The sequence below is a fragment of the Diospyros lotus genome, unplaced genomic scaffold (genome assembly GCF_014633365.1).
Source record: "Diospyros lotus cultivar Yz01 unplaced genomic scaffold, ASM1463336v1 superscaf1, whole genome shotgun sequence".
NCBI lineage: Eukaryota > Viridiplantae > Streptophyta > Magnoliopsida > Ericales > Ebenaceae > Diospyros > Diospyros lotus.
The window spans coordinates 6786595-6842635 of NW_026267104.1; the positions used below are offsets into that span (position 1 = coordinate 6786595).

General features: G+C 37.1%; 4 protein-coding genes across 4 annotated transcripts; 1 reads left to right on the top strand and 3 right to left on the bottom strand.

The window, feature by feature from the left end:
- Positions 1–1270: 1270 nt before the first annotated feature.
- Positions 1271–27848, top strand: LOC127792962 (uncharacterized). The gene is given in 20 exon segments (XM_052323653.1): positions 1271–1653; positions 3500–3603; positions 9044–9130; positions 9267–9342; positions 9432–9506; positions 9674–9727; positions 14068–14127; positions 14208–14324; positions 15217–15311; positions 15402–15604; positions 19974–20071; positions 20292–20395; positions 20560–20725; positions 20921–21043; positions 21436–21518; positions 22570–22711; positions 23063–23092; positions 24698–24768; positions 26635–26992; positions 26994–27848. Coding segments are annotated over 20 exon segments (2313 nt in total). The 5' UTR covers positions 1271–1617; the 3' UTR covers positions 27225–27848.
- Positions 27849–28776: 928 nt separating this feature from the next.
- On the bottom strand, positions 28777–38267 carry LOC127793116 (U3 snoRNP-associated protein-like EMB2271). The gene is made up of 7 exons (XM_052323900.1): positions 37630–38267; positions 36653–36995; positions 35763–35987; positions 34581–34806; positions 33824–34014; positions 30148–30213; positions 28777–29309 (listed from the first exon to the last, which is right to left on the bottom strand). Exons 1-7 carry the CDS (start codon positions 38067–38069, stop codon positions 29232–29234), a joined length of 1569 nt encoding a protein of 522 aa, XP_052179860.1. The 5' UTR covers positions 38070–38267; the 3' UTR covers positions 28777–29231.
- Positions 38268–40331: 2064 nt separating this feature from the next.
- Positions 40332–43594, bottom strand: LOC127792856 (uncharacterized). The gene is made up of 3 exons (XM_052323478.1): positions 43425–43594; positions 41843–41995; positions 40332–40570 (listed from the first exon to the last, which is right to left on the bottom strand). The coding sequence occupies exons 1-3, from the start codon at positions 43538–43540 to the stop codon at positions 40471–40473; spliced, it is 369 nt and encodes a 122-aa protein (XP_052179438.1). The 5' UTR covers positions 43541–43594; the 3' UTR covers positions 40332–40470.
- Positions 43595–44391: 797 nt separating this feature from the next.
- Positions 44392–55306, bottom strand: LOC127793197 (U4/U6 small nuclear ribonucleoprotein PRP4-like protein). The gene is made up of 6 exons (XM_052323996.1): positions 55082–55306; positions 53438–54335; positions 52403–52856; positions 52046–52243; positions 51873–51954; positions 44392–44750 (listed from the first exon to the last, which is right to left on the bottom strand). The coding sequence occupies exons 2-6, from the start codon at positions 54328–54330 to the stop codon at positions 44656–44658; spliced, it is 1722 nt and encodes a 573-aa protein (XP_052179956.1). The 5' UTR covers positions 54331–54335; positions 55082–55306; the 3' UTR covers positions 44392–44655.
- Between the last annotated feature and the right edge of the window lie 735 nt (positions 55307–56041).

Here is a 56041-nt window from a genome sequence, read left to right on the forward strand (position 1 = left end):
ACGGGTTAGAGGGTTTGTGAGGCACTCTCTCTCTCTCTCTCAGCTTGGGCGGGCTATCAAGTGTGATTCGTGTGATGAGTAAGGAAGAAGAAATGCAATGAATGGAGTAGCACCGTAGGTAGTAGCACGGGTGAGTTCGGTTTTTCAAGTATTTTTGCCCAAATACCCAAACCAAATCGACTACCTGATATTTTTGCAAAAAACAAATCGTACCCAAATCACCCACCATGGATAACCAAACCGAATCGGTTGGTTCGATTCGGTTTAATCAATTAAACCGATTTTATGCTCACCCCTAATCATGCTGTCATGAAGTTGGCACCTTGACCTTAATGAAATGCAATGGACCTGTTGTTTCAGCACATATTCTATGTTTTTTTTATTAATTTTTGAGAACATATATTCTATGTTCAAATTAGTATATTGTAGGAATTTAATTATAGATTTTTTTATTAGTGTAAATATATATATTTATACCTATTATTTATAACTTATTTAAAAAACGTATAATTTCTTTTTAAAAAATGACCTCTTTAATAAAAGAATGTGCGACAAATCATTTCTATATTATAATTACAACTTTTATTTTTTTAGATCTATTTTAAAATAGATACTTAAATGTAAAGTACGACTCGAGGACTGGGGCATGTTACATATGTGTGAAAAAATAAAAAATTAAGTAAAAATTTATTAAGTAATGTTTGATCTAATTGTTTAAATTTTAATTTTTAAGTAAAATTTTAAATAAAATAAACTTATGTATAGTGGGAAAGTTATTTCATAATTTAAACTTTTATGACCTTTTCGCTTTTTTGCCTTTCACAAGTGTCAATGCTTTCGTCATTTTATTTTTTGTCATTCTTGATTGACAATAGTCTCTGCACATTTTACCATAATTATCGACTTATACCTATTTCGTTGCGGACCATTAAAAAAAAAAAATAGAGTAGAGATAATGGTCGCATGAGGGGTATTAAGCGTGTTTTAGCGCACATGTTGTATGCTCTGATTGATATATGTAATTAACTAAAAAATATATAATTTAAGAATATAATTAAAGTAATAAAAAATTAAATAATTATTAAAAAATAATGAAAGTAGAATAAAAAAAGATTTTTGCGCAAAAATCTTTCTAGGAGTAGCAAAATGATGGCAATAATTTTTTCTTCGCAGGGGACGAAAAAGGCCCGTTTAAGCATTAATTGGTTTTGACCTTATTGCCAACTTATCAAATACGAGCCCCCAATTGTCGAGGGCATTTTAACAGTAGCACCCATTAGATACGTGCTGTTTGCTTGCACAAAAGCTTGGATACCGTTGTAATGATACGATAATTCTTTCTCCCAAACACCTCCTCACCGTCCCGCTATTGCATGCATTTCCTTGGCGTTTCTCTCTCCTAACCCTCGAATCAATCGAATCTCTTCCCCAAATCTAGGGCTCTTTCAACGTCTTGATTTCTACGTTTATTCGCCCGCCTTCGTGTCGCTGGGCTTTGGTGAGTCGAATATCTTCGGCCAGTAGCAGAGAGCTTTGGTCGGGGCGTTTGGTTTCTTCGCTGTGCTGCAGATCTGATTCTTAGCCATTCTTTGAGGCCCTTTTTTTGTCCAATTCAAGATGTTTTGGGGCATGGGTTTGTCAGCCGTGTCTCCGGTTAGTACTTATCTTTCTCTGTGAATATGGATTTAATACGAGGTGCTTTGTGTGCGTAATTTATTACCTGTTTGGCCGCTGAGAATGGGGAGGGAAGAGAATAAAGAAACAATTCCGAATCTTACGGTTTTCTTAGTCGATGTTTTGCCATCGGATAATGCAGTAAATAAACTAGTTTCGAGTTTGTTTGTTTTGGAGACTGCTTTTGGATTTTCGATAATTGAGTACAATAATGATAAGAGTAGATGCACACAGCTGGGTGAATCCAGTTATTTTTAGTGAGATAGATTTATACATTTTGTAATTTTCACTGCAAAGCGCATGTTGAGAAGGGGAATTGTTGAATATGCTGTTGTCAAGGAAAATGCATTGGGTTCAGGAACAGCTTGTTGATACCCTTGTGTTAAATTGGCTTATCATCTCAAATTCTTTGCATGATTGACCTTGGTGTACAAGTGAATGATATTGGGCTGCCTATAATTGCGTACATTGATATTTGAGCCACAGTTTGATATATGCTCCCTTAGAAGCTGATTATGGATGCAATAAGCCGTGGGAGTCCAGTACTGGGAGAGAAGTACAGGTTTTGCACAGTGAACAGGCTTTGAATTAGCAGGTTGCCTGGAAATTTTGACAAGAAGCTATGTGTTGAGTCTGTTGACTGCCACTAATAATGCTTACCATAAAGTTATGTGATTTTTTTGGTCTGTTATAAGATTTCTCAAATATATGAATGTCTAGTTTCTGATACATGAGCATTTCACAGGTATAACTTATTGAATAAGTGCATATTTTTACTGGAAGTAAAGAAATATAGCGTAGCAATAATGAGTAAATTACTTCTAACTGATATCCTACTCTTTAGTTATTCAACATTATATAGTACTACTCAAGTAGGCTTAACTCGTTCATAGCTTGAAAATAAATATACCAAACATGTAAATGCATTCTAGATTATTAGTTATCATCCTCCCAAGTAAAATAGTCCTTGAACATGTTATAAAAAATACAAGCGACTTTAATTTCAATAAGTCATACTTTTCAAATAATAGTACAAAGGTAAAGGCTTAATGCACCTGTTAACATGCTGACATTACACATGTCAGTGTCACCATAGGATTTGACACCAAGAGGAAGGGTTTCTCTATTGAGTATTTGATGGGTCTCTCTATTAGTGGGTGGCGTCTCAATTCCCTCGAAAGGCTATCCTGAGAGTGGGAGCTCCTCGTTGGCCTTATTTGTTTGTTCATTCCTCCCTTGTGCTATCCTTACACTAATAAGTTGAGTAAAGGGAAGGGAGGGAGGGCTCAAAGCTCTTTCAGAACTTAACTTCTATTTGTAACTAAATTCATATTTTTGCATTACAATCATCAGAAATAAGAGAAGTCCATCATTAATCAAACGAGGAATGAAAGTAAAAACTAAACCCTGATCACATGATCCACAGCCTTTTGAGGTCTATGATTTTGTACCCCTATCACATTGGCCCCCCCTTTTTTGATTAGTAATCCTTATGAGGTCTATGTTCAGTTGTTTAAACCCTGATTCAAGGCACAGAGGCAGTTTTTTGAATTGGGGACATCATGCGTCTCTTTCGCATTAACCACTGCTTGCATGGATGGTCTTGTCCTTATATTATTATATATGTTACTGTATTGAGAAATGGAGATAATTTTTGAAACTGCGTGTTTTTCTTTTTTATTTTAACTTATTGATTGAGATTTTCAATTACAAATACATCTTGTAATGCCCAAAATTTAATGGAAATCATTTTCTTTAGATTTATAGGAAAAGTATGATGTAGATCATCCATCTTATTCTTTGGGTGTCATTTGTTCCCTTGCAGGTGGAGACGATTTTGGATAAGGAGAACTTTACATTGGAGGAGCTTCTTGATGAGGATGAGATAATTCAAGAATGCAAAGCTCTTAATTCTCGCCTTATCAATTTGTAGGACCACCACTTGCTAACACTAATTTATTATGACCACCACATGTTAAACACTTGCTTACCTTTTAGTTGCTTAGGAATGTATCACTGCTAGTACTTCACACTTTATCTATTGACAATACTTCTTAATTCACTTGCATTCTTTGTTCTTTACCATTTAGTTGTTTCTCAAAATTCCCCCCTCTGTTTGTTAAAGCAATTATTGGTTTTGGAAGCTTTTATAACAAATGGTTTCAACAATGGTTCCTTGGCAGGACCATGTGACAAGCAAGTTTTGCTGTTTGCTTTTCTTTATTTGGTGTAGTATATACCACTTTGTTGCTAGAATGTGCTATTCTTCTAGGTTTTTTTTTTTTTGATGTTTTTGTTATGCTTATTACTTTCAGTCATGAGTTCTATGATGAAGCACATACATGAACAAGGGGACACAACTTTTTTTTTTTCAAAAAATAGGGCAAGACAGGATCAAGATACATTAATTAATAAAAAATATTTTTTTATATTTTTAATGGTGTAATAAAGTATCAAAACTATATTCCATACTAATAAATATGCATTTAAAATCATAAGCCAAATTCCAAATGAATAACTCCAATGTAATTAGCAATCACCTCATAGTCCAATTGCCTTTCTCTCTCACAATCTAGTTGATGCTTGAAGAGCTAGAGAATAGAAGTGTGAAGGGTATGAAAACTGAACAGTCATGCAATCAATTGGAAAAACAAAAAAATCATGCAATTGCTAGGTCGGAAAACTAAAAAGTCTAAAAGAAACCCTTATTTTTTAGTCTTTGAAGTGTCTGCATAGGAGACACATGTGCCCTACATGTTTCCCTTCCCATATCCTTTTAAAAAAATTTAAGAAAGTGTTGGACATGCCACGTGGGTGTGTGCAACACATATTGGAGGTGTTGGGCTGTCAGAGTGTTTGACATGCTGACAACAGCGGTATGGCAGCCCCTAGTGAGTGTCTGTGCTTTATAGGTTATATCGCATAAGAGCACTTTGGTCCAAGCTCCACAACATCCCTCAGGGTAGCTCCTAAACCAAGCTACAAAAGGATCAATCACTGTCAGAGGCATGGCCAACCTTGCTTCAAACAAAGTTAAAGGGACACTCTGCACCTCCTTGGCAATCAGGTAAGAAAGGGGGAGTTGTTTAAGGTTTGCTAGTCATCTTACGTATACATCAAAAATCTGGTGCCGAAATATACCTCTTCCTCATGTTATTGATCATCAAGAGAATCTTTGGAGTTGTCCATCTAAGCAAAAAGAACCACTTTAATTTGAGTATATGATGTCCAAATTCCTTTAGTAGGGAATCAAATGCCACTATCCCTTGCCAAAGAACTGAGGAAGGAAGAGACTGGAAAACACTTATTTGAACATCTGATTGAAAAAAACTCATCTTCTCTTCAGCACAAAGAGAGACACCTTGCAGAAAATTCAAGATGTCCGCCGACTTTACCTCTCAATCCTATTTTGATCTGAACAAGTCCTTCCTTATGGGGAAAGAGAACCAACAAGTGGCCATGTTTACTAAACCCTGATAACTGTCTGTGGTAAACAACTTCATGGAGTAGCTCCCTCGAAGTCTGTGATCATGCCAGAAAGCACCCTCCCATTCCTGACCTCGAGAGGTGTAAAATTAACAAACTTGGGCTTTGCTTACATAATACTACCACCTTCAGGTCAACAATTTCTTCACTGATCCCTCTTTTATCACTTCTCCCTTTGGAGTTTATATAGAGCTTAGAGGAAGCCCCAAGTAACCACCAGGCAAAGCCCCAACTTTATTCCCCATATGAGCTACCAAATCTGCCACATCAACTTCCAGTATGGGATTGACTCACTCTTACCCAAATTAATGTGTGACATAGAAACTGCTTCAAACCATGATTAGACACATCTCAATCCTCAACTTCTCCTCTGCAGCCCCACAAAAGCAAATTTTTCCATCAACAAAGAGGAGGTCAGAAATGTGGACAACATCATGTTACCTCCTTCTGCTTCCAAATGGAGGAGTTTTGCCCTTCCAAAATGCTTTATTGCATAATAAACTGCTAAAAAAACAGATTCTTGCATAATGGCAACATTAATGAACCATACCATGCAGTTACCTCACTCAAACTTAAGCTTTTCATAAGCTTTGTGTAGAACCAGCTTACTTCCTCAGCTTTTCCTCTTTTCTCCCTTCCTTCCTTTCCTCCAGAACTTTCTTACTCTAGCTTATAGGAGAGCCTCTCACTCAAACTTCTTGTGCTGTAAAATAAATTGAGGAATGGCCTGTTCATAGGCCAAGGGAAGCAGTTGGAGAGATGTGCCTTTTTCTTCTTGCCATTTAGCCCCAGACACTTGCCTAACCTCCTCACCTGCTTCAGCACAAGCATGTAGGTGACTCTACCATGCTCTAAAAATCTGGAGATTTCTTTTGAGATGTGGAAGATCATGAATAATCCTAATTAGACCATTTTAATCACCTTATTATTCCCTTAATTCAACATCCACAAATATTAATTTAAAAATTAAATTCTTTTATACCATTGGAATTCTCTTACAATGCTTAGCATATCCAAAATGTGCCCAATCATTTGTTCGTTTAACCCCTCAAAATTAGCTTCAAATTTAGTTGCTTGTTTGGATTCTTAACTGCTTCAAGCTGTCAACACCATCAGTCGACTGTCACATTGACTGTTGGTCTTGACATGACAGTCAATCCCAACAGTTGACTGTTGATTGGATTTGCTTTCCTGCACACCATTCCTTCCTCCAACTGACCCTCTGTCAACCGTAGTTCGACTCTTGACCCTTCCACCATTCCATTCTCTCTTTTTAACCTATTCAAAACATGAGGTATCGCAATAGCAGTATTCCTATTTTGCTTGGTTGAATGGATTGGATTGAGTAGTCAATGTATTAAAAATGCTCCTTTGTCTAGTCTATTCTAGTCCATCATTTGTTTATAACTAGATTGGTAAAAATAAAAGCCAACTGTATTCCTGCAATTATAATATGGAAAAAAAAATATTCCTGCCATCAAAATTCTTGCCCAAAAAGTTCCAATAAAAAAAGTGTAATATAACAAGCCTCAACTAAGAAGATTTCTGTCAATAAAATGTACAAATCTAATATTGCAAACACAACCAAATTATAGTGGCAGCCTAGGATACTCACTGAAATGTGCAATAGTTTTTGTGCGATGTCCTTGGGTTTCTCGTAACCCATATGTGGGCTTGATCCTGGATCATTGTCCTCCAAATACTGCATAATATACATTCTTTATCATTTCAAAAAGATGATGTAGTAGAAATGTTTTGTACCAACTAGCAAATGACAATATGAAGTCAAGCAAATTTTAAAAATACTATTTTACTAACTGAATGAAGAATAAATAGGAATATTCCCTTTAGAAACTTCTCATCACAATGGGACAAAAAAATATGACATGATTACATTGTGAGGCGGGGTAAAGGGGTGACTTTCTAGCCAGAGGTGAGGTGCCTGAGTAGCCTCACTGTCACTGAAAGTAGGGAATCGGGACTGACCAATTGCCGAACAGTGGATTGGGTGGGTTACCTTCGTTCAAACGTATTGGTGGTGGCTAAGAAATGATCTGGGCAACAAAAGGTTGGAGGGGTAATCATTGACTAGAGATGAGGTACAGTTGGGGCCTCCCAGTGACCAAAGTGGGGGAAGGGGGATGGGGGACTGACCAAGGGTCAAACGGGGGAAGAGATGGATTAACTTTGCTTGAATGTGCCATAAGTCAATCAGAAGCTGTCCAAGTGGCAGAGGGGTGTCAGAGGGGGTGACTCTCCAATTGGAGATGCCAAAGGAGCCTAATTTTGACAGAAAATTTGGGAAGGGTGGACTGACCTGGCATCGAGTAGTGGAGGGGAAATCAAAGCTGTAGCTAGGTTTTGGTGTTTGCTTTCTTTTTATAATTGGAGGGAAGCTTGTCAACTTGGCTTCAGCTTATATGTGGGATAACTTGTCCAAGGAGTGTAGAGCAGAGATGCTCCACCTTTGCAGGACAAGCAATCTGGTCCAGATTGACTGTCCCAACTATTTTTTGCAAAATGAATGCCAAACAAGACTTGCTTGTTAGTCCGATCAGGCCTCGACCAGTGAATCAAATGTGCCCTATGTCTCTAACCTCAGCTCAATCAACTTTGACATGTGCCCACCTCCCTCTTCAATTCAGCCCCGTTTGTTTCTTTTTTTCCGAAGAGGCTGTCTCTTCCCTCCCTCCCTCTTTATCTAGGCCTTTGATATCATCAAGAAACCTAGCTGCCTTAATGTCCACCCTTCCCTACATTATTTATTCCAAACTTCCTCCTCCTCCTCTTTGAGAAGCTTGAGCTTTTTGCCCGAGACAACAGCTCGAATTTCCTGCCTCCTGGTTCTTCCCCCCAAGACTTTTACCAATTGTGTAAAATCCTTCTCCCTCAAGCCACATGTTTTTGGAATGAGGCAGGACCACTCCTGAACCTTGCCAATATCAAGCACAATAAGAACATGCCTAGTCTAGGGAGGCTTACTTGTTTCAAGTCCAGGATTTTGATGCTTCCATGAAGATTATGAACCTAGCTAATCTACAATTTAGGGCCTATTCTGGAAAGCTGCTTTTTGTCTTTAATTTTTTCCCCTCCCCTCTAATTTTGATCCCAAATTTTTGAAACTGGAATAGTATTGTGCTTGTTTGGTGAAACATTTCTAAACTGGAAGACGTTTTGTAGTCAATCAATACAAGCTGGTATGATGGGAATCCAACCAGATTTTTTCTTAAACATTTCTAAACTCAAGTAAACTTTTTATGGATAAAAGCCAGAGAGCTCCAAAGAGTGGAGAGTATATTAATCCTTTGTGTATATATAAGTTTGTTTCTGACCTCTCTTACTCATATTGTTTGGATGCTTTTATGGGGGCCTCGTTTGCTGGATCTCTCTAGATATCTTTAGCTTTAGATTATTTACTTTTTTGGATATTAACTGTGTTTTCATTGCCCCAGACACCTCCTAAGAAACCCAAAAAGATGGGAGAAAAAATGTAAAAGGTGTCTGCCACATGATAGAGCAATTTTTCTAGGTCTGGATTTTAAGTTAGATTATTATTGTAGTAGGCATTCTTGCTTACACAATGTTTTTCTTAACGTCTCCTGAAAAAAGAAGAATTTGTATGGTTGTTGAAATTACTTGATTTTGTACATTATGAGATGTTGCTGGAGTACTGTGATTCTTTATGGTCCTTGGATATTGACTGCCTTAACTCATTTGTAATGTGTTTCATAGTTCCACCTGATACTCCAAAGTTGATTTAATGCCATCCTTCCTTCTCTTCTTTTTGCCACTCAAATCTGTTGTTAGGCCTTTTTTCCATGTGTACTCACCGGTTTAACCGTGTATCTTCGCCATATGATACTTTTACTTTGTAAATACACAGTTTGCGAGAAAGAGCTCAGGTTGAACAACTTCTTCACTATATAGTGGAAGAAGCTCCCGAGGATGCTGAGAGAAGACGGACATTTAAGTAGGTGTCTGTTGGAAGCCAAGTTTCCCTTGAATGGAATTTTATAGCTGGATGCACTTTAAGATTTTTCTGTTATTCACTGTTATATATACTCCTGGATGCATTTAACAAACTTGCTATTTGATTTTATATGTAGGTTTCCTTTTATAGCGTGTGAGATTTTCACTTGTGAAGTTGATATCATACTGAGAACATTGGTAGAGGATGAGGAGGTGAAATTGCAGGGTTTTGTTTCTTCCTTCTATTCTTTAGATTTGATTGATATAGTTAGTTGAATTGCTTTCTTACTTCTGGTGGACAGTTGATGAACTTCTTGTTCTCCTTCTTAGAACCCGAACATTCCCATAGCACTCTATTGGCTGGTTATTTCAGCAAGGTATTTCATTGTTTTATAAGCGTGGCAGTTGTGTTGAGAACCACTTGCTGAATCAATTGCTGTTTGCTAAAAGCTATTCTTTTATATTTTAGGCTAAATTTCATCTCTCATGGTATTATTGTGTTCATTTTATCTGGGAGGTTGATTCACTGCTTTCTGAATGCTAGGTAGTCATATGTTTGTTATTGCGGAAGACAGTTCCATTGATGAATTATATTCAAGTAAGTCCTTGAGATTTACTCACTTTCCATAGAAGTGTTGTTTCCTGAATTTTGAATGAATTTGTGATTGGTTTTGTGTAGTTTATCTGGTATACTGTATGTTGGAACTTAGCTGCATTTTCTTCCGTTCTGCATACATATAGACGCATATATATGTATGTATTTGGAGATACCCACTGAACAACCGTGAGGTGTCATTGATAACTCATGATGTCTCTCTTTTTCATGCCTTTTCCTCTGGTGAATCCCTGAGCATATTCAGGTGTGATGTCTGACTGCACATGATATATGCTGCATCCATCCGATTGGTTGGGATGCACACTTAATTAGTTAGTTTTTCATGCTGTGTGTTTCTATTTTTGCCCTTATTATTGCTTCATATTACTGTCATATGACAACAAGACACAATTGTGAAGAAAGTTGAAACCCCACCTGATTAGAACTCTATGACTGATGATGCCATATTTTGATATGTTGATCCATTGTTTTGGGTAATGTTGAAAAAAAAAAAGAGAAAAGGAAACTAATTAGGGTAGTTTTAGAAACCATAATACAATTCTGCATACAATTGACTATGTAGTGCATTTAGGGTGTGTAGAGATTGCAGGTTTAAGGTCCAACAACATAGGAAGGAGGTTCTGAGATGTAACTGATAGAAGCTTAATTGGCTTGAATTTTTGAGAAGTGGCAGGTAGCTGGATATGCAGCTGATGTGATATAACTTTGGATAGGCAGTACTCAAAGTCAAAAGAACTTTGGTATTGAATCAAAGGACAAATATGGGAATGATTTAGGATAGGTTTGTATTCTGTTTGCAAAGATGTCTTTTCTATTCATTTTTTTTTTTAATTTTGGGTTAGTAGAGCTCTGAGCTGTACTGCTCAAATGTTAACTTTGTTGCATTTGTGATGAGTAGTATTAAGAAGAGTGCAACCTGTTACCTCTTTCAAGAATAAACAAAACCTCTCGAACACAAACTCAAGTTTTGTGTTCTTGGACCTTCATTTCCAGAGTTGTAGCAGAAAGTGGAACTCGATAGGTGTGCCTTTTTGTACGGCGTGGGTGGAGCTTGTTGCATAAGAGAAAAAAATAGAGCTTTTAAAAGTGTTAACTATTCCATTTATTGTTTTCTGGGAACCATCCTCATTTTCCTGTTGTGGAGGTAGGATTCCTTGAAATAAAATTACTCCTGTAGCTTTGGTGTGAAAGATTGAGCAGGTAGTGATGGCAGTGAAGATGAAGTGATGACTGGATTTTCTGTCTGTCAAGTCTCGGGGTTGAAACTTGGACAATTCTTGAAAAATATAGAAGAACTGAGAAGGAGAATAGAAATGGAGGGAGGACTTAGAGAGAGAAAAAGGGAGGGAAAGAGAATTTGAGAGGGAAAGACTTTGTATTAATTCTCAACATGGCTCTCATCCTCTACACTTAGCCTATTTATAGGCTTTTTTCAGTTGTAATGTCTTAACTGAAAAGTTATAATTGTTTAATGCACTAACTGAAAGGTACAACACAGCTTATGCGTTAATAGCGTAATAACTAGGTTACCCTTGGGGTCGTGACAATCCCCTCGCCTTAAGAGAGTTCTTGTCCCCAAGAACTTGTAACGACGGGTTACAACTCAACCAATCCTTGCTTTCACTACTTGTTGTATCGTCTTTCAAACCACTAATGAAGCTGGATACAAAGTATTGCTCTGTTAGGGCTGGCTGGGAGTTCCACATTAAAGACCTTAATTCCTCAAATCTAATTAGATACTCAACCACCGATCCATCCTGTCTTAATTTATTAAATTCTTCAATCACATCAGTCATCTCTTCTCCAAAACGGTCACACAAATCTTTAGCAAAATCACACCTAGCCTCAATTCTCCTAGTCCTTGTCCACCCTTGGTACCAAGAATCAGCCATATTGTTTAGATAGGCTGCTGCCAGATTAATTTTTTGTCCCTCAGCCACATTGTAAAACTAAAAAAACCTTTCACACCTGTCGATCCAACATCTAGGCTTTGATCCTTCAAATAAGGGAATCTCTAACCTTGGCATTGTGGTGTGATCGGGGATGCGAGAGGATGATCCTCTTACCTGAGTTTTCGGTTCTAGGACTGGTGGTTCCTCTGTCTCCTACACTCCAGAGGTCCTAGGGGGAATGCCATGGCTGGAAAGAATCGAATAAGAGACTGCTATGTGAGGAAAATCTAGTGATAACTAGAATTGAGGTGGTGAGGACAGCATATTGAACATGCTGTTGATCCTTTGGCCATACTGATCCATCGTCTGCTGATACCTCTCCAATTCTTTGTGCATACTCTTTCAAGATGCAGCTAGATCCTCTCAATTGCTCTCTCTTATGGCCGAAATATCCTCCCTGCCATGGGTCACTGCCTCATGCGTTTGTAACATCCCAATTCCAACGCCTCCATCCTCAATTCCAGATGCTTCATCCTTGTGCCTTCGGCCATCAATAATCTGCACTGAATTCACCTTCAATTCTGCAACTGAATTCCTCCTCCAAGTTGCCAACCAAAATCACGCCGACAATGGCTCCGCAATTCCCCTCTGATCCGATTGATGGGGCTATTGCAACTGATTGTTGTGGACCAATATCCTTCCTAATAGCTCGCCTAGATCGTCAAAGATTGCCTAAATTCGCTAGCTCTGCTTCGTTGGATCGACGACGGAATTTAACAGTCGGAAGAAATTAATAGCCTAAAAACGTAAGAAATCAATGAGTAGGAGAAGTTGAAGGCCAAGGACTGTTCGACAGTCTCCCGTGATTCAATCGGCTTAAGAGATGTCACCAAAATTCTGGCAGAAATTGCCTTACGCTGCTTCATCTTTCAATTCCGAGCTGAGAACTGATTTGCTCTCTTTCAATTACGATCGGCCTTTGCTCCCTTCAGAAATGGATTGGACACAGTTGGTAGTGCTCGCCTATCCAAGCCGAGACAATCATCAGGTCCAAAGACATTGTTGGAATCACTGGAAATCGCCTGGCTGGTCGGAATTAGCTCGCTACTCAGATGCGCTTGGATATCAAGAGCTGAGGATAGCTTGGCATTGATACCAAAATGTCAAGTCTCGGGGTTGAGACTTGGACAATTTTGGTAAAATATAGAAGAACCGAGAAGGAGAATAGAAATGGAGGGGGAATTTGAAAGGAGGAGGGAGGATTTAGAGAGAGAAAAGGGAGGGAAAGAGAATTTGAGAGGGAAAGACTTTGTATTAATTCTCAACATGGCTCTCATCCTCTACACTTAGCCTATTTATAGGCTCTTTTCAGTTGTAATGTCTAATTGAAAAGGTACAATCGTTTATAGCATTAACTGAAGGGTACAACGCAGCTTATGCATTAATAGCGTAATGACTAGGTTACCCATGGGGTCGTGGCATTGTCTGAGGGTTGAGGGGACATTGGTTGTAATTTTAAATTTAATGGTGAGGAATTTCGTTGGAAAATAATTTTATTTTTTGTTTCTACTTTTTCTCCAAAACAAAAGCTCCACATTTTTAATTTACTTTTGCAGTAGAAAACAGCTTTTGTTATCACAAAAAATGCTTTGTGTTACTAGCCAAATATTGGAAGAAATGTACAAAGTGCTTTTAACTAAGCAAAACATAAAGCTGGATAGACATCTCTACTTTAACCATCTTGCATTGATTCTATGAATAACATCCCCCACAATCTCCCCTTCTTTTTAAACAATTGATCCAATATATTGAAATTGATCTTTTTGGGATAACTTGATATCCAAGTTTCAATAACATGATCCACACTTTTATTTTTTCTGAACTCACATTCCACATCTCAGTTTTTGCCCACTTAATCTAAAACCTTTGGATTCTAAGGTATTTTTCCACAACTCAAGTTTATTATTCACAACTTCTTTTGTATCATCCATCAAGACAATGTCATCTACAAATGACATAGACCGAGACACTTCTTCTTGGATGTAACTTGTACAAATCTTAAAACAAAATAAAATTAAAAATATTTATATTTTGTTAGCATTTTATCTCAACCTTCCACGATGTTAATATTATTTGTCTGTATACGTGAATCTGGTTTGATGTTTTCTTTGGTTTGATACCAATTTGGCCCTTAGAAATAATCACACGATACCCATATGTATAATGCTTTCTATTTTCTTGTCAATATTTTTTTCATGACAACTTATTAGAAGTATCTCGTGGTTTCTGTTATAATTTTTTTAAAGTGCAGAATACTTGCAGATATATCCACACATCTAGGCAGTGAAAACTAGCATTTTTGCACTACTGTGTGTTGTTCTTTTTGATATGTAAACAGCAAGCTGATGTCCTAATTCTGTGTTCATTTAGGCTCATCAGGATATTATCAAGAAGCTGGTTGACCTTGTTGGAATAACATCCATTATGGAGGTCTGCTACCGAGAAATAATTCCATTTTTTCCCTCAACTTGCATTGTTTGCTAATAGTAAAAATATTCCTTGTTGAATAGGTTCTGATTCGTCTAATTGGTGTTGATGAGCATCTCTATAACAATTACACAGACTCAATGAAGTGGTTAGAAGATACAGATGCGCTGGATATGATTGCGGACAAGTTCAGCTCCTCAGTAAGTTGCATCATTGATCTGAAAACATTGATTGTTATTAGGTTTTGGAATTTAGCTTCTCAAGCCATTCTTATTGCCAGGCTATCTAGGGTTCTGGTAGGTGAATAAATGAAAAATCCCTTCTTGATTTTTCTGTACATGTGGGATATGCCCTTCTTATTAGAAAATCATTTTGGAGGGCTCTAACAGAAGTTTTTGCTTAACTCCTGTGTTGGAGGTCTGACAATGAACCCTGTGTATCAGGCTACATCAGCTTGGTTATTTGTTGCAGTAGCCCTGATATCTTTTTGATTCTTGTTGCTTAACAATAAGAACAAGTGACAATAAAGAAACAATTCGTTTTGCCCCTATTTGACAGAGGAATAAGATGGGTGAGTCTGCCTGGGAGAGAGATGCTGGGTGGTCTTTTATGTCGAGTCAAATAATTTTTAGTTACTTCAGATCTTTGCCTCGTGTATATGGCTAATTTTCATGCTTAGTGATGTTCTAACTTGGATACAGTACATTCTTTCCATGATCTTTGCAACTGCTTATAGTGTTGTCAGGAACCTGGACCTGACCTAGGGTTTGTTCGAAGATAGAAATGAAAGGGAGCGAAAGAGAGAAAGATGAGGGTGAAAACAGAGAGAAATCAGGAAGAGAATTGAAAAGAGAGAAGAGATCAATTCTGTTATTACTCAAACAGTCTCCCAAAACCTTCTCGAGTAGCTTATATAGCTACTGTTAACAACAGTTTTTTCAGTTACAAATTGTAACTGAAAGTATACAGCTGTCAACTAACATAACAGAAAAAATTAACAGCTTCTCCTGAGAAATATTCTGCTACATCCGAGATCTTAGGCATTGTTTACATCCGAGATCCTGACGAGTGTTTCACTTAAATGTTTGATAGGATTGTCCAGAAGTGCATGCTAATGCAGCTGAAACACTATGCGCTATAACTCGATATGCTCCCCCAGGTGTAGCTGCTAAAATATCCAGCCCATGGTAACATCTGTTTTGTGCTCGTCTTGCTCAGAGTTTGGTAGTATTTGCTTATTTACTCTAAATACTTGCCTTTATTTTTGGCTTTCACAGTTTCATAGAAAGGTTATTTCGTCATGCTTTGGAGGACTCAAGACCAAAATCCGTTTTGGTTAACTTGTTGTCAGTATGCATATCTTTGTTGGACCCCAAGAGGCCAAGCTTGGGGACATATTATACTTATCCTCACCAGTTGAATCATGGATCTAAAATAAGTGCTAACCCTGAAATGGTAGAGGGCATGCTGGGGAGCCTAGGTAAGAGCTTGTTGATTGCTATTTCCTGAACCTCTTGCTTTTCTTCATTTATGGTCTGCCTTCTATAGGGAATTTCTTTGGGTATTTACCTGAAAATTTCCCCACCAGTTATCCAGATTTCCTTTGTCCATAGATGTGCTTTCTGTTGTTGGGCATGGTCTATGATGTTTTTCTAAATTCATCTCTGTACCTGTACCTGTACCTGTATTGCATGCTGTAGTGAACTGTGAACCAGGTAACATTGGTTTGAATTGGCTGTCTATGCACTACTTGTGAATGATGTTTATGAGATAATAAGGACCGAATACTGGGGCTTAAGATATAAATCAAAGGATGTCCAAGATTTATTGAATGGATTTGTTGTTGGTAACTTTGTGAAGGCAAGCAGATTTAAGAGCTTTGCGTATGTATATGTATTGTTTATATAGGTATGTTTGAGTATTTGAAGCCACTTAAGTTTTTCTATTGACATAAATGCACATGCTTTGGTTATTTGTTATGATATTTGTGATCCATTTCACACTTAATAATGAGGTCTATGGAGTAAGCCTTCTGTGGCCTTATGCTTTATTTGTATGTTTGCATTGCACATGGGTATTGATACCCACATTCCCTCCTTGAGTCAACAAGGTGCAACCATTACAAAAGAGGGGATAAAAAATCTTATATCACCTGTACTTCAATAATTGAAAATCATCTTTAAAAGTAGAAAAATAATTAATTCAAAAATAGATAGCAACCATGAGAGATCACTATACAAAAAAGAAAAGAGAGAGAGAGAGAGAGAGAGAGAGAGAGAGAGAGAGAGAGAGAGAGAGAGAAGTTTGTTTTTCAATTTGGAAGAATCTTCTTGGTGATCTTCAAAGGGCCTCCTATTGATTTCATTATAGTTGGTTACATTTGGTTCAAGAAACCACTCCTTTTTGTCCTGCTGATGGCCTCATATAAGTCCTTTCCAAGCCAGAATCAATTCCTTAACACCTTGACACCTAAGAGATACCAAATTGACAAAGAATAAGAGGTTGTTATTCTGTAGCCACCAAATGGTAGATGAGGAGTTGATCGAACTTGTTACCATTAGCTCTACAATTGCAACATCAATCAGTGTAGTCTAAGGTGACAGAGGTGAGAGTGGTGCTCACCTAGGCGCTTGGGCAATCCAAGGCACCAGGGAGGCGCCTTGCATATTGCTAGGCAAGGCTCCTTTACTCTAGCGCTGCCTAAGCCAGCGCCTCATCAAAGGCATTCAGGCCCTTAGGTGCTCGCTTGGGCTTTGACAAAGGAAAAAAGATATAAAAAAATTGAAAATAAAAGATTGTTGTCTTTGAAAATCAGAGAAGGCACACGAATGTCCTGGAGAATCTAAGAGCAAAAATGAGAAATCAAGTAGTGAAAAGCAAACCCAACCTTGTCTATTTGCTGCTACATTTTTTCTTGCTTGAAAAATATTAAAAGAATTTGTATTTAGGAATGTTTTAGATGTTTTATATTATATGCATTATTTGATCTTCTTTTTTATGTTAAATATAATAATATATTTATCATTAATTTTTTATTAATTTAGTGCCTCGCTTAGTTGGGGCGAGCGCTTTTTTGGTGCCTAGCTCCTAAGGCGACATGAACAGCATAGCACCTTAAGGGTGCCTTTTTCCCTCGACTACCTTGACATCAATTGGGGGAAAGTTTCTTCACCTAATTCAAATGTCAGCATTAGCTCTACAACTTCATCTAATTAATCCTCACTAATTTTTTATAATAAATATCACCTTTTAAATAATTGATTCAAATCCTGTCCACATCAGAGAAAGTTGAAGCCCCTGGCAGAGGTGGTAAAGGGTTTGCATCTGCAATGAATGCATAGTTCAAAATGTCCTGATCATTTAGGTCTCTTTAGAAAGCAACTTCCCTACCTACTTGCAAATGTTATGTACTATAGTCATTTTGCACCATTTGTTATTTATTATAAGTTAAAAAACTGAATAATCCCTAACCAAATTAGATCATCCTCCTAGTTAATCAATTTATTCTCTAGTCATTTGTGGTCCAAAAATTATTGTGATTTACATTTTTTGTCTCTTTGACAGACTTTTGGTCATTGAGGAGGAAAAATGACACAAAATGAAACCCAAGAATTAGATGGTGGGATTTGAAAGATGAAAAACAAACCATTTTCATGGAAAAGTGTTTGATGTAAGAGATTGGCCTGTAGGAGAGGTTACACAAATATGGAGTGAAATGGCTACTACTATCCAAAATATGACAAAAATGGTTCTAGGAGAGTCAAAGGGATAAGTCACAGATCAAAAATAATCTTGGTGGTGGAATGAAGAGGTACAAGAGAGAATCGAGACTAAAAGAACTTGCTACAAGACTTTACATAAATGTTGTAATGAGGAAAACCTAAAGACGTATAGTTTGACCAAAAAGAAGAGGGAAAAGCAGTTAGTGAAGACCAACGACTTGATATAAAAGATGGAGAAAGCGATATATATGAACTAGCTAAAGCAAGAGAGAGAAAACAAGGGAGTTAATCCAAATGAAATGCATAAAAGATGAAAACAAAAAAGTACTAGTAAATGATGGGGTATGACCAAGAAGAGATGGAAGGATTATCTCTCAAAGTTATCCAATGCAGGCAGATAAATGACAAGTGTTATGTTGGGGCATCTTTGTAAGTAAAAAAGATTGAAATTGCATGTTCTATAGATGTATGTCAGTATATGCCCAGATGAAATCAAGCAAGCATTGAAAAAGATGAAGGATAGTAAAATAGTTGGACAAAATAATATACCAATAGAGAATAGAAATGTGTAGGGGAGGAGAGCATCTTTTGGCTAACGAAATTTTTTAATGTGATCCTTAAATAAAAAAGGATGTCAGATTAGTGGAGGAAGAACACTTTAGTGCCTATTTACAAGAATAAATGAGGCATTCAAAGTTGTTAAAATTATAGAGGAATCAAGTTAATGAACCACATTATGAAACGTTGGGAGAGAGTGATTGAGCAAAGATTAAGAAGGGAAAACGATGTATTGGAAAACCAATTTGGTTTTGTTCTTAGTAGCTCAACAATAGAAGCTATATTATTTGTTGAGGCAGCTAATGGAAAGTTATAGGGATAAACAAAAGGGGCATGTATCATGGAGTAGCAAAAGGACATGTATCATGTTGTTTGTCTATCTAGAAAAAGCTTATCACAAATTTCTATAGAAGTCCAAATTGCTTAATGGATGAACTTACTAAACCTGTTTAAAAAAAGGTGCTATTGTGTTTGTTATTTGTAGATGACATTGTGTTGGTGGATTAGATAAAGAAGGCTTGAATGCTAAGCCTGAGATATGGGCAACACTTTAGACTCTAAAGGTTTTAAATTAAGTAGAGTGAAAATCTATATGGAATATAAGTTTTAGTAAAAATATCAGTGTGGATGATGTTATGGTAAAATTGGAAGATCAACTCATACGAAAAGAAGATCAGTTTAGGATTAATAGTCTAAAAAGATGGAGAGAGGATGTTACCATACAATTATGGTAGGATAGTTGAAATGGAAAAGTGCACTTGTCATTTCAGGTGATAGAAAGATTCCATTTAAGGTAAAAGGAAAACTTTGTAAGACCATCTTTGTTGTATGACTCATAGAATATTGGATAGTAAAGCATCAATATGTGCAAAATGAGCGTATTTGAGATGCTATACAGATGCTAAAATGGATGTGCAACTATACAAGAAAAGATAAATTAGAAATGAGGTTATTGTAATATGGTTAGAGTGACTCCTAGGGAAGATAAGATGCGGAAACATGATTAAGGTGATTTGTTTATGTGAAAAAAAACCAATAGAGACTCCTATGAGGAAAGTAAATCAGATGGAACAAGTATTGAGGAAGACCAAGACAAACTTGGTGGGAGACACTTAGGTTTGATATAAATTATATGGGCCGTACAGAAGATAAGACCATTATATAAATGAAAACCTAGAATTCATGTGGCCGACCCCTACATTGTGGAATAATGTGTTGGTATGCTGTTGTACATTTTCTGTTTCATTATTTAAAATGCCGTTGGTTACTTCTAATGGAACTTGTGCATTTCTTTTTCTCTGCATCTTTTCATGTTTGGGTTCTTTTGGAATCACTGTAGAGACAACCTTCCAAATGAGGACACATTACTTCTTGTAGTTTGCTCCTATTCAAGAATATGGTGTTTGTTTTGGAGAAATGGATAAAGATCTTAGGGTACCTTAGTGACTCCAAATAATGACTCTCTGGATTCTGGTTTTAAAGCTGTTTCATATAAGATAACATAGTTGAAGAGTTCTAATATTGTATTATTACAAGGAGCCAATGATTTGCCTTTTTTTTCTCTTGAAGGTGATCTGCTCAAGCTTTTGGGTGTTTCATCTGCGGAAAATGCCTTGCTCACTCCATATGGCAGGTTACAGCCACCTCTTGGAAAGCATCGACTAAAGGTATTCTTTGCTTTTGTGGTATACATGTCTGGAGAAAATTGTAGTCTTTGTTTTTGCATTTTAGGAAAAAAAAAATTTCTTTTTCCGGGGAATAATTTCCATCACTCCGTCTTGATAATCTGTCTCCTTTGCTCTAGGGAGAACTGTTAAACAGTCAAAAATTACGAATATGAGCTGGTGCTAATTGATTATGATTACAAACTGATGTGATACCCTGCAGATTATAGAGTTCCTCTCAGTCTTAGTGACTGCTAGTTGTAAAACTATTGAAAAGGAGTTGATCCGCCTTGGTGCAATTAAACGCATTTTAGACTTGTTCTTTGAGTAAGTACCAGCTAGATTTAATTCTTTTGTTGTTGTTGTTGCTCTCCTTTCCCTTCCTCCATCTTTCCCAAACTCTAGATAAGAAAAGAATTCTTTTCAATCTTTCTCCTGTAAGTGGATCAGCTACATTGTGGACTTCTTACATGGCTTTAAATTGACTGTAGATACCCATACAACAATTTTCTGCATCACTATGTGGAGCACATTGCTGTTTCTTGCTTGGAGAGCAAGAATGCTTCTTTTGTTGAACATATCCTTCATGATTGTAGTCTTGTCACAAAAATTCTTGAAGCAGAAAGAAACTGCACTTTGGCTCCTGATCCAAGCAAGGTAATAATTATTTCATCCAATTTGGTGGCTATCCATTCATTTGGAGGTTTGGACTATTAATTGTTCATTTACTGGATTTGTGTCTGCAGTTTTATTTGTTATTCTTAACAAATGGTTTTTCCTGTATCAAAATTTTCTGTTATTTAGTGTGCAATATGTATGATATTTTCTTTTTTTATTTTATGAATCTATCAGCTGACTGTCCCTGCCGAGGGTAAATCTCCTCCCAGGATAGGGAATATTGGACATATAACACGTATCGCTAACAAACTTGTTCAAGTGGGGAATGACAACAGTGATGTACAGGCACATCTACAGGTTTTTCTTGAACTCCGTATTTCTGCACTGGTGCATTAAGTTAATCAATAACTCATCATTGAAGACTTTCCTTGAACATCATGACCATCAAGTTAATCAATAACTCAGTATTCGTGTTTCATATTGAATGTCTGATTATGAGTAATGCTTAATTTGCATGCTTCCATTTTACTGGCACTGTGCTGATACTTGATGGCTGTAAGCATTGAGTACTGACTTATTTTTCTTTTATGCTTCAGTCTTACATATTTTTATGATATATTACCCTTTTTATGAGCATTGCGACAACATGATACTTAATGCTTTTACTAGAAGAGCTTCTTGGCAAGCTTTTTCTTTTAAATATCATTTTCTTTAAAGATTTTTTGTTGTTGATTTTCTTCACCTGGCAGGGGAATAGTGATTGGGAAGACTGGCGTACAAAAGTCTTAGCCAAACGCAATGTGGTAGAAAATGTCAACCAGTGGGCATGTGGGTATGTCCCTCAATTGCAGTTGTTGCCCTCACTGTATTCTGCTTGGAGTGTTGTGTGATGTTTCTATTAAGGAAGAAGTTGCACAATCATTTTTGTTTTTGTTTTTTCCTTTTTATGTTGTATTCTCAATTGCGTCAAAACAATTTGCTAGATAAGGAGAAAATCTGATTTGTATGGGAGCAATATCTATTTTATTCTGCATGGAGTGTTTTATGATGTTCCTATAAATGAAAAAGTTGCATATTCATTTTTTTTTTGGTTTACGTTTTTTGATGTTATATACTCAGTTGCATCAAACATTGTTAGGTAATGAGAGAATCTTAGTGTTATGAGAGCAATATCTATCTATACTGACCATATTGTTATATGAGTTAAAGCATTGTTAATAGGCATGGGAGATATGCTTCTATATCTTTTATTCCCCTCTCCCTTTTTTTGTGGTTTTTGTTACCAGGAGTAATGTACCTTTATGCCATGTTGTAATTAAATTTGTGTTCGATATTTGTTATGTTTGTTGACATTCATTCTATTTCAGGACCTATATTTCAGGAATACCTTCTTTGTTCAACCACATCTTCAAAAATTGGGTTTTTCCCTAACCTAACCTTACCCTTTTTTAGTTTATTTATTTCTTACACTAAATTTCCCCACCTATTAGGATTAAAGCTTGGTATGTTATTGTTATGCTAAATTTATGTGCCTCATAATTGGACGCTTGGTGTTTGTGTCAGACATTGGAAGTCCAACAGGGTTGTTTTTGTTTAGTTTGGTGTATCTTGCTTGCTTTTACTGCACTTGTGGGATGCCTTCTCTGGTGCATAATTCATATTTATGTGGTTATTTTTTTGCTTTTGTATTTAAAATAAATTTCCCCCCTCTTTTTTCAGTTTTTTTTTTGGGTTGTATTTTGGGGTGATTTTGATTTCTGAAATCAGAAGGCTGATAACCGCATGTAGTATTTATAATCTCCTTTGTCTTTGTTGCCTTTATTTGCATGTCTATATATGTCTTTCCTTGGGGTGTCATCCAATTGTGTTTTCTTTAATTGCAGGAGGCCAACAGCCTTACACGATCGTACTAGGGATAGCGATGATGATGAATTCCAAGACAGAGATTATGATGTTGCAGCTCTAGCAAATAATCTAAGCCAGGCCTTTCAATATGGGATTTATGGCAATGATGATATTGAAGAGGTACTTGCATGACTTCTAGCTTAAAAACTAGTCCAAATGCCTGTTTTTACTTTTGACTGTTTGCCATGTGTAATTTAGATGTGGGGCCAAAAAAGAAGTTAAAAGAGAAGGGATAGCAATACTTGGATATCACAACTGAACTGTATGATTGATTGCTGTACTGTGGAATTCTTGAATGAATTACATCTAGTGTTTTGTAATAGATTGAATGAATCTAAGGCTAATCTGATTTAGGTTTAAATCCTATAATGTATACTTTGTTATTTCATATTTGTTCTGGATCCATTCTTCCTTGGTTATAATGGCTTAATATATACTAATAGTGATTACTACCTTTTCTATTGCTTCCAGGCTCATGGATCAGCTGAACGAGATGATGAGGTAAGTCTAAGATGGCTGGTTTTGAGTCATCATTGTCAATACTCCTTGAGTGTTAGTAATAGTAACGGTCAATGTAGTCCAAATTATTGTTATGAATGTCATCTCATCCATAAGCATTCTCACTACACATTTCCCAAGTTCTGTTATTGAGGTTGATTCCCCCGTTAAAGAATTTTGCTCCATTAAGGGGGCTAAAAGCACATAAGCAATAATAACATGTGTGGGCCACTGCAAGGAAAGAGGGAATAAAAATCCTTCATATCTGCCATTACATAAAACACATGCTATATTGTCTTTTTTTCTTTTTTTAATTATGTCAACTCATGCTGATTTCGCTACATATTCCAGCAACTGAACTCAATGTGGGCCATGTATGTGGAACATGTGCTTTACATGCTACCATAGAAATGTGCGACCATTGTGTTTTTTTTCCTTTTGTTGAGACTAGTGTGAGATAGTGGTTACCAACTTATTCCAGTTTGCCTCTCTTTCTGAATGTGAATCCTGTTACACCTTGAAGTGGTGGGATATAAAATTCACAGTAGCATTGCGATGACCTCTATGACCATTACTACAACCATATCAGGGTCTTGTGAATTAGGAAGTCGTTAAAAAGGAAAAAGAGGAAGAAAGAAAGAGATGCATTAGCTATTCGTTGGGCCATATTAGCACCAATAATGGGAAAGACTACTCTCAGAAAACTCCAAAGATATATCACCAAATTCTCTCTCTCTGATTCTCTCTTTCGCCATCCTAATATTAAACCTTCTACCATCCTCTATTCTTGAATGTGTTGTGAAGATGGGATGGGATGATTAGGTTTTTCTTCTTTTAATTTGTTCCTTTGGTTTGGTTCTTTGTGTCTAACTTTCCTTCTCTCTCGTGCTCTTATTTTGTTTTGAGTTTTTAATTTTCATTTGTGACAAATGAAATCATCAATAACTGTTAAATAGTAAAACTTACTTGACAAACTCATACAGATTTTTTATTTTTATTAAATATTGTTTGTAAACCAAACTTATTTCTCTCAAACTATTTTCAACCTCAATGAACTTGGTTGTGAAAGGGGAAAAAAAGAAAGTTTGTATCTTTAATGTTTGAGCAATCATGCAACAACAATCACAAGCCTTAATCCCACCAGATGTGGTCAGCTACATAAAATTCTAGATCTCTAACTATTTCTTTCTATCTTATCCTCTGTAAGGCCATTATCCTAGGTCATCTCTAAGGGATATCTGTTAGGTTTTCTTTGGTCTTACTCTCTTTTGCTGCTGCAAATTTCCTCTATTTGTCCAGTTGCCTCACAAGTTTTTCTACTGGTTTTTTTTCTCACATATCCAAATCATCTTAGTTGTGACTGGCTCATATCATTTCACTAAGCGCCACGTGATTGGTTTTTTCTTGGATGGTTGCAAACCCACCATAGCATTCTCATCTTAGTTACTCATTTTTTGCGTGTGTTGGCAGTAACCATACAACAAAGATGGTCTTATAACAATTTGATTAGATTTCTCAATTCAATAGAACTTCCCTTTTAGTTTTGAAGGGATTTTATGGTCCTCTTTATTTATTTTTGGTTTCTAATGGTCATTCTTCATGGGGCAGGATGTCTATTTTGATGATGAATCTGCTGAAGTGGTCATATCTTCTCTTCGTCTTGGAGATAACCAGGACAGGTTGGTTGAAGCTCTTAAACAGGATTTTTTTATGATGCAGTAGTACCCTGCTTTTTCTGCTTTGATTTAATATTTGAGGTGGCTGTATGTTTGCCTTCTTTTTTCTATATGGTTCACATGTTAATTATCTTTGTTCTTGTTGGCTTTCACTGTTAGTTGCAATTCTGATGGTTACAGTAACTGTGGGCGTCGTAAGGTATTAGCTTGTTGCACGTATGGTACAGCAAATTTTGAACTTCATATCTTATACTTTGGTAGATTCAAGAAATTTTAGGCTCTGTTTGGGAGGAAAATGTTTGACCATTTTCTGGTGTTTGGATGACAAAAGACATGAAAAATATTTTATATGGAAAATATTTTACCTCAAATGAGAGAAAATGACATACCAATTCAAAATCCATAAATCATTTTCCTATTCACACCAGAACTAACAAATTATTATTTTTTCCACCAAAACACATTTACATGTGTTTATTTATGTATTTCTATAAATAAATTCATATATCTATACACACGCATATATTTAATAGGTATACACATACATGTACATATTTCAAGTAATGATTTTCATGCATGATAAGTGTCATGTTGGATATTCTTTGTGGATAAAGCAACAGATGATATGTTTTATTGAAAATGCTGATACTCTGTACCTAAGATGGCCCCTGCCATTTGGGACCTAGCCACATCCAATTATGGCACTTGACATGGACAAGCCAATACTACCCCTTACAAAAACAAAATAAAGACAATACAATTGGGACATGATGTATTGATAAAGCCAATACTACCTTTTACAAAAACATGTATTTATATATGTTTATAAAATTATCTTGTTTCTGTTTTTTTTTTTTTTTTGAAATTACGAAGAAGCATGGCAACAGACATAGTACACAAATTCCTTGACATGATAAGTTTGAGGAGATTTAGGACATGACATAGAAGGGACACATCAAACAAGAATCGTATATCTCATATATGTGTTTATATATAAATGTAACTTACATTCTGCATTATAGGAATTGTGGGATTAAAAATGTTGCCTATATCAGAAAGCTCTATTCACAGGGAACATAAAAGGTTTGGAGTTCAAAATTTTTGAAATTAAATAGTTTAAAGGGACGAGCAACAAATGTAAATCTATTTACTTTTTATTATATATTGGTTTTACTTGTAGTTGATTAACTTGATTTCAACATATTTTTTTGAGATTTAAAATGTAGTCCTAATGTGTTTAAAATTAATGGAAACAGAAGATCCCATCGTGGGCATGATAAACCCCTTGTGACTTTGAAGTGTCCAGTTTTGAAAATTTAAAATATAATGTATTGAGTGTCCCATGTATTCCCTTGAGTGTATTTCTGACCTAATAGCTGACACGAGATTTTCTTTCATATTTATGTTTTTTTTTTCTATCACTGAGAATCCGCAGCCTCTACACTTCTATTGTGCATTGGTAGCAATTTATGTTTTATACATTAAAAAGTGTCATCATCAAGTCATTTTTTTATCGGTTCCCTTATTGTTTTCTTCAATTTTGTAGTATTCTGTTGGCATGTCATTTCCGAAGTTTTTGTAGTGTCCTGAATTCTGCCGCCCCCAACACCCCCCCGCCCGCCCAAGACCACACACACAAAAAAAAACAAAAGAAAGTAATATTAAGGACACATGCACGTGTGGCTATGCTACAGGCATACAGCCTTAGCTTTTATCCTTTTTAGATGGTGATGCTTCTGTCCTTACCTGTTTTTAACCCTTTTTCTTTCTTTTGCTCTGAAAGAGTTCATTTGTACCAGGCCTTGTAATGTTGATTGTATTTTCTACTAAGGATATCATTGTTCTTGTGTTTGTTTAATGTATTTTCAGTGGCTCTCTTTTCACGAATTCCAACTGGTTTGCCTTTGAGGAAGCTAGGATGGCTTACCAAAACTCCACTGATTCCATTGCTTCGTCATCACCTAATGTAGAGGTTACTGGCATGGTCAAAAGTGGTGATGATGAGGTTATCATTGATAAAGACGAGAATTTGGCTGACACTGCATCATCTCAACTGCCTAAATCAAAGCTCAGCTCAGAAGATCCCACACCAAAAAGTTTGTCGGATGAACTCAGTGAAACTGGAGCCAGTGATAAACCACCTGAATGGGTTGAGTGGAGAGAGACTTCAAATTTGGTAGGGCTGTCTGATACTGATAGGCCGTCGGCTCTACCAAATGGTGGGCTGCAAACAGGAGGAAAATCAGACGGACAATTTTGACTTAAATGCAGCAAATCCTTCATCATCAGCTGATGTACCAGCAGATGTTAACAAAACAGATGGAGGATCACCGGAATCATCTGAGAACTCCGGTGTCAAACTTTGCCAGCCATTGGAACCAGGGGATGAGAATGTGAGACGTGACCCAAATACCTCCGCAGATGTGGATGGGCCCGTTGCAAAAGAAGAGTTGATTTGAGCTGTGGATCTGTGTTGAAGCGGGGAACTGACTTAAATTCCCATTCTCAGTTTGCGGTGCTAATACTGGTGCCATGAATCCGGTTGGAAGGTGACTCAAATCTATGGCTGGCGGGTATGTGATGTGTACTTTAGAGTGTCCTGTATGTTGAGCATTATGGCTGATCGTTCTGCCCCCACCAATAGTAGGTAATGAGTGCTCTCGCTCACTCTCAATGAATCACAAACCCACAAATATTGCTTGCAGTAAATGTTAAGGTTAAGAATGTTATTGTTGATATAACACGGTTGTCTTTTTTTCTCCAGAACCATGCACCGTTAGGTAACAATCATTTTGCACTAGAACGTGTTCCTTCAAGGATTTTGTACTCCGCTCTTGTCCGTTAATCATATGAATTTTCAATGTTCAATGCAGGAATTGTACCCTCTTTTGCTACAGTCAAAGGAAGAGTTAACAGTTTAATGAATAATGTTTGTTTTGATTTGACTGCACACTTTTGTTCCTACAGTCGAAGTGGGAGGAAAGAGTTCACAGTTCTTTTTTGTTTTTTGTTTTCTGTTTTTGTATGTGTATGTATATATATATATATATATTACTAACTTTTAAATACTTCCCCCTTGTTAACATTGTACCTACAATTTTGTTTGTTTGTTTGATGAATGACTTCAAATGGTCTGTGTGGCAAAAACGATTGACTAGGGAAACACCTCGCCCTGCAGACTCCAACCATCATTCGTATCACAGTGAGATGTAAGAATTATCTTATTTTTCATTCAATTGCCGGCATATATTCCCTTGCAATACAGGTTACATTTGAGTAAAAACTTTAATGAAAAAGAACATGTTACATGTGTAAGAAGGAACATATTATAAAAACTTGTACATCTATCCGCTAATTTTTTTATCATCTAATACTGCTTTGTCTAAGGGCGTGCAAGGTTATATTTTTGAAAAATAAAAACCGAATCAAACCAAATCGCTCGATCATTTTAATTTGTTGAACAGAAACTGAATCAGATGTGTGAAAAATTGAACCAACTGGTTTGCTTTTCAGTTTAACTCAATTAAAAATCGAGATGTGTTTGTTTTCTTCTTATTTTTTGAACAAAAATAAAATATTATAGTTGTTACATTCATGAGAGAAGTAAGAAATAAACCACCAGTTATCATAAATTTAAATTAAATGTCACTATCCATTCATCATCAAGTACATCAAATATTAATTATATTTAATATATAACATAAAGAGAATAAAATATTAATAGGAAAATTAAAAAAATCAGATTCCAATTGGGTTAAGTTCAGTTTTGTAACATCCATAATCGAAATCAAACCAAAATACTCCATTTTTTTAAACAGCAAACCAAAACCAATATAAAATTGAATTAAACACCTCGATTTGCTTCGATTTGATTTTTCAATTGCCTAGCTTTGTCCCCAGGGTAGCCAAAAGGTTTTAAAGTTGGGAGTGATGAAACTAGATCTTTATCTTGAAATCGGTATGATTGTGGACGCAGATAACGTTTTGTCAGGTTCACACCGTTGACAGTCGGTCTAAAAGAGGAATAAGATTACAGCAGGAACTACAGCTCTGTTCTACAAGCTCCGGTCCAGATGATTAAACGTTAATGAAAACATCTGAACCATGTAATGTATTTAAGCAGCGCTTTGTTCCAGAAACTGCAACAAACATATTATGAATAAACTTGTAAAAATGTGAAAAATTCATACAACCTTAGAAAATGACCTGAACCATCTGAAATACGAGAAGCAAGTCTAGCCATCACAGCTCTGATTGATACTCTTCCTCTTGTGGGGTGGGGGGAATTAAAATGTCAAAATCAGAACAAGCGCAAAATTCATAACAGGGCACAGCAGCGTGATTAAAGTATTCCCGTTGAGATCTTTGTAGACGCAGACGCCACAACGCAGCTGCACAACTTCTCATTTTAGTTTTTATATTCATGTTATAGTGTGATATCAAAATTGGGGGACTTCCAATCAATTTTACAAGAGCCTCAGGGGATGCACGGCAACCCCATTTTTTGCAGCAGGAACACGTCCCCATCTTCCCAAGCGGGGTTCCTGTCCAAAACAAATTAAGTGTGTTAAATATCAGAACCCTAGATACATTATTGTCAGCTGAACTTAAAACAACATATCATTCCTTATCCCATTATGTGGGGTTAAACAACATATCATTCCTTATCCCATTATGTGGGGTTGACTACATCAATTCTAATTTTAGCTTTCCATTTATTTCTATCTATGGCTTTAATAACACCTTTTGTAAGACCCATATAATACATATCAAATCTAAGTGCCTCCCACCAAGTTTCTTGGTCTTCTGCTACTTCTTTTATTAAATACTTATTTCATTACATCCATTAATATCTACTGTCGCACATGTTCCCCTTGAAAAGATTTGTTTTCCACATTTTAAAGGCCACCATCTAATTCTTGGGTTTCTTTTGGGCAATTTTTCCTCCAATTTTTTATATGGACTATGTCAAGTGGTCAACATCCTCCCGGTATAACATTACGATCCTTGCAACATAAGCAGTTCTCTTGGGATTACTGCCTTTGTGTGGTCCCCCGCCCCTCATACCATCGATTTTAATAAAGGAGATAAATCACAAGTGGAACCTTTGCTTCATTGTACAGGGCAATGAGTTGAACCCATGATCTACTGGTACGAATCCCAACTTATAAGCAGTTCTCTTGTCTCATAAGAAAATAGTCTATTTGGTAATTGATATGCCATTTTTATATGTTATTAAGCGTTCATCCCGTTTCTACTTGTGATTGATATGCCATTTTTATATGCGATTAAGTGTTATTCCTATATTTTTAAACCTAGTGTTGGCTAAAGATGAAGTCATGCCTTGGATAAAGATGGGAGGTGTTAAATGAGAAGCTTTACCTGCCCAACCCCAGCAACAAGGAACTCTCCAGATTTTGCAAAAGCCAATGAATTTACAAATCCAACCTGCATTGCAAAAGAGATTCATGTATTCCTTAAAACAGATTAAGAGACATCAAGTATTCAACATCATACTTGTTTGAATTGTAAATCTTAAAATCAGTATCAGCCATCATAAGAACCCATAAAAAAATTTACATGCCAAAGTGCTCCAACGAGTGCACTACATAGTGGGCATACAAATACTGGTTGTGAAACTGGGAAGAGCAGAGATAATTGCACTGTAGCAGAATACACGTAAGGAAATTTTCTTAGCTAAGGTTGGCAGACTTCTTAAATAAAAGCTGACTATAACATAAATGATGAGCATTAAAGCTCATTTCTCTGACATAAACAAATATCACAGGTGAGATTTTATAAACCTGTTTGGTTGCAACTTCAAAAATGAGAATGCATTTACCAGACTAATTCCTTAAACTGGTTTAAAATTTTTTTCCCCAAAACTATCCAGTTCTAGAAATCAGAATGGATATTTTTGGCAGCTTCAAAAGATGTTCTTACACAAAAATGAAAATTATATGAACTTGATGGCATTTTCAATGTTCTTAATACCTTAGGTTTCAAAAACAGCAACAATAACAACATATCAAGCCTTTGTCCCACTATGTAGGGTCAACTACATGCATTCTAACTCACCAGTCATTCGTTTCTATGGCTTTATCTTCTGTAAGGCTCTTATAACTCATATTATATTTCCCCCAAGTTAGTTATAACCAAAAACACACATTTATAACCAAACCTGTCCTATGATTGACAGTTCCACTCAAGATCAAATGCTCCTACGATCAATTAAATCGACCTTTTAAAAATAACTTCCCTAGTACTTCATAACTGGATTTGAAAGTGTTTCTAACTTAGATTTAGTTCTTTTCCATACCCACATGCAAGCAACCAAACGATCTCATAGTCTTGGATGTCATAGCAATGAATAAAACCTCTCTCTCTTGACCCATTTCATTAGGGTGTCGATGGTTGAGTGTTGTTGTGAACCACCAGGACTATCTTGGTTGATTCTTGAATCTGGCTCTTTAAAAGAAAAGCCGTTGAGTCCGAATACATGAATGGATACAAAGTGAGTTTACTGCTTTCTCCCAATCATAAATTAGCTGTGTCTAGACAGCCATTGTTTTTGGTTCTTTTCTTAGCAAATTGCTCCGAGTGGGAGGGTCAAAATGGAAACTTCTCATTTGTGGGGAATTTAACTCAGTGCAATTGGAAAGTATTGTCAATGGAAGAGGGAAAAAGGTACGTGGTACCTCAACTAAGGTCATGTGTGAATTTCAAAGAAACAAGCCTCTTTTTGTATGTCATAAGATCTTGTAGAACAAATACCACCAAAAAAGGAGTGAACATCATCATCATTAACTGCACCTTATCCTAAGTTAGGATCAGTGACATGACATTCATAATGTCAATTGATTTTAATACACATTGACAATACAAATCCATGCAAAAGAACGATGTAGCAAAGTTCTATGTCAAATCCCCTTCCCGAAATAACCCTCTAGTGAGGATGAACCTTGTACGAAAAGTCTAAAATCCATCTTCGTAGATAAAATAAAAATAAAGAACAGTGAAAAAAGTATGCTTCCTCTTAAACAATGAAAAACTCTCTTAGACTGCCAAAAACTCTCACATTCCTCTCTGTCATGTGCCTGAATATAAGGGTGGAAGAGGGAGTTAGCCTATATACGGGGAGGCCCTATGGTAATAACAGAAAGTAGGATAGTTATGTAGAGTTTGAATTTTGGCAGCAATCTTTTCTGCAGGAGCAGTATATAAGCCTGATCCCATGGTTGAAGGAATTATCGATGAATACAATTTGAGTTCATTGCCTGCCTCTCTCTTTTCTTCCCTCTCAATTCTCTCTTTCAATCCTTCCCTCTCTCTCACTATTTCCCTCCTAAAACCCTTAATTCTCCGAATTAGAGGAGAATTCTCCATTGTCAGATCAGAATCTGACACTCTCATGGCAAGTTCACACTATGTAACAAAAAACAGCGAGGGAACCTAATTGTGTCTTTGCCCCTCTATAACTTGTCTAGACTGTTTGCGATGCAGATTGAGATGGTGAAAATAGATATGATTTATGTACAAGACTAGAAAGTCCTTCAAACAAATATTGTTACATTCAATAGCCATTTTTCCCTTCCCTCTCAACAACACAATCACATAAAGCTTTGGCCTTGAAAGAAACCTATTATAGCACCAAGATATTTGATCAGTAAAAAACACTGACCTTACCAACCAAAGAAACGACCAGGGACTTCAAATTATTCAGCACGCCAACTGGAATTAACTCACATTTACTCAAATATATGCACAGGTTGGACATGATTAAAAACAACCCCCCCCCCCCCCCCCCAAAAAAAAAAAAAAAAAAAAAAAGAGGAGATTGCTTTCCACCTCAAAACATGACTCCGGCAACAAACAGAGAGGGAGGAAATAAAAGCTTTAAGGACATATGATGACCTCCCTTGTAAATCAAGCTTGGCTCATGAATACAAAGTAGGGCCACCATCTTATGGCAAATTGACTTGTCAAAAAAAGCCTATAAGGCTCTGCATCATTTACACATAACCAGGTGCTAACTTAGACTTGAGTTACATAGAAATGGACATGAATGTCAGGTACAGCTATGTAAGTGTTGGATTATCCAATTCTAACACATAAGAACTCAAGAATGTGAGTAATTTCATATTACGCTGCATATTTATTTTGTTTACTTGTGATAAATAGTATTTACATGGCTACAAGGAATTCATTTTTCTTTTTCTTTTTTGTGCATAGGCACATAACAGTAATGAGTTTTAAGCCTGGTTTCATATTTCTTCTTCTACTTCAAACTGTTGTTATGTTACCATATATCTCCTATCCTATCAAAAGTGCAATGTTTAGCACTTCAGAAATTAAAAATCCACCTGATATGCTTTAGCAAGTCAGAAATCCAGTGATCTAATTACTGCCTATTGCCACACCCCCACAATTTAATGAAATGCTTATTCAAATTCTTCCAGCATTAAAACCACTCGTCACTGTCCTTCTCTTATCCGTATCATATGCCCATTAAACAGAAAAAGAAAAGATACAGAAGTAGCAACAAGACCAAATGGCAAAATGCAAGTCCATTTCATTGAAAGAAACAAAGGAAGAAAAAAATATTACAAAAACAATAGAAATTTTATATTGACAATCAAGAGTATCATCCATTCCCATATTTTTTTGACATTTATACTAGAAAATGAACGAGGAAGTACAAACCTCATTAACTCAAAATGTAAACAGATTTCCGATCCTAATGGCATATAGTTTATCTTATTCTTCTTCTGCTTACATCAAAATTAAGATGTCTTCCAACTGTCAACAGATGTTTTCAGCAGTGTATGTTTTAGATAAGTATGGATGTTTTCAACAAGTTCAATAAGGCACCTTTAGGATATTTTTGTCTTTTTCTTTTTTTGGCTGCAGATAAGTACAGTTCACATTTTAAGAAATGTTTTAAGGAAAAGAAAGTCATGATTGCATACCAGAAAGGAAGCAGCTTCCATACAACAAATCTGTCTTATAATATAATAAAGCAACACAGGAAACTAAAAGTTGATACATATAAACTTACTAATGGAAGCTCAAACAAGGGACGGAAGTCTTTAAGTTCGCTACCAATTGCCCACAGACGAACAGAACCATTACCAGCTCCTGAAGCAGCAAGATCACTGCTTCTACATACAGTGACAGAACTGACCCATGAATATGCCGATGAGCAATGATTCCCAGGAATCTGGATGCCATTTGCCACAGGATTGGAATCTAAAGAAAATATCTCATCAAACCAGTGTTTCAATAGTTTACCAAAGGTGCCTCCAATAATAAATGTGGACCAAGACAGGAGAGAGAAAACCTCACAGAAGTGACATACACATAAAGACACATGTAAATAAATCATTAAATCTGGCACACAATAGAATAGGTTCAAAACTAAAAAACACTAGAGTACCTGCACATAACAAAAAACGGATCTGCACACTTGCACATCCATGAGCTCACACACACACACACACACACACACACATGCACACACACACACACACAGAGCGGAAGAAGAGAGGGAGGGAGAGAGATCTTTGGAAAAAAATTCTATAAATACATCTTTTCTTATTTTATTTCTGATTAACAAAATTAATTCATAACCACCAATTTTATTGGAGCAGTTTTGGAAAGAAGATTCACCAATGACAAAAACATAGAAAATTAATGTTGATGAATATTCAAGAACAAAAAAGATTCTTGAACTTAAGTGTAGCATAAAATGATTCTTTAACAAATAAGGTGAAAATATCCGGAAGCAACACTAAGCATAAAATTTAAACATTTACCTATATGACCATTCGGTAATCCTTCATTATGTCTCTGTTCCAACATGTTAGGTGACAGCAAGGCATGAGCATTTTTTACAATGTGAACAGGCTTCTTTCGCAGAACACTCCATTGCTCAATGCTTCCATCATCCGAGCCCGATAAAAATTCATCATTATTTATAAAACAACAGCACTCCAAAGATGATGCTGGAGCACGAAATACTAAGCGTGATTCCTCAGGGACCTATTTTGCAACAGTTAAAGTAAATGTTGGTAGATGAATGATTAACAAGAAAATCTCATACACAAGTTCAAAAACCTGTATGAATATTTTGAGTAAGGGCATATTCTAATGGTGCATAAAGATAATCCTAGTCTGCATTATTCATATCCAGATAAGTTAAAACAGATAATACTAGAAATAAGAATATGCAGATAGATGCCTTACATTATAATCGCCTATAAGACTCTTGTGTGAAAAGAAAAATCATCCCTCACCCCATATATTTATATCCATCTATCTACTTTTCAGATCACAGCAAAGGCATTACATACTCAAGACAACGACATGCCAGACTAGTTACTAGCTGATAATGTTAAAAACATATCATTGACTCCATCAGATCTCTCTATAGGACAATGAAATTTCTTCCTCCTAGGTGTGTCGAGGAGGTGTCCCCACAGGATGAATAACCTTTTTTACCCCTGCTTGCTTTTAAATTGTTAAAAGTGAGCAATGGTAAAAAAGGGAATTCACCCTGCCAGAACACCTACTCTGCAACTTGGGAGGAACAAAAATCGTTATCCCTCTCTATATCTCTACCTCTGTGTGCATGTGCACGCATGCACATCTGAGCTGGCAGGAATTGACAAATGTAATGATTAAGGTAAACCTATCTTGTAGTCCATTCTCAACCCTGGATTCAACAAGACACCAAGTACTTGTAAATAAATTCAATCACTAAAATTTTTCTTCTAGGTTATGCTCCCAATATATAATGGCAGAGAACCTCAACTTGGAAGGCAGTGGTTCCTACTTGCAGACACTAAAGGTAAGTTTCACACAGATAAACGCTCATCTTCCATCTACAAAAACCATGCAGGTATACACATTAAACAACGCCAAGTTCAATCATCTAAGCATTCAAACAATGAGAACAAATTTATTTGGACTATTTTCATAGAAGAGTTCTTCCTTACCTTAAACAAGTGCATAGACCGGTCGCGCCCAACTGTTAAAGCCCGCTCTTTCCTTAGGCAATCAATTCCTAGAACTTCACTTTGGTGACCAAATAATGTGTTTATGTAAGCTCTATCTTCAGCATTCCATATCTTAATAGTTCGATCAAATGACCCTGAAAACATTTCCGAGGTCCCTTGTCTGAATGTCAAACATGACACAGGTCCTCGATGACCAGGAAAAGCCTGTAATAACAATATTAATAAAATAGAGAAGTCAACAAAACATTAGCTGAAGGCATTAGCATAATATATGCATGCGTGTACAACAACAACAACTACAAGCCTTTGTCTCACTAGGTGCAAATATTATATATACATATATATATATATATATGTAAACAAATAAACAAACATAAAAGGAATCGGCACAATTCTGTGGTATTCCATAGAAACATGGTCTGAATGAAGATATAACAATATAAAAACAATTTCTAATCTATTCTGGGTAGTGGTTGCTGGAAATGAATCATTTCTTTTGAGTTTTGGTGAATTTAAATAATACAATGCTAATGTGGAAAAGAAATATCTAAACATAAAAGGGCACCAAACAGATCTATTCAGTTGTGTTTCAATCTTGATGCTAAATCATTTTCTCATATAAAATTGGGTAGACTAAATTGTAAATTCATTTAAGATAGATAAATGAATGGGAGAACATACAAAATGTCAAAATTTGCTATCAAAAGCACTTACCAAATTCCTTGCTTTGCAAGTTGTTACCAAGGCTACAGGGTATGACACCAGTAGACGATAACAGATATGAACCAGACACCAACCACCAGTGCAGCCATAATTAGACTAAAGTTTCTCCTAAATTTTTTATGAAAATATAATTCTAGAAACTGTACCTGAATATGCTCTCGAGTTCGAGTATCCCATAAATGCACATGACGATCTAAGCCTCCAGTGGCCAAGTAACGGCCATCTGAGCTGACATCAAGTGCCAAAACTTGTTTACTGTGCTTTGTAGCTCGGCCATGTGGATCTTTTGCGCCGTGGGACCTTATTACTTCCTCACTAGGCCAAAGGTACTTTTCAGCTTTCCCACTATCTACATCCCAATGAAGAATAATTCCATCTTTGGAAGCTGAAAATCCCCTTAGGTCATCTTCAGAAAGAGCTACAGCAGTCACTGATTGCCGGTGCTTCACCAAGACCCGGAATCCATCGGCACTTTCTGGCTTTTGAACCCTGAATTGTTTAGAGTAACAGAAATAAAAAATAAGCAATCTAGACTAAGAAACAAGTAGAGTTGTTTTTGCAATGAGGGCATTATACTTACCAACAGATACTTAACAAACACTCAAGCATCCTGCTTACAACATATACACAAAAACAACTTCTCAAAGAAAAAGATGGCAGACTAGTTTTACATATTTTTTTGGTACATAATTTTATTTTGACTTCACATGAGTTCGGCACAAGAAAGCACAGCAGGGGGATTAGTAAGATATCTGTAATTGAATGCTGAAAATTCCACGGGAAAAATCCATCCAACAAAACGCCATCAATAACTACAATATGAAATCGAGCACCACTATGGAGAAGCAGCAGAATAATCTGGATAATTTGATTCCGCTGACATGGATCGGGAGGATAGCATCATTATGCCTTTAGGATGAAAATAAAGATAACTTTACTGTCCAAGCGAATGAAAAAATTCCGAGATGAGTAAGACCATCAGCTGGAAAGAGTAATACCGTAGGCGTAGCAAGTGGCAAAAACACATATCGACACGGTTAAACAAACGCATTTTGTTAAGTACAGTATACAACACAGAAAACAAGGTGCTTAATTCAATGTTTGTTCCAGAAAATGCAATTACCTAGAAGCAATGAATCTGCGAACACGGCCGCTTTCCTCGAGCTGCTCCTGCTGTAGAATCTGCGCCACAAGCGAGTCCCTCTCGCCTTCTTTCTCACCATCATCTCTCACCCCATACTCCTCCTCCTCCTCCTTCTCTCTCTTCGCTATCGCCCTTATCTTCTCCAAGTACGCTTCCGCCACCCTCTTCCGCTTCTCGGCAGCAGTCTCTTCCTCCTCCTCATCCTCCTCTTTCTCTTCTCCGCCTCCCGCCTCGTCGTCCAAAAATTCTTGGGACTCCTCATCACTGCTCTGTATTTCGTCGTCGTCGCCGATTTTTCTCCTGCTGCGTGTCAATTCAGCGTCGAAGAACGGATCTTCGTTGATCGAAAACCCCGTCTTGCCTCTTTTGCTGCCCTTTTGAGCAGAAGCTTTCTTCCTCTTCAGGTCCTTGTTCTTCATGGTTCACTACACATATATATTACGAAAGAGATATTCCGGCAGCAGAGAAGTTTCAGGGAACAAATTGCTGGTTTCGGAATTATCCGGGTTTAAGGGAAGGGTTTGAGCTGGAGATGGCGGAGGGTTTAAGGTTAGGGCTTTTTCTGGAAGACGAAGAAGCAGAGGAAGAATTGAAACAAGACAGCAGAGCGGTAACATTGTGGCTGGGCCAACCGCCCAACCAGACTTTATAAATGGGCCGACGAACCCAACAAGTGAATGGGTCGGGCTTGAAGAAAGTCAAAAGGGACTGGGCTAGTTCTTGGGCCGGAGTCGATGGCGTAGTCTTCTTCCCATTGGATGGACAGAACTCGTATTTTGTTTAATAAATTACAATAACCATCTCGAAAATTGTCCTAATTGTAAGGATTATTTTTCACTTTCTGAGAATATGACTATGATCTCATTATCATTAAAAAATAATAAAAGAACTATTTTACTCTTATTAAATTTCTAAACTAAAAATATATAATATATATTTATACAAATTTATAATATATAAAATTTATTTATAAACTAATCGGGAAGAGACAAAGAGTTGATAGAAATCGATAGAATTAACTCTAATAACAAATAGCTTAATGGCAAGACAGTTTGAATATATCATCAACTAGTATGAGATTGTTACTTTGTTATTGCATTTAGAATAAGTCTCTCAAAATATATAGTTTTAAAAACTGTTTCACCAATTGAATTATCCCAAGTTTATTCACTTATTAAGATTAAAACTTGATACGTTATTATTTTATAACTACACCACCCGGACTTCTATTATCACGAAAGGGAGATATCTTACAGGCCAGGGCCGGCCCTACCTTGAAGCCATTTATGCCATGGCAATAGGCCCCCCAAATTAGAAGGCCCTATATTTTAGAAAATTTTTAATATTATATATATATTTTTTTATTTTTTAATAATTAATATTTTATTAAAAATTAAATATAAAACATTTTAATTTTTTTTAACTTTCTTTATCATTTTTTATTTTTTAACCGTTGTTGTGATATTTCCCATAAAACTCATGATTTATTAGATAAACTTGATTATGGAGATTTAATCAACAATTAAGAAAAATTGATTTTATATAAAGATGAACATAGTCCAACACATATTTGTAGAATGAAAAGTTATTGTTGGTGAATTTTATCCTTTAATATTATTAGTTTAATATTATATTTTGTTTCTCTCTATAAGAAAATCATGAATTTATAATTTTTTGCTCGCACTGATCTTTGTAGACTTTTAAAAAAAATTAATTTTATTATTATTTTTATTTATTATTGTAAGTTGTTTGGCTTTTTTTTTCTGAGATATTATATTTTAGTTAAAAATTTATTATTGTTAAGAGATTATTATATTTTGTAATTGATTGAATTTTAATTTTTTTTATTTAATAAAATGATGAAATATTTATGTAAGAAAATATATTATTTATTTTTTTATAAAAAAATTAATACTGAAATGCCTCAACAAACCTTTTCGTCTAAAGCCACCAACTCTGTTGGGCCAGCTCTGCTTACAGCATGGGAATAGGCTGATCATCAAAGGGAGATACCTACAGCTCTGGCATTGTGGTTCGGTTCTAGAATTGTTCACAGGGAAAAAGCCTACACAGCCAGCATGCTCGCAGTCAACTTGAACCTCCATAACTGTGAAAAGATGGCCCTCCCAGATGGTGTGATGGAAATTGTTGATCCTAAGCTCACAAAAGATGAAGATGAGGCAAGTAGCAATAATGGAATTACCAAGACACGGGCATGTTTGGCATCTCTACTTCAAGTTGGAGTTCTATGTTTCAGGAGATTATCCAAGTGAAGACACAGATACTGAAGATGTTCTCATGGAGCTCCACTTAGCTTAAAACACATTTCTTGGGGTGGAGAGATTGACAAATAGTAGAGAAACCTTTCGTTGAAAGTCTAATCCATAGCCTAGGACTTTATGCATCTGTTAAGGTCATCTTAGTGCTGCTCTGTTCTTTGCATGCAGTAGTCTTCTTGAAAGACAAGCTTAACCATGCAGCTTAGTTTCACCAATTTCAAGACCATGGAGGATGGACTGATCGAGTCATTGGATCTCACAACTGTAGAAAATTATGTAACATTAGCTTTTCTTTTTCCTCCTTTTGGGACGACGGACCTGAAGTTCCCAGCTCAATTTTGTAGATAGAATTTGTTATTCGAACAGCTGATCACTTCTCAGTAGCAAATTTGCTCAGAAAAAGAGAAAGAAGGAATGACAGAATAAGAGGAAGAGATGCAAATATATTCTACAAGAATCAACATGGGATAAATCTTCGGTTGGATTTCTCCACTCAGGGAAACAGACCTAATACATGTAGTAAGGCAATGTGCCAGTGTCACTAGGGAATTTCAAGGTCTGGTCTCCTATCAAGCGCTTCTATTGCCGAATCATCAGGAAATGCATCTGGATAGGTAGCCATAATCTTTGCTTTCAGACTTCTGCCAATTCAAAAACAAAACCAAATCATCAAAACTCTAACACGCACGAACAAATTAAATAAGAAACTGAAAGACAAATAGTCATTAAGTAACAAAAAAGATCATACTGCCCAACAAAAAAATAAATATATATCATACCAAATCCGGGTAATTGAAACAGAAATTTAAGCAACAAAAGCACTTGTGTATTTTCCACTGACTATAGCAGAACAATACAGGATGAAAAGGTAACAAAGAAAGTGAGGCCGGACTAGGAGACCTAGGTTAAACAGTTTTTCATGTCTGTAGGTGAGACTTTATCTCGGCATCTGATTCATATAATTCTGCATTTCAAGAACTTCTGGACCCAGCAGAATATTCATACTTCTTAATCTTCTGAGTTCTGGGCTAAAATCATATTTGTGTAATATAAGTTAACCCTTGATATATTGTTGTTGCTGTTGTATACATTGTTATGCAAGGAGACTTGATTCATATTAAGGCAACAAGTCATAAATAATATAAAAAGAGAGTTCTATATGCATTAATCATACACCTGAGGATGAAACAACAAACATATTTTAGGCACATGTCCAACAAGATGCTGGACACATTTTACACCCTCACCCAAGTCTCTGTGTCCAAATAAAGGTATTTAACCCATTTAGAAGAGCAAATCCATTTAGAGTTTCTCCAATAGCAATGTTTATCAAAAAGAATAACTGTGTTACGAGCCCAACCCTCATAAAGGTGGTTGCCAACATACATGCTCCTAATGCGTCATGTCTCAGATCTGGATACGAAAAAAAGGAATGCCTAATTTTTTGTGAAACTGATAAGCTGGTGGAGCTAAAAAAAAACTATCAGATCAAGTCTTCCTGGGCTTTCAGGTAATTGACTTTGCGTACTCACTGAAAAGGAAATTTTCTAGAGAACAATCTGTACCTCTAATAAGGTTTAAAGAATCTGACTCAATTGATATTTCGTGTTTCAAAGGGATCTTCTATCTCCTTTCCATTTTATTTTGGCCATGGAGGTTTTAGTTAATTAGCTCTCAGAGTGGAAGCTTAGGAGTGCATCAATGGATCTTAGGTTCATCCATAAAGCTGACCCTCACTGAAGAAACAACATCACGTTACTACCAAGACTTGCCCTTGCATGTACATCAGAAACCTCTAGAGAGTTATCATTAAGAAACTAAACATTCCTAACCATAATCATCCTGTAAGTACGTCATAGCAATTATGCAGAAATGCTACAGCTTTGTAATGGCAAGTAATCTGACAACCATACCTCAGTTTCTGAAATATGTAATCAAGATCTGATTTCATTGACTTTAACAGACGTGTATTTCTAGAAAAGTCGCTAGAAACCTCAGCATAGCAATTCTCTGAATATTCATTAAAATGAGAAAGAACAGCATGACTATCCTGCAACCTTCCCAATCTGCAATTGGCCGTATAAATAAATTATTAGGAAAAAGTGAGTGAGATAAAGCAAGTTTTAAAAAAGGAAAACTTGCAACAACCAGCTCAATTACCGAAGTGAATGCCTTCTCCCAAATAATAAGACGGTGCTTGAGAAGCACTCAAGTGACTATGTAAGAACCCCCAAATAAAATTCATAAATTAAAGGCCAACCAAATTTATTGAAGAAAGGAATGTGCAGTAAGCAACATAGAAAAGAAGACAATCATGTCCCTGTCAATGCGCTAAAGACACCTAGAGGATCTTAACAATCCTAGGGAGTGCACTAACTCTTTGGCAGCAGCTGTTGGTGGGAGATTAGTAACAAATCAAATGAGGCAATGTTATTTGTGAAACACTTATCACTTCATTGTAAATGTAATAGCGGTAAACCTTGGACCAAAAAGGAGATTTAGAAATTGTTTATCACCACTTACCCCAGAAAATGGTGAATTACCCAACAAGAGTCAAATGGAAAGGTCAATCGCAAGATTCTACTTTTTCTTTTAGAACGTGGCACATGCAGGTTTCATGGTTATCTTGTCTTGTACAATACGTAAAACCACAGTTCACCATTTGATGCGTTCTTGAATATACTTTTTAAGAATTTGCTTAACAAAATCTATGTAGAGTGGGTATGACAAGCTGCAAAAGAGAAAGAAAGGAGTAACAGCAATGAATAAAGAAAACGATATGAATCAACTCATTTCTTTTGTTTGACCATTGCAGGGGTATAATAGAACGCAAATCACATTTTCAGTTGGTCTTACCAAATGAATGGAAAAGAAAAAAAGAAATAATTAGCTTTCTCACTTGTAAAAAATTTATTAATGATTAAAGGCCAAATTGGGATAAGAGAACTAAGATGTTCTATTGTTCATTAGTTCCTTCACATTTAAGCCCCTGCCTTTAAGTAGCTGTTTCTACTCCACAACCACAAGATCAGGCCTAAGCCTTCAACCATAGAGTGCCTAAATCTATCTTAACGCATCTCAGAGTCATGAAAACCTCCCAAAACAGTCCAAGAAACCAAATACAAGAATCACTTCAAATTTGCTACCTACACCATGTCGTCGGGTACCAACTAGTTTCCAGCCTTCCCAAGCTTAATCACCCGTTTTCGCCAGCATACACTTTTTTTTAATTAAGACTACTAACTAGGTACTCTAGTTTGCCTTCTCTTGTTGATTTGGGCCACACAAATACATCAAATTTCACCCCACCTCCTACCCCCCCCCCCCCCAAAAAAACCTAAAACAACTGACAAAAATTGTCGAAAATCGATTAACTATAGGTACCAAAGGATTCAGAATCCGTTAGCAGCAATCGGTTCCGCAAGTAGCACAAACAAATGTTCAGACATACATAAATAGATACATGTATATTCAGAAGGGGAGGATACATCATACACGAGGTGCTGCAACTGTTTGAGAGCATTCAAATCCTCGGCATTGACTAGGGTTTTGAATTCACGGCTCACTTCTTCTGAAGCCGCTTCGATCCGCTCTTTCTCCAATTGCTCCATGTCTACGAGAGAGAGAGAGAGAGAGAGAGAGAGAGGTTTGGAACAGAAGAGGATGAAAGGAAGAAAATGAGAAGTTAACTGGCCCGAGCTTTTTTGCAAAGTGATTAATTATTCTCAAAATAATTTACTTAATAATAATTCTAAAAGTAATAAAATAATTTAAAATATTGGTTTGTGAAGTACGTTATTAGTTATATTTTTTAAAATATTAGTTATCCTATATAATATAATTGAAAAATATAATAAGCATGGCTAATTAAAAGGAGAGAAATGCTAATGATAGATACATAATATTTTATCAATTATTAAAATTATTCTGAGACTAAGAGTATAATAAATAAATATATGTTCGTTAAAAAGAAATTATATTTATTACATCTTTAACTTATCCTTAAAATTGGCATTATCCTTATCATTATAAAATATTTTTTAAATTATTTCCATCAAGTTATACAAAAGAAATGAAAAATCTCAAGTAGGGTTGTGGCAAGATACAAACTTCTTCTGTATGTGAAAAAGACAAGAGTGCAGAAGATCTAAACAAAATTAAGGAATAAGATAAAGATAAAATTATATTAAAATATTTTTTAAATTAAAATAAAAAATAAAAAAATATTTAAAATTTTTTATCAAAATATTTATTAAATTTTATAAAATATACATCTCCGTCAATTTTTTTTATCTATAAAATTCAAAATAAATTTATATAAAAAAATAAATTTATCAAAAAAATTAAATAAAAAATTACATGACAAATTTAATAAATATAATAAAAAAATATTTTTATTTAAAATACTTTTTATATTTTATTTTTTTTAATTTATATCTTAATTAACAAACACTAATATCCGTAGGATGAAGGCTCTCAAACCTTTTGTAAGTTACCAAACACTGATTCTAACTCGTGAAGAAGATCTCTAATGAATGAAACATAGAATATGTAGAGAAAACTTGAAAATTTACGCTCCGCCAGACACGAAAGCTATTTTGGCCACACTGGGCAAAGGAGATTAGTCTATAGTGAACAATTGAGAATTCCGGGGGGTTGAGGGCCAGCAGCACCCGATCTTGCCCCATCTTAGTCTCTCCAACGATATGCAGATCCTCTGGACAATCTAGTCAATTTCCATCGTTTTCTCCTTACTGTTGTTTCTGATTGACCAGAGTTTGATCGTCCGATCATGTGAAACAGTTGCAACACACTGTCCATCTGCGACCAACAATAGAAACGATAATAATGAATTCTCGAAGTTAACGTAGATGGTCTGTTAGAACTGAACTAGTGCATTAAATCCTGATATTTTCAGAACAGAAATGTTGGAGCTCAATATCATTCACCAATTGGTATTACATTCAATGTAATCATGATCCAATTTATAAAATCAAAATGCTGAAAGAGAATGATGATATGACATGAATAAGACAAGAAGGCTGGGAAAAATAAATAAATACGATCCTACACGAAAGGTATATGCCCACTGGGAAACATGGGTATGGATTTAGGGATCCATATCATAACTCTGTGCCTTGAGTGCAGCCTGATCATCCTAATTCCTAACAAATGCATTTCTGTAAAAGAGCACGTAATCATTCACTGTGCCAATTGAAAATTAATAAAACTTTTCTCTGAAGAGATTTAGTCAGTAATATGGTGCTACTATTATAATAAAAATAAGGCTTGACATTTCTAGTACTAATAATTGAATATTTTATAGTCTTGCAATATAGTAGTATTGTTACTTTTTTTCTGTTTTTAAGCTTGAACGTCCCCCCCAACCCCCAGGCACAAATGTAGGACCATGAAGGAGAAGGAAAACTAGGGCAACCTTCACCAGAAATTTCAAAGAGACATCGTCCAAACAAAATTTACCCAGGTTCAAGAGATAAATAACCAACCATAGAAACAAAATTCTATCCAGAAACCCTTCAAAGTCGTGAAATCTCAGTTTAGAAGCAAACCCCTCCACGTCTAAAGACACCGCCAACATAGATGTCAAGAGATGAACCAGCCGGGAATCTTTTTTTCTTTTCTTTAGTAGCCAAATATTACCTTACTGTTATTTCTGTAATTTCTGTTATGAATTAGTTTAGGCTCACGAGCAAGGGAGGCGAATAGGACAAATAGATTGTTGTAACCGCCTGAGGATGGGAATCTGCTACGGCCGACTTACCATACCTCCAGCTAGTATATATCCTCTCCAATGTCTCTGGAGAAGGCATCTATAAATTGAATCAGAACTTCTTCCTATCTCACATTCCTTCTCATTTCTTTCTATTCTCCCTCACTGTCTCATTCTTCTATCCTTCTCTTCCTACACTTATTCTTATTCGGAGCTAAAATCAGTTTGTCACAGACCGGGCCGTGACAATTTGGTATCAGAGCCACCATCCTCGGCCGAGCTAGGATTAAGGCGATGGCGGAAGGCACTCGAATGAAGGCATTGGAGACGCAAGTGCAATAGTTCAGCTCGACTATGTCCGACACCCACAATCGGATAGAGAAATTGGAGTTAGGAGCTAACCAGAGTCCCGAAGCTATTGCGGCAATGGATCGGAGGGTGGAAAGCTCCATAGAAGGACTGGAGCGGAGACTTGAAGGCTCCATAATGCGGGTACAAGAGGATCTGGCTGCTCAAATGCAGCGGTTTATGTTAATGTTCGGTCGCTAGAACCAAGTAAGTATATCCCCTGAATTTCCTCCTAGGGAGAGAACAGAACCGATCCTTCAAGGGAATCGGGAAGTGGGTGGCCATGGTGCTGTGGAGTTAGGAGTGGAACCCGAGGACAAGTTGGAGGGATTAATCCATGAGGGAAGGAATGGTCAGGGTAATATCCACCAACCAAGATTTCCCATGCCTCGGGTGGACATTCCCACATTCGATGGAGTGAATCCCAGATGGTGGTTACGGAAATGTGAGAGAATGTTTGATTGGTACAACGTTCCCGACGGACAGAGAGTGTCGCTGGCATCCGCTTACTTCAATGAGGTGGCTGATGCCTGGTACCAAGGATGCATAAGGTGGAGAAGGGGTTGTACTTGGGAAGAATTTTCGGAGAAGGTGTGTGAAAGGTTTGGGGAGAGGAGCATGGTGGATGTCATAGAGGAATTCAACAAATTCAAACAAACCGGTAGCGTGGAGACATATCAGGTGCGGTTCGAAGAGCTGAGGTCTCTCATGCTTCAGCATAATCCCCACCTATCCGAGACATATTTTGTGTCCAACTATCTGAGTGGACTCAACGAGGAGTTGAGACCGATGGTCAAGGTATTAGGGCCCCAAACGGTGGAACAAGCAGCAGAGAGTGCCCGCTTACAGGAGCTAGTAGTGGAGTCGTTATTAAAAAAACAGAGGCAGCAAACAAGAGGAGTGATCGCGGGGGCCTCTAACCCGGGAGGAAGAGGTTATGCTAGAGAACCAGTGAGGATAAGCGGTGGGAGTAGAGGTGGAGTGGGCGCCGGCTCACTGCTGTATGGAGATCAATTGAGGGAACAGAGGCGAATCGTTGGCCTCTGCTTCCGTTGTGGGGATAAATACCACGCTGGACATCAATGTAAAAGACAAATCCTACTACTAGAAGGGGATGATATCCAAGAAGAAAGGGAGGTAGAGGATGGAGATTGTGAAGGCCTAGAATAGGAAGGTAATTGAGAGATTTCCATCCACGCCCTAAAGGGAGTAGTTAACAACAAAATCATCAAAGTGGAGGGACAAGCCAAAGGAGGTAACCTCATGATCCTGATTGATAATGGGAGCATCCACAGCTTCCTTGATGAAGGCACGGCCTGAAGGTTGAATTGTCAGTTGGCCGGGACACTTCCTTTAAGTGTAACAGTAGCCAACGGCCAAAAGGTATTGAGCAAGTCGTCGTGTAACGGTTTTTGCTGGGAAATGCAGGGAGAAAGGTTTGAGGCGGATTTAAGACTATTGCAGTTGGGAAGTTGTGATGTAGTCCTTGGGGTGGATTGGATGAAGGGGGTTAGCCTCATCAGCTTCGATTTTAACAAAATGGAAGTGTCCTTTGAAAAGGAGGGTAGGAGGATGACTTTAACGGGTGAAAAGGAAGCTGGAACTTGTAAGATGATTTCAGGGAAGCGGCTACAAAGAGTGTTCAAAGGAAGGTGGAATCAACTGGCTCAATTCTTCTCGATGATGGCCATAGAAGAAGGGGTAGAGGTTCAAAATGAGATCGGCCTAACTGTCAACACACCGCCAGGGGGTCCAGACTAGGTACATTACTTAGAAACTATTAATGAACTGTTGATAGACTATGGGGATCTCTTCGCTGAACCCAAATCATTGCCCCCAACCAGATTATTTGACCATTCTATCCATCTCAAACCCAACACTGAACCTGTCAACAGCAGGTCCTATCGGTACCCCCCAATTCAGAAAAATGAGATAGAAAAGATGGTTAGGGACATGCTTCAACAAGCCATAATTCGACCCAGCCAAAGTCCATTTGCCTCACCCGTTCTCTTAGTTAAAAAGAAAGATGGATCATGGCGATTTTGTGTAGACTACCGCCAACTTAATGCCATGACCATCAAAGATAAATTTTCCATACTTTTGATAGAGGACCTATTGGACGAATTGCATTCTGCCCAATACTTTTCTAAACTAGATTTACGTTCGGGATACCACCAAATTAGAATGAATCCCAAAGATATTCATAAAACAGCCTTTAGGACCTACCACGGGCACTTTGAATTCTTGGTAATGCCATTTGGGCTTACCAATGCCCCAGCCACTTTCCAATCCCTCATGAACCGAATTTTTCAGCCACATCTTCAAAAATTTATACTTGTATTCTTTGATGATATACTTGTCTATAGTCCTACCCTTGAGCAACACTTGAACCATCTTAGAGCTACCCTTGATATCCTCAGGTCTAATCAACTCTTCATTAAGAAATCTAAGTGTGCGTTTGGTCAAGGACAAATAGAGTATTTGGGGCATATTATATCAAAGGAAGGAGTTAGCACCGATCCAAGGAAGATAGAAGCTATGATAAATTGGCCAAGGCCTGCCTCGGTTAGGGCCCTGAGGGGATTCCTAGGGTTAACCGGATACTACCGCTGGTTTGTGCAAAACTATGGGACAATCAGCAAGCCCCTAACTGATTTATTGAAGAAAGGGGGATTCGACTGGGATACCAAGGCAGAGGAGGCCTTTCAAAGGCTGAAGGAGGCCATGAGCAGGGTGTCGGTATTGGGACTGCCAGATTTCACAAAATCCTTTGTGCTAGAAACGGATGCTAGTGGGACTGGAGTTGGGGCGGTGCTGGTACAGGAGGGTAGGTCATTGGCATTTCTAAGTCAGGTCTTGAGCCCTGAACATCAAGGGCTCAGCATATATGAAAAAGAATTCCTAGCGGTGCTAATGGCAGTGGATCGGTGGAGGCATTATCTCGAAGGTGGCAGATTTGTGATCAAAACCGACCACGAAAGTCTGAAATTTCTATTACAACAGAAGCTCTAAACCCAGTTACAAAATAAAGGGATGGCTAAGTTAATGGGTTTGGACTACTCAATTCAGTACAAGGGTAAAGAAAACAAGGCTGCTGATGCGCTTTCGAGGTGTCATGAGGAAGGGAGCAATGCAGCTATGACAGTCATAATTCCGGATTGGTGCAAGGAGGTGATTAGCAGCTATGAAGGGGATGCCAAGGTGGCGGAAGTGTTAGAAAGAGTGGCAGTTGGCTCCCAGGAACAAGAAGGGTACACCTTAGTGGACAGATTACTAAGGTATCAAGGCAGAATCGTAATTGGCGACAGTGTCAACCTCAAAAGAAAAATTCTACAAGCACTACATGAATCACCAATTGGAAGGCACTCTAGACTTCAAAACACCTACCTACGAGTAAAGCAGCTCTTCTACTGGCCAAGGCTAAAAACAGAAGTAAAGGAATTTGTAATGGCCTGCAACATTTGCAAGAGATGCAAGACCGAAAATGTAGCCTACCCGGGATTGCTACAACCGCTACCCATACCGGAACAAGCTTGGTCAAGCATCTCAATGGATTTCGTGGAGGGGCTGCCCAGGTCGGAAGGCAGGGACAATATTTTGGTAATCGTTGATAGGCTAACCAAGTTCGCCCATTTTATAGGCCTCGCCCATCCTTACACGGCCAAGGAAGTGGCCAGGGTCTTCTTAGACCGGGTGGTGGCATTATATGGTGTTCCTAAGACCATGATTTAGGACCGAGACAAAATTTTTACAAGCCTCCTATGGCAGGAGCTAACGAAGGCCATGGGGATAAAATTGGATATGTCTACAGCGTACCGAGAGGGTAAACCAAAGTTTGGAAGCATACTTGAGGTGCATGTGTATCCTACAACCTAAGGAATGGCATAGATAGCTAGCTTTAGCACAATGGTGGTATAACTCTAACCATCACTCATCCCTCAAAACGTCTCCATTTGAAGCCCTTTTTGGGTATAAACCACCCCTTCTACTAGCTATGGGCGAGCACACCACGACGGCCACGGTCGAAGAATATTTGCAACGAAGGAGAGAAGTCCTAAGGCAACTAAAACAAGAGTTGGCGTCCGCACAAAACAGAATGAAGCAAGTGGCCGACCGAAGAAGGAGTGAGAGAGAATTTTCTGTGGGGGAGAAGGTTTATTTGAGGTTGAAGCATGCCCACTTGAAGTCCATCACACAGGAGCCAGTGTCTAAGCTCAGCCCCCGATACTATGGGCCCTTCACTGTTTTGGCTAAGGTGGGTAATGTGGCCTACCGATTACAATTGCCTGAAGAATCGCACATATACCCTATCTTTCATGTCTCTCTCTGGAAGAAGGCAGTGGGTACTGAACGGGTGAACTCGACATTGCCCCCACTGCCAAAGGAAGGAAAGGTGTCGGAAGTACCAGAGGCTGTGCTGGACAAGAGAGTAACTTACCACCAGGGAGCGCCACTCATTCAGGTGCTAATCAAATGGAAGGGAAGGTCAGCAGAAAATAATTCCTGGGAATATCTGTCGGATTTGCTTAAGAAGCTCCCTAGAGCGGCCAGCTTACTCCAAATTTCTTGAGGACAAGAAATCTATTAAGGGGGGAGAATTGTCAAGAGATGAACCAGCCGAGAATCTTTTTTTCTTTTCTTTAGTAGCCAAATATTACCTTACTGTTATTTCTGTAATTTCTGTTATGAATTAGTTTAGGCCCACGTGCAAAGGAGGCGAATAGGACAAATAGGTTGTTGTAACCGCCTGAGGATGGGAATCTGCTACGGCCGACTTACCATACCTCCAGCTAGTATATATCATCTCCAATGTCTCTGGAGAAGGCATCTATGAATTGAATCAGAACTTCTTCCTATCTCACATTCCTTCTCATTTCTTTCTATTCTCCCTCACTGTCTCATTCTTCTATCCTTCTCTTCCTACACTTATTCTTATTTGGAGCTAAAATCAATTTGTCACAGACTAGGCCGTGACAATAGAGTTGACATGTTCTACATTGAATTTTTGGTTTTCCCTGGAGTAATAGTATCATTAAAAAGAGAGAGGTCAAGAAGAAAAGGGCAGCTAGGGGCTCGGGACACAGAGAAGCAACAGGAGAAACATGGAAGTATAGGGGATACGGTCATTTTCCAAAGAGGAATAAAAAGAAAATCTGCGCCCTTCACCTATGTGTCAAGCATTGAGAAATCAAAAGGCTTCATCCACTCTTTGTTTCTTGTATTTTTATTTATCTTGAGTTAACAACTTATAAGCTTCAGTAAGTCACACTCTAATATAAGTTTATGCAATTCCAATGGTTCGGAATTTTGTATTCTATCTCAACCCCAAAAGCAAAAGCTTCGTAATTCCTCTACAAAATATATAAGCCTTCCAATTTCTTGAGAACTATTTTTCTAGTATATATCCGAACCTTACTTATGAATATTTAAAAAATTAATACCCTGGCATCCCCACAAACTCACAAATAGATTAATACCAAATATGAATAAGATTCAACTAATGAGCTCACAGCTAATCGTTCTAGCTTAGGATAATAAAATATACTGGGTTCTATTTCTCAGACATTCCATATACCAAGATTTTTAAGATCCCATGTAAAATAGGGACATATAGCAGCACAATTTGTAATATATTGGGGGTAAGGTTGACACTGTTTCTAAACAATATCATTAAGTCAAACCTAAATTAAGTATGGAAGAGATGCATATGTCGCCTAAATAAAACAAAAAAGGAAGCTATACATTTTCAAGCATTGACAGTGCAAGGCAAAGCACATGCCATAAATTTCAGAACTTGAATTTTTTTCATTTTTCATGAAATATAGGCAGAGAGGGAGATGGAGAGATAGAAAAAAGATACTAACCTCTTACCACATCCAATGATGTCACTTTTGCTTCATGCCCAGCTAGTGTCTTGATAGGTTTAAAATCTCTACATGACCAAACCTGGTGCGGGAAAGTCCAAATTTCAGAGATACATAAATATATAAGACATCATTTGTTTCTAAGCAACAATGATAGCACACAATAAGACTACCTTAGCAGTCATATCATACGAAGAAGTTACCAAAAAGTAACCCTCTTGAGTCTCAAATTTGACTTGAGAGATAAGATTTGAGTGCGCTGGTATTATATACAATGATTTTCTTTTCCTCAAGTCCCAAATACGGCAAGTGTTGTCTTCACCACCCGTGGCCAAATGATAACCATTGGGAGAAAAACTGACACCTAGAACCTGAAAGAAATAATAGATAACTGTATTTGAGACAACAAAAAGTAAAGGCAAAAAAATAATAGAAAAAGAGAAGAGCACCACTGAAGAAAAACACAACCCCAATGTCAGTGTAAAGAAAAAAGAAAATGCAATGATGTTTCAACAATTTTTTAATCTCACAGGTTTAACATGGCCTTCGAATGCAAGAATGCTTCTGCCTGTCCGAAGGTCCCATACACGAGCAAGCGCATCCAGACCACAAGTTGCAACTAAAGATCCATCATGGTGAAAAGATACACCATATACACTCCTGCTATGACCTTCTTGAAGAAGCAACTCCTCGCCAGTATCTATATCCCATAATCTCCAAGTCTTGTCAAAGCTAGTGGTTGCCAAGTACTTCCCTGATGGATGGAAGGCAATCCGAGCAAGGCGATCCAAATGTCCTTCAAATGTCTTCAGCAATGACCCTTCACTGTTCCATAACCTTGCAGTCCGGTCAGCAGAGGCAGTTGCTATGTAATTGTCCACCGGAGAAAAAACAACATCGGTTGCACGTTCTGTATGACCTTTTAAAGTAGAAACCTTGGTCACTTGAGGCATGCTCCATATTTTGGTAACTCCACTTAAGGAGCTAGAGGTAGACAAATAAAAAGCCAAAATCAGAAGGTCATCTGAAATAAATAATGTAACTAATAAAAGGAAACTCCTGCCCGCCACTGTCCCAATTTATGCATATATATCTGATTTCCGAAACAATGACCCATTTAGTGGCATATCACTTGAACCAATTACATGAGCTCTAAACTTCAATAGCATCTTGAAATGGAATGACTTATGAAACTCTAAACTTTTCTACGTTTCTAGATATTAAAAGTAAACCCTTTCACACATTTAAGGAAGAAAAAAGAATATCTTTCAATATCCACGTATATATCTTTATAGAGATTAAAAAAACAGCAAAGGTTAATACGAAAGACTGAGAAAAAAGGGCACAACAAGAATATCATTCAAAATCCACATACATATTTTTTGGAATAAGTAGCATATATCTACAATTTTATAAGAATAGAAGATTCAGAGGGACTAAACAAGATATATGCTCACACAAAACCATCCCCCAACCAACATATAAACAGATCAAGCTTTTCTCTGTATAGAAGAAAATGCCGTTCTAGTTAGTAGTTATAAGAAAATGCCATATAGAAGAAATACCAGGTGGCAAGCTTTTCTCCATCACAGGAAAAGGAACATCCTGAAAGTGGCCTATCATCCCCTATTTCACTGCAATCTAAGACCAAGCTCCCTGCTTGCTTCAAGGCCCAATCTATCTCTGCATCCAAATCTTCATCTGGGTCATCCCTTCTCCTCCTTGCACGCTCAAGACGCATTGCTGCCTTTGCAATGGAATACTTAGCAATCTGTACTCGCGCCTGCATAAGTGTTGTTGACCCTTCAGTAAAAAAAGGGTACTGAATGTCTTCTTCAATTTCTTCATTTGCGACAGAAGCTGCAGCCTCCTCATCCTCATGAGCTTTCATTAGCCTCTCCAATTGGCCTTCAGCATCCAGCTTTGCCATAAGCATACGCAAACGGTCTCGCCTTTCCATCTCCCTTTCTCCAAATAGTGTTATGGGTTCACCAAGCCGCCGGAGACGAGCACGTACAGCCATGTCATTAGTAGGGACAGCAAGTGCTGCAGCACGCCGCTTCATCAGTAATTCTTGCATGGCCTTTTCCTGTCTCTCTCTAATCTGTCTACTCTGTTCTGAGACTTCATATTCTGCAGCTGAACCTGCAGTAGTCCTACTGGGGCCTGAATCATCACGATCAGAATCTGAATCACTGACCTTGACATCACCATTCTGCACCTGAGGTGGCTTAAGAACAGGTGGTCGAACAGGAAGAGGTGCCAATGGACGGGGAATCGAGGGAGGAATACTGGGTATTGGAGCAATAGGAGGCACGAGTGAAGGTGCAATTATAGGTGGAATGATAGGTTGAACTGGGACAGGCTCAATTGCAGACACTGAAGTCTGATCATCAGTCATTTGGGCAGTGGGTTCTGCAGCTGAAATTGAAACAGAGTTTTCCTCATCCACCTCCATGATGCCTGGCCAAGGAAAAACCCAAAGCAATTATAAGAGCCATACATGTCAACTAAAGCTGTAACCAACAGGTAAACCAATTTGGATTAAATGCTACAGATATCGTAATATACTTTTTGCATTAGACGCTGTCCCAATCATGATTTTGTGTTAGCAACAACTGGGCACGTGCAAAACATTCGTTCATAAATAATCATATTTCAGATGATGCACAAATAAAGATGATAAATTTTAGAAAATTGGCACACAAATTCTACTCCACCCATGAACCACGAGTTAAACCAGTACTCCGGTCAGTTCGATATAACTGGTGCAGTTTTTATAACTATGATCTTATGTCCCATCCACAGTGGGAGGCGCGGCCCAAACCCGCCCATGTCCTCAAGTAACATGGAACAGAAATAAATAAAAATAGAAAAGTGGCATTCCCAGAAGCCAATTACAAGCTCTATTTAAATTCTTTTTAAAGCTAAAGTGGAAGACCATAGCTTCATTGTATCACCAATACAAAACCAATCTCTAAGCAGCCATGTTTACTGCAAAGCTTTAGAGAAAAAAACAGCGTTACGAAATTGATGTCTACTGAAATACAAAACCAATCTCAAACCCTTTAGATTAATATCGAACTGCGAGCCATGTTTTCACAAATCAGAAAGGGAGACAGAACATCAATCTCTAATATTATCAAATTCTAATTAAGGAAGAGGATACGAAAGACTAAACTAAAACGTCTCGAGAGGATGAGACTTACCGTCGGCGAGTCGAGCGAGTTGCGCCAAACGTTCCGGCAGCGCGATTCTAGGTCTCAAACCAGAGCCCTGGATGATTTTGGAATGGAATGGAACACCAGAAGCACAATCACAGTAGCTCAAGCAAGAAGCCAAAGAATGAAAGAAGCGATCCACCGAAACCCTAAATCAGTTTCCAGCTTTTGAGCCCAGGATCATTTTACCGCCCCCCATTCACAGAATGCATTATGAAAGTGAGAATTGATCTGAAAATAACATGCGGGCCGGGCCGGGTTCTGTTATTCGGGTAATGGGGGCGTAAATTATGGGTATTTGGGTTGGAGGTATATTTATACTTACATAGTTTTTTTTAAAGTTTTTTAAAGTAAATAAATATGATTATACTTGTATAGTTTATTGTTTTTAATTTTCAGTCTCTCTTTATTTTGTATTTTTCCTTAAAATTGAAAACTTAATATATTATTTGAGGATAAAGTATATCACTTGTAATAAATTAATCATTATACTTTAAATTTTATTATGATAACTTTATAACTTTGGTTTTTGTTAAAATTTAGACTTTTTTTAATTTCTTTGTAAAATTCTGTTAATAAAAATTAGCTAACGTATTAATATAAATTTTAAAATTATTTAATTATAGGGTTTAGGTTAATTTTAATATTAAATTATTTAAAATGTATATTAACGTATGTCGCTGCTAATAAAATTTGAAAAAAAATTAAAAAAATAATTAAATTTTAACAAAAATTAAAATATGATGAATGAGATGAAAATGAAAGTATAATAATTAATTTATTAAAAAATATAAAGTTCAATAATGTAATTTAGGGCCCACCCAAACCAAATCCGGGCCAGAAAATGGAACCCAAATCAGGCCCATGCAACTGAAAATGGGTGCGTGGGTTGGACCAACACCTCTATTTAGGGGGCATACGCGATCGGTTTAGTTATTAAATTGATTG

Excerpts from the sequence above, each read along its gene's own strand:
- LOC127793116 (XM_052323900.1), bottom strand. The coding sequence starts at position 38,069 with ATGAAGAACAAGGACCTGAAGAGGAAGAAAGCTTCTGCTCAAAAGGGC. Across the intron at positions 34,807-35,762 it reads GGTCTATGCACTTGTTTAAG|GTCCCTGAGGAATCACGCTT; the intron begins GTAAGGAAGAAC and ends GTTGCAAAATAG. Across the intron at positions 30,214-33,823 it reads CCTTGTTTGAGCTTCCATTA|GTTGGATTTGTAAATTCATT; the intron begins GTAAGTTTATAT and ends TTTGCAATGCAG.
- LOC127792856 (XM_052323478.1), bottom strand. The coding sequence starts at position 43,540 with ATGGAGCAATTGGAGAAAGAGCGGATCGAAGCGGCTTCAGAAGAAGTG. Across the intron at positions 41,996-43,424 it reads AAACAGTTGCAGCACCTCGT|ATTGGGAAGGTTGCAGGATA; the intron begins GTATGATGTATC and ends GGCCAATTGCAG. Across the intron at positions 40,571-41,842 it reads TACATATTTCAGAAACTGAG|AAGTCTGAAAGCAAAGATTA; the intron begins GTATGGTTGTCA and ends TTGAATTGGCAG.
- LOC127793197 (XM_052323996.1), bottom strand. The coding sequence starts at position 54,330 with ATGGAGGTGGATGAGGAAAACTCTGTTTCAATTTCAGCTGCAGAACCC. Across the intron at positions 52,857-53,437 it reads GGAGAAAAGCTTGCCACCTG|CTCCTTAAGTGGAGTTACCA; the intron begins GTATTTCTTCTA and ends GTCTACCTCTAG. Across the intron at positions 51,955-52,045 it reads CGTATGATATGACTGCTAAG|GTTTGGTCATGTAGAGATTT; the intron begins GTAGTCTTATTG and ends TTCCCGCACCAG.